Source organism: Panicum virgatum, chromosome 1N, assembly GCF_016808335.1.
Source record: "Panicum virgatum strain AP13 chromosome 1N, P.virgatum_v5, whole genome shotgun sequence".
Lineage (NCBI taxonomy): Eukaryota > Viridiplantae > Streptophyta > Magnoliopsida > Poales > Poaceae > Panicum > Panicum virgatum.
Window position 1 is genome coordinate 33,937,552 of NC_053145.1, and position 71,514 is coordinate 34,009,065.

Genomic DNA, 71,514 nt, shown 5'->3' on the forward strand with positions numbered 1-71,514 from the left:
AGCTTCAACTGGTTAAGGACGCTCCCATTGTTAGTGATATGCTTGAATGCGATGAGTGTCCTATCTTTAAGTCTGATCTAGCTTCTTTGCAGTCTAAGTTTGCCACTGTTGTTTGTGAACTAGAGGAGTTTAGATCTAAGCTTGTTCTGCTTGGTGCCTGTAAGTTTTGTCCCATGCTTAGGCCGGAGCTAGATGAGAAGAACGCCTTGATTAAGTCTTTGGGGAAGACTAAGGTCGGGGAGTCTAGCCCACCTATTAATTGTCATGTTTGCCCTGGTTTGATCTCTGATTTGGATAATCTTGCGGTAGAGAAAGCCAACTTGGAGAATGAGAATACTTATCTTAGGGTGATTCTTAGTTGGGATTCTGCTAGTGAGCCGCAGTTGGGCATGATGATCAAGCAGTTCAAGCGTGGTGACGGGTTTGGGGTCGGTTATGCATACACGAAGTCAGACTTTGACAAGTTGTATGGTAAGATCGGCAAGGCTGCTGGAGCTCCAAGTGCTCTGAACACTGCTAGCACGAGCACTTAGCCTTCACTTGTTGACCCCGTGGATGGTGTGCTTAAGGAACCATCAAAAGCACCTCCACAGAAGCAGGTTTGGGTTCCAAAGCCCAATGAGCTGAGGAATCCCCTCGATACGCTCCCTGCTGCCACAGTCCAGGTTACCCAGAAGAAGGGGGCTGCTCCTCCCCGTCCATAGGCTAGGCCTCCACCTCCCAAGAGAGAGGTGAGGTACCACTGCGTGTACTGTGACAGAGAGGGTCACCTGGAGGAGTTTTGCTTCAGAAGGAAGTGGGCTGTGAGGCGTGAGCAAGAGAGACGCAACTCGGACATGTACTCTGCTCGGGTGCATGGTCCTCCTCGGCGTGGTGGTAGGCAAGATGCTAGGGCGCGCCATGTAGGTGGAGGACAGGGAGACGGTGGAGGTTACCGTGCTCCAGCGGGTGGTCGCTTTGCCGATCGTGCTCCTAGTCGTCCTCAGTACGGCTATGGACCACGGGACCGAGGCTTTGGAGGAGGTTACGATGCACCACACTTTCCTCGCGGTGGTGGTCGTTAGCCTCGCGGTAGGCGGGACAGGGGATACGCTTTGCCTGATTTTGCTAACCCTTCTGTAGAGCTAATGGCTCGACACTGGTTTGCTTCACACTTTGCTAACCCCAGTGTTGAGACATTTGCTCACTCTTTGTCTCACTACTGATGTGCAAGTCGGAGGCTTGGAGAACAGGTGGATCATGGACTCCGGTTGTTCGCGCCATATGACCGGGAATGACAAATGGTTCTCCAGCCTCACCCCAACGCGCCACAAAGAATACATCATATTTGGGGATAATGGTAAGGGCAAGGTACGTGGTGTTGGCGCTGTTAGAGTTTCTGATCGCTTCACCCTGAGAGAGGTTGCTTTGGTTTCTAATCTTGGCTTTAATTTGCTCTCTGTTTCGCAACTTCTTGATGAGGGGTTTGAAGTTCTCTTCAAGGAGGGTTGTTCTCGAGTTTTGGATTCCAGAGGAGACCTGGTTTGCTGGATCGTTCCTTGTGACCGAGTTTTCTTGGTTGACTTCTCTGGAACTTCTCTTGGCCCTTCTCGTTGCTTGTTGGCTGGTCCTTCTTCTGATCCTTCTTCTGATCTGTGGAAGTGGCATAGGAGACTTGGACATTTGAGCTTTGATTTGTTGTCGAGACTTAGCTCACTTGGCCTAATCCGATGATTGCCCAAATTGAAGTTTGAAAAGAACCTTGTTTGCCATCCGTGTTGCCACGGAAAGATGATTGCTACTTCTCATCCACTTGTTAATCAGGTGATGACCGCTCACCCTGGAGAGTTGTTACACATGGACACAGTTGGTCCTTCTAGGGTGATGTCAGTTGGTGGGAAGTGGTACGTTCTTGTGATCGTGGACGATTTTTCTCGCTATTCTTGGGTCTTTTTCATGAGAACCAAGGATGAGGCTTTCGAGGTTGTTCGAGACTTGATATTGAGGTTGAAAAACGAGCTACCCCAGGCCATGAGAGCAATTCGCAGTGATAATGACACAGAATTAAAAAATGCTCGTTTTGACACCTTTTGCAGTGATCAAGGGCTTGAACACCAGTATTCTTCCCCTTACACTCCATAGCAGAATGGGGTTGTAGAGCAGAAGAATCGAACATTGTTTGAGATGGCTAGGACGATGCTCGATGAGCATAGGACTCCTAGAAATTACTGGGCTGAGGCGATTAACACCGCTTGTTATGTGTCCAACCGCATTTTCTTGCGTGCTTTCATGCACAAGACTTCTTATGAGTTACGATTTGGACGCCAGCCCCGTGTTGACCATCTCAGAGTTTTCAGTTGCCGATATTTTGTGCTGAAAGAAGGAATTCTTGATAAGTTTGAGTCTCGCTCATCTGACGGAATTTTTCTTGGTTATGCATCTCATTCCAAAGTATATTGTGTGTTGCTTATTGATTCTAACATCGTCAGAGAGACTTGTGAAGTCACTTTTGACGAGACTGCACCGTGCAATGCTTCTGTCTTTGAAGTTGTAGGAGAGGATGAGCTCGGCACCTCCATCTGAAGATGAGGAGGAAGAAGCTGCGGAGGGTGATGCTGAGGCTACCACGCGTGCTGTGGACCCAGTTGCCTCCGCCACGAGCTCGGACGATGATGACGGCCCCGATCCTACTACGTCTACTTCCCGGGGGCCAGTCGAGCAGGTGACTCAGCCTTCACCAGCTGCACCAGAGGAGGCACCAGCTTTGGTTGAGGAGGAGGCGACTTCGACAAGGGAAGCATCGCGACACATTCAGCGTCGTTATCCACCTCAACAGATGCTAGGTGACCTTAATGAGCGAGTCACATGGTCCAAGGTAACAAGTATCGCTGGCTTTGCTCATTCAGCGTTTGTTGCCTCTTTTGAGCCCAAAAATGTTGGACACGCACTTTCTGACTTCAATTGGGTCAATGCCATGCATGAGGAACTTGAAAATTTTGAAAGAAACCAAGTTTGGGTTCTAGTCGAGCCTCCACCTGCTTGTAATCCCATCGGAACGAAGTGGGTTTTAAAAAACAAGCAGGGTGAGGATGGGTTGGTTGTTCGGAACAAAGCTCGTCTTGTTGCATAGGGGTTTTGCCAAAAAAAAAAAGTATTGGTTATGAGGAAACTTTGGCCCCAGTTGCTCGTTTGGAAGCTATTCGGATCTTTCTTGCATTTGCTGCTTCCAAGGGTTTTATAGTTTTTCAAATGGATGTGAAATCTGCCTTCTTGAATGGTTTTATTGAAGAAGAGGTTTATGTGAAGCAACCCCCTGGCTTTGAAAATCCCAAGTTTCCAAACCGTGTTTACAAACTTCAGAAAGCTCTTTATGGTTTGAAACAGGCGCCTAGAGCTTGGTACGTGTAACACCCGGTTTATAAAAGGACATAAACCGAGCAATCATATACGTGCCAGGATCAAGTCACATGTATATACAACAGAATGAATAGTATATCACAGCACATATCACGTATAAAGACATAATAAAGCGAATATGAATGTTATTTATTACATTAATGACAAAATGTCTGATACAGCGGAAGCGAAGTACAAATACGATAAAAACTCTCCGAAGCTGAGTAGGGCGCCACAGGGACGTCGACTGGGAGACGAACGCCTAGAAGTCCTCGTAGTCCTGGTAGCTCTGAGTGAACTCCCTCGCATCGGCAGGAACTGAGCAGCAGTAGCGTATCCAAGAGGAAAAAGTAGAGAAGAGGCAAGGGTGAGTACACAACTTGTACTCAACAAGTATAACACAAACTATGAGGCTCTAGGTTGGCTGACTGACTGCATTAGCTTTTAAGTCTTGGCAAAATTTTATTAAAGCTATTTACTACAAGTTGATGAATTACCATAAACCCAGTTACATAATAATTAATCAAGATTAATCATGTTACTACTGAGAACCAAACTGAAACCATACCAAAACCCCGAGAGGCACCCCCTCGTCGGAAGGAGCTAACCCCACTAATCAAAAGGAGGATCTGGGCCGCTCATAACCGTGAGCACGGCTAGTATACCAGTTTTACACTCTGCAGAGGTTGCACATCTTTACCCACAAGTCGTGAGCTACGCTAGTTGTTCATCACACTTCCTTAGGTGAGATGACTAGCAAACTCACTACGAGGCCTTTACAAAGAATCTCGTTGGTAAGGAGTAACCGCGAGAGTTGGATCGGCGACTATGGAGCAGGTCTAGTGGGCGTCATCGACGAGGCCACTCAGTACGAGGGACATAGAAGCTTACCACTCTTGCCCCGTCGGTAAGTTACTCCAAACCAAAAAGACCTAATTATTACGCCAAGACTGTCCCATTCCAGTCTTGTGGTAGCGCTGTTGTCCCAGGTTGTCGCTCTATGAACCGATCCTTATGGAGAGTGGCCAACCAGGCAGTAAGCACCGTGCTGGCCCCCTAAACCATGTATCTAACAAAACCACTTTTAATGAGAAGTGAGCCACTCAAGCCACACAGAGGGCCACTCTCAGAATTAAGTTGCATATACCATTAATCAATTTAATTAAAAAGGACCATTATGTGTTATAGCGCGGCACCTAGCACAACTAACCAAAATGCAACCCAAAGGATATATATATAAAGGATATAAAGTGGCTAGGAAATCCTTATAGGCATACAGTATTAAAATGCAGTATGAAAGTGTATTTAAAGTGATAGGTTGTTCATGTTATACTTGCCTTCCTCAAACTGTTCCTGCTGCTCAAACTGCTCAGAAGATGGCTCCTGGTACTGGTACTGATGCTTCTCCGGTAGCTCAACGTCTACTCACGATTGCAACGCCAAAACAAGTCCACAAATACACATACATGCAAACCAGAGCAAAAACTAAGAAACAGTACAACAATACATGAAAACAGCAAACAAAACTAGTCTAAACCTATTCTACGCGTTACAACAATCGTGTGGACATAAAGAATGCCTAAAACGGAGCTAAAACGCAAAATCTAGGCCAAAAACTAGTTCTAGGGGCTTATCTGCGAGAAAAACTAGGTTCCAGGGGGTTTTCTGCAAAAACCGAGGGCCTAAACATAAATAAACCTTAGTTTCAGGGGCTAACCTGCAAAACCGACGGCCCTAGACGGCGGGTTATATTTCTAAAGAGCTCAGGGGGCTAAGTGAATAAAACAGGGCCGGTTTGGAATTATTTTTCAACAGACATGGACTGCGGGTTGATTACTGAGAAACCGAGGGACTCTTATGCAAAAGCACCAGGCCGAACCGGTATCTTCAGATAAGGGCCATTGGATCACGATCTGACGGATCAGATCGGATCGGGCCACGATCTAATCGTGACCGCTGGGTTCGGATCGGAGGGCCCTGGGAGTTTGGACGCGTGGGGCGGCGGCGGGTCTCGCCGGAGTCCATCTCCCGCGGCGGAGGATCGCCGGGGTTGGCCAATCCATCGCCCCAAGGGCCAATTCGACCCGGATTTGGGTCTGGGGCGGACTTCGCGATACGCGTAATCCACCCAGGGCTTCTACTGGGCTCGGGGATGGCCGGTGTAGCGTGTGCGGCACTGGTGGTGGTTCTACGTGGCGGCGTTCACCGGCGTGAGGCGCCCCGGGGGTTCCAGGGCTACGGCCCATCCAAACTAAAGCCAAGACGAAAGAGGGGTATTGGGGATGCTTACCGAGGGTCGGAACGGGCTGGTGCGGCCGTGCAGGGCAGACGGCGACGACGTCGAGCGGCGGGTCGTGGCGGAGTTCGCAGAGAAGAGTGCTGGAGGAGTGCGCCGGCCTGCTGATGCCCCGGAGAGATCCGTGCGGGCCCTGTGAAGGTGTTCCAGGGTTCAGTGAGGCACAGGAGTCGCCAGCATCAAGAAATTTCTCGAATCCGAGTCACCTCCGGCGGCGGGGTCCGAGACAAATTCCCGGCGATTGGTCGGGTTGCGGTTGAGGAGAAAGGCTCTAGGGTGATACTAGACTCATGGAGGAGCTACTGGAGTGGTTTGCCAAGGCCGGGGTGGAGCGTGGTGGCGCAACCACGGCGGCGCCGAGGTGCGGCACGGCGGGGTGTTCTGCTCCGAGCAGAGGCAAGGCGGGCGGCTGCGGCAGGGTTTGGTGGCGGCTGCGGGGCGAGGATGGGGGAGAGAGGGTCGCAGGGGCCAAATATAGGAGGGCTCCGGGGATCGCGGCCTCGGTTGGGCAGGGGATCTCCGGCGGGGATTGCGGAGGCCGTTGCCGGGCGGGATCTCGGCGGGGATGATGGGTCCGACAAGTGGGGCCGGTCGGTCAGGGGGAAAGGAGTGACGCGGGCGCTGGCGTGCGGGTCGGGCTAGCAGGTGGGCCTGAGCAGCGAGCGCGCGGGCCGAACGCGGGGAGCGGGTGTGGGCGCTGGCAGGTGGGGTCAGCGAGCGGAGGTGGGAGCGGCAGCGCGCGAGCGGGCGCCGAGCGGCGCTGACCTGTGGGACCTCCCCGTCAGCCAGAGAAAATGGCGCGGCGCGGAACGCGGGCTGGCTCGGGGTGACATGTGGGCCAGGCGAGCGGGCGACGGTGACACGGGCCAGAAAGAAGGAGGGGCGCGCGGAGAGGGGGAAGCCGCGGCGCTGGTGAGGCGAGCGCTGGAGCCGCTCGGCTAACGGGCCGGGGGCGCGGAGCGGCTGAGGAAAAAGGGAGGGGAGAGGAGTCCGGGCTGCTGCTGGGCTGGAGCGGGGTGTTGGGCCGCAAGGGAGAGAGGGGAAGTGGCTGGGCCCGTGTGGTTTGGGCTGGGCCAGGTTGGGGTTTTGGGTTGGCTGGGTTCCTTTCTCTTTCTATTTCTTTTCCTTTCTAAAGCTAATTCTAATTCAAACTCAAGGCAAATGAATTCAAATTTGAATTTGAATTCACACAAGCACTCAACAAATAAAACAAAGCTCCAGCATGATGCAACAACAAAAATTAAACCTATGATAAATTTTGATTACTTAAGGAACAAAATTTTAGATTAAATGCAAGTCTAGCACAATAAACCTTAGAAAATTAAATAAAGCCTATTATTAAAGCTGAAATTTGAATTAGGGTGTTACAGTACGATAGGCTTAAAACATTCTTGCTTGCTCAAGGTTTTAAAATGGGATGTGTTGACAAAACTTTGTTCCTCATGCGCTCTGGCTCTGACTTTCTGTTGGTTCAGATTTACGTGGATGATATCATCTTTGGTGGCTCTTCTCACGCTCTTGTCTCCAAGTTTTCTGAGCAGATGTCCCGGGAGTTCGAGATGAGCATGATGGGTGAGTTGCAGTTCTTCCTCGGGCTGCAGATCAAGCAAACTTCCCAGGGCACGTTCGTCCATCAAGCCAAGTACACCAGAGATTTGCTGCGGAAGTTCGACATGAGTGACTTGTCTCCTCAGCCGACTCCGATCAGCACTTCGACGGCGCTTGATGAGGTCTTGGACGGCGATGCAGTGGACTAGACGGAGTACAGGAGCATGATCGGCTCCCTCCTGTACCTGACGGCGATGTGGCCGGACGTTCAGTTCGGCGTCGGCCTCTGTGCACGGTACCAGGCTTTGCCGCGCACCTCCCACAGGCAGGTGGTGAAACGCATCTTCAGGTATCTGAAATTCACCCCTGAATTTGGTCTTTGGTACTATGCGGATTCTTCTCTGGTTTTAGTGGGCTTTTCTGATGCCGAATTTGGTGGGTGTCGGTTGGATCGCAAGTCGACATCCGGTACTTGTCAATTTCTCGGTACATCTTTGGTGTCTTGATCCTCTCACAAGCAAGCTAGCGTAGCGCTTTCTTCCACAGAAGCTGAGTATATTGCCGCCGCTAGCTGCTGCTCCCAGATCCTTTGGATGAAACAAACCTTGCAGGATTATGGACTGAGTTACGATAGGGTTCCCATCTTTGTAGACAACATGTCCGCCATTAGCATTGCAAAGAACCCTGTCCTACACTCCAGAACCAAACATATAGATATCCGGTTCCACTTCCTGCGAGACAACCATGAGAGAGGCCAGATATACTTGATCCATGTCCCTTCAGAGAGGCAAACCGCAGATATCTTCACCAAACCTCTTGAGCAGGACACCTTTGCTCACTTGTGAGGGGAGTTTGGGGTTTGTTACCCCTTTTGATCGCTGACTTTTCCTCGGTTAGCTTTGTAGGTCTTGTTTATTTTTCTCTTTGTTTTCTAGGATTGGTAGTTGCATTGTGCATATGCATTGTACATTTATGCATTTTGCATTGACTCACATGCACTAGCATTCCTGTATACATTGCTATGATCTCCTAGTGCTTGCTAGTGTGAGTTTATAAATGTGATCATGTATAGCTTGCTCCACTGTGTATATGACATCATCTGAGTTAAGCTATTTTGATTTGAAGATCTGAAAACATGGTCACCCTGTCTTGGCTACTAGCATGTTAAGGCGTGATGATATGCTTTGCTATTTCATTCATGCTAGTGTAGCCTTTCGTTAAGCAATTCATACTTGACATGATCTATTGATAAAATGGCTTGAATTGTGCTTGAAATGGAATGGGAAGATCCAGGTGGGATTGCTTGTCGCACTGATCGAGCTTTCGGGACGGCTCACTTTGCACTTGTGAGAACCCGGGTAAGGCTGTGCATGACTGAAACGAGTGCCTTAAACTTCTGATTGCCTTTGGCATAGGCTTGGTCTCGTTGCTAAGTAAAGCATGACAAGCTTTCAACCCCTGGCATTAAATTGTTTGATATAATTTGATTGAAAAATGAATATTTATAGCATGCTTTGGATGTTTTTGGATCACCTGTATGAGTTTGATTAGCACTGATTTCAATTCCCTACTTGTTAGTACTAGATCATGGGTGATGCTTTTATTTCTCCTAAACTGAACTTGCCTAGCTCTAGACTGATTTGATATACCCTGTTGAGCTAGATGCAGGTCTTGTTTATGGATGCACACGTGCTTGTGACTAGTTGTTGCTCATATCATTGTATCCCTGAATGCTTTCACTTACACCTCCTGCATTGCATTCATTGCATAGCATATGTTCAGGGGGAGTCTCAGTTTCAGGGGGAGCTTTAGGTCTGTTTAGCCTTGATGTGTGCATGTGCCAACAAGGGGGAGAAGTTTGATATTTGAGAGAACCAAAAACTTGTTGAGCATAGGGCCTTGAGAGTGTATACATTTGGTGAGAGTTGCACTGGTAAGGGGGAAATGCATTCAGTGGGAGTTTTTGCTTTGTTTAGCTCCTGGTTTTCCCTCCGCTTCTGGCAAGATTGTGTCAAGCCCTGCCTCTATCTTTGAGGAGTCATGCTTGTGTTTCATCGATTGCGTCGAGCCGTTACCCTTGTCTGAGGGAATCGATCTTTGCTTGGTCAAGTGACTTGTTCTTGCTTCTTTCGAGTTTTTGTCACTTGTTCAAGTTCTCTCTTGCTTATTTGTTCTTCACTGTTTTTGTTTCAATCTTAGTTCGTTTGTGGTGTGTTAACAATGCACTCATCAAGGGGGAGATTGAGGAATGTTGAGTACTCTATTCTGCTTGTGATGAGTGAATTGTCAATCGTGCGGTGTGATCGTGCGCTTGGTCTTTGGATTACAGGTACACGGGCGTCAAGTGTCGACGGAGAGCTGCCATGGAGGTGCTGTGGCCGATGGACCGTGCGGTGGACGGCGGTGAAGGGCAGCCGGGACCGGAGCTCATGCCGGGTGGTAGCTGTGGCGTCCACTCCTGGATCGAGGGCGCAAGCGACGACCGAAGGCGGATTTCTTGGTTTGCGCCACAAAACCAAGCAGGCGGACGGCGGTAGAAGACGCCAAGTCGTGGAGGCACGGGCGTCGGTCTCGGGACTGACAGAGGCGACGGGCGTCGACGGCGTCTAGGGCCTCGCTGCGGGCGAGGAGGTGATGGGCGTCGGGTGGCGTCTAGGGCCGTCATAAGGCCGAGGCGAGAACAGCGTCTAGGGCCACGGCGTGGAAGCGGGAATCTTCCCGCGCGTGGAGTTTTTGCGGTTTTCACAAAACCGGCCATCTACCCGGGTTTCGCGAACCCCCCAAAACCGCGAACCGGATCTTCATCCACACGGCGGCATCACCGAGAAGACTTCGACTCGAAGAACAAACCTCGACCGTCGGATGAGTCCTTGTATCTTTTTCCGGTTTTGCCCCTACGGGCTTTCTAGTGTTTAATTGAGTCTATGGGTAGTTTAGTCTTTTGGGTTGAGAGTTGTTGGGGTTAAAAACCCCCTCACCCCCTCTCCCTCTTCTCTCTCTTTGGCCTGGACAGCACGCTGCCTCTTCCTGCCTGGCGCCCTCCTCTCTCCCCCCTGTCCCTCTCCTCTCTAGAGTTAGGGTTTTTAGCCATGGATTGTTGAGTTTTTGTACGTGAATTGACTGGGAAAGGACGCCCTTCCCTCCTTGTGCCCTCGGGGCGTTTGTTTTCGTTCAATTCGGTACGTCTCATGAGCTCTTTGTGATGGATTTTTTATTTCCATTTGTGTGTCCATGATGAACGAATTTGTGGTGGTTCTCTGAGCTCTTTGTGTGAATCCACGCTCTATTGCTTAGTACAAATCTCTTTGAATTCACGAGCTCTTTCGAATCGACGTTTTGAGTTCTAAAGAAAACCCCGTTCTTGCTCGGAAAATCTTTGATTCCTCCCAAACCATGGAGTGATTCGTCGATCCCTTTGTTGGGTATGTTCACATGGAATTTGTGATCGTGCCTGCAAAATTTGAGCCCCTTTGGACAGTATTTAATCCTTCAATCGTTGTGTTTTCCAAAGGTCACGGGCTGTGAAATTCCAGTTCTGCTCGGACTGGGTTTCTTTTGTTATCGCCGGTTGAACCGATGCTTGCGTTCTTTTGCATCGGATCAACCGGTGAGTGGTTTATTCATGCAGTAGGGTTTTCTGCTGTTCGTCAGATGCACCGGTGCTTTAGCTATCCACGGGCATCGGTTCAACCGGTGAAGCCTCACCAGCTTTCCCCCACGTGTTGTTTAACTCGTTTGACCGGCGTATAGAAAATTCATAGCGTCGGTTCATCCGGTGCATTGTTGGATTAATTTTGCCGCTCCTCTGGATAACTGCACCGGCGCTTTGGAGTTGAACTCGTCGGATCAACCGGTGCCCATTAGTCCATTTTGAGGTCTCTCTGGACAACTGCACCGGTGTTCGTTTTGGATTTTGTCGGTTTATCCGGTGCGCTATCGTTGGTTGAACTGACGCTGTTTGAGCCATAGCGTCGGTTTAACCGGTGAGTGCTTTTTCTCTGCGGCCGGCTCTGTAACGTCGGTTGAACTGGTGGAGTATTTCTTCACACGTCGGTTTAACCGGTGTTAGTATACCGTGCTGGTTTTGGTGCTTATTCTTCGCTCTTGATCCAATCTTTTCGCAGCTTGTTTCTAGAGTTTTTGCTTGGTGTCTAGCTCTGCTATAGGTACACTTTGCACACTCTAGAAGTGAGGGTTGGATGCGCAATTGGAATCTTAAGCCGAGCTTCAGATTGCGATAAATTTTAATCGGCTCTCATTCACCCACCTCTGGTCGCCAGTTTCGGTCCCTCACTTTTATATCTTCGCTTTCACTATGAGCGATTTACTCATAATATATATGTACATATGGTCTCCAGCCGTAGTAACGGGGTAACATACGGGCGTATTTTGTATTCCAACTGTAATGCTGATGCGGTTGACACGCAAATCAAACACACAATCTCTATCTCTACTACTAAAAATTCCCTAACAGGGACGCAGCTTTCGTCGTGCGTCGCGGGGGTGCGATCCATGGTTCAGCCACCGGTCAATGTACTCAGTCCGATCAGTCGTTCAGCCGATCAATGCCCGCGCGCCGTAGGATCAGCAGTTCGGATTCAAAACCCTCTCATCGCGCAGCCCAGCCGTGATCATCGCAGCCGACCCGTCCATCGTCGCGACTCCCGCCTCTCGTCCCGCCTCTCGCCGCGGATCGCGCGCCCTTCCCATCCCGCACCTGTCCGCACCGTCGCGCTCCGGATCACCCATGCCGCCGCACCGGTCCGGTCCGCTCCGTCCCGATCCGCGCCGTCCCCTGCATCGACCGCGGCTCCTTCCCCGGCGTGGGTGAGTAGCTGTCGTCGTTGCTGACGACGTTGGAGTGGATCCCCGAGGAGAAAACACGCCGGGGTCAAGATTTCAGGTCTGAAATCGTTCATCGTTGCTTTCGTCGTTCATCGTTGCTTTCATCTGATCAAATTTTTGGTGCAGTAGCAGATCGGTTCTAGGTGTTTCCTAAGTTTGGGGAGCGTAACCGGAGTTTTGTTCGGCTTCCTTCTCCCGTGCGTGGACTCTTGGGAAAATTTGAGAAAGGACATCATATGCAAGTTATCCCCTGGTTCTTTTGTTCTAACATTTTTTAGTGTCTTTCTCACTTCAACACTTCCGGTGGATCATGCTACCATCGCGCGCAACCAATTTATGCAGTTCCAAGCACTTCATGCATATCCCATTTCTTAGATATCGTAGCACAACCAATTTATGCAGTTCCATGCTTGTTGACTTTTCCAATTTGTGGTTGAGTTGTAGAGCTCCCAAATATGCAAGGTAATTGTAATATTTTTTTAATATCTGCAAGATCTACTGCGATTTAGGTATCAAAGTAAATGTAAGTTGACAGATGTCAATTTGAGTTGAATATATCATCAGTGCACTTATTTTCTAATGGACATCACGTACACGATCCATTAAATCCTAGAGAATGGGAGCAAATTGATTGGACAAGCATCTTCTAAACATCCATGGGGTTCCATTTTATAGTCACTACTCCCTTTACGGCTGAATTGTGCCAATATTCGCTCAGGGTAGGTCTTTTTGGTTTGTTCTGATTCAGTGTTCGATCTGTGCAGTACTCTGATTTTGTTAGTCTCTGTTCGAGCTTGTGAGGGATGGAATTTCAACCTCCCCAATTGTCCCTATCTTGTAACCCCACTCTCCTGGATTGGATTGTCTATAGGCGGATGCTCTAACACTCTTCAGGATTGGATTGTTCTATAAAGCCATCATTGGAAAAGGGACTGTTTGTCCTTTTGTTTCTGGAAAGCCATCATCGTTGGTAGTCCGGACATTGATGTCATTCTGGTTGGAAGAAAGATTTGCCTCACCAGTAGCCTTTTGAAGAATCTATCATGGCTTTTTCTTGATTTTTTATTTCATCTGCTTGTTTCTAACCAAAAATCAATTTGTTTTCTAATATGCTCTCCTGGTTCTGGTGAATGGTTCAACGTTCAGCAGGTTACTTGGCGTGTGGTTAGTTTCTTAACTCACAAATGCTAAATGTTTTGCTCTATTTACGTTAAATTGTAAGATCATGCAACTTAGGGCCCATGTTTATTTGCTGTTTGCTTGGGTGTATCTGTTCAAGATTGTCAGTGTGCCATTAATTTCAGGACTATAACGCTGCAGAGATTTTTTTAAAAAAAGATTGATTGTTTGGCCTCGACTTCATCAAAATAGAGAATTGCTTTTGAATGCTTTTCTGCAAAGAGTGGTTATAGGTTGCAAGGGCAACATCACCTCATTACAGTTTCAAGAAGTTTTGAGATCTTTTTCTGATTCACGAGCTGCATTTGTCCTTAAGAGGACCTAACTCAGCTTGGCACTTCCTTCACTGTGTTTACTTTCCAAGTTGTTGGTATGCTCTTTTACAAAGATGTCCAAGTGTTTTGACAAATTGAGGAGAAAAATATAGTTGCATCCTTGTCATCTGTCTAGATAATACACTGGATGTAATTAGTTTGATAGTAAATCAATTTTTTGGATAGAGTTAATCAGGTTGAACATAAATGCTTGTACAAATGAAGGAGAGATCAGCTGCTAAAACTAGGCAAGTAGCTAGCAACATGTCTGTGTGGTTTCTTCAGAAAGCAGCATATGTGCATATAGGTGAGCAATTTAAGTCTGATGCTATATTTAGGCGATTGCATATTTTCACTCATTGCAGGAGGTGATAGGAGTGCAATTTGTTCTTTTGGTTTTGTTGTGCAAGTCCTTCAAGCAAACTAAAAGATTATTTCTGCTGTTGTAATTACATAATTGAGTAAATGCCTCCGCTCAAATTTGTCATGGTCAACATTATGTTATCGAGTCCATGCCTTAAATTCAGTGTCAATTTTCTTGTTTAGGAGCCCCATGTGCCTCTTGGGCTACGATATGCGGATACTTCGCAAAACTCACGTACCAGTATCGGATACCGTATCGGATACGGATACCCCTCGGATACGTCCGGATATGTATCCGGGACGTATCGAGAGATTTAGGCATTTCCAATTAATAAAAATAACTCGGATACTTATGGGATACCGTGGGATACCTGTGGGATACTTCAAACCCTAACACCACTCAATCGCTTCCTATAAAGTCTCTGCGTTTAGCTGTGCGCACCTCTCACCCCCCCCCCTCGCGCAGCCACAAGCCTGCAGCGGCCTCCCGCACGGCAGGTTCGTCGATTCGCGGAGCAGCGCCGCTCGTCGGCGTCGGCGCTCCCGTGCCGTCACCGCCGCCCGGCCACCTGGACGTGCCTCCTCCGTCCTCCCACTCCTTCCCTCTGCTGCTCATCGCTCTTTGCCATCACCGCCGCCTGGCCGCCCGGCCGCCCGTCCACCCATCCATGACTCCTTCCCCTTCCGTGGTGACTGGTGAGTCCAACTCCGTGCCTCCTCCTTGTCCTTCCCTTCTCAAATCTATCTCCCCATGTGCTGATTCATCTGCTCTGTGGCTATTTCCCCTCATGTTAGATCTAATGGCGACTAGTAGTAGTACAAATGCTTCTGCATCTACTGATGGTGGTGAAAGTGAAGGATTTCCTGTTGCCAACAATCCTACTCTTGCAAAACAAGTCTTGGCTTCTGCTCTTGTGATTCCTCCAGACGATGATGACAAGAAGCCCCTATGGAGGTATGTTCGGATCATTGAGAGGTGTGGAAAGGGTCAGGGTGGCAACACAAAGGTGCAGTGTAGACTTTGTGATAAGGGTTTCCAAGGAAGTTACTCTAGAGTTAAAGCACATCTATTAAAGATTTCTGGTTTTGGGGTTTCATTTTGTCGAGTGGTGACTGTTCATGTTCTTGAACAACTGCAAGCTGAAATTTCTGCTGCCAATGCTGCTGCTGGGAGGGCCATGCCTAGAGATATTCCACTTCCAACTGAGTGTAATGAGAAGATGAGGAAGAGGAAGGGTGTTTCGGCTATTGAGTCTAGCTTCAATCTAGAAGTCCATAGCCAACTTGATGAACTGATAGCTAGGACGTTCTACACAGCAGGCCTGCCTTTTAATCTTGCACGTAACCCATATTTCAGAAAGGCTTTCATATTTGCTGCCAATCATCCAATTGGAGGATATGTCCCTCCAAGCTACAACTAGCTGAGGACAACCCTTCTTGTGCAAGAGAAGACAAATGTTGAGAGATTGATGCAGCCCATCAAGGCAACATGGAATTCTAAAGGTCTGAGTATTGTATCAGATGGATGGTCTAATGCTCAAAGGCGCCCACTCCTGAATTTCTTGGCTGTGACAGAAGATGGTCCAATGTTTCTTAAAGCAATCAACACTGAAGGAATATCCAAGACCAAGGAATACATTTCAGAGAATATGCTAGCTGTAATTGATGAGGTTGGGGCACAAAATGTTGTGCAAGTGATCACTGATAATGCTGCCAATTGCAGAGCTGCTGGTATAATTGTTGAGCAGAAGCACCCTCAGATTTTCTGGACCCCATGTGTGTGCGTACTCTGAACCTTGCCTTGAAGAACATATGTGCTCCTAGGGACATTGATGATGAGCTTTATGATGAATTCCAGTGGATCAATGAGATCATTGGAGATGCTAGTTGTATAAAGAATTTCATCATGAATCACTCCATGAGGCTATCTATGTTCAATGAGCATAGCAAGGTGAAGTTCCTTGCCATTGCTGAGACAAGATTTGCCTCTGCTGTTGTGATGTTGAAGAGGTTTGTTGCTATAAAAGATGCTCTTTCAGTGATGGTAGTGAGTGAAAAGTGGACTGCCTACATGGAGGATAATCCCGGTCCGGCCCAATTTGTGAAGGACAAGATTGTAAATGATAGCCTCACTTGAGGATAGAACTTATATGGATCCAAAGCAATGGTGGGGAATTCATGGTCATTCTGCTCCAGAACTGAAGAAGTTGGCACTTAGACTACTTGGGCAGCCAACATCATCTTCTTGTGCTGAGAGAAATTGGAGTAACTATGGGCTGATCCATAGTTCTTTGAGAAACAGGTTCTTGTTCTACTCTACCTCTTAATCTCTTATTGCTGTTTTCTTAAATCTTAATTGTTTGCCACCTGTAGTTCGGTTCAACGATTCCTGATTGCAAATTTGCCTTTGTAGGCTGAATCCTGCACGTGCTGAGGATCTAGTTTTCACACACCAGAACTTGCGTCTTCTTTCAAGGAAAGCTGAGGAATACAATCGTGGTCCATCTGCAATGTGGGACATTGGAGCTGATACTTTTGAATCTGATTTTGAGGGCGGTGCTGATTTCCTTGAGCATGCTGATCTGTCACTTGATGAGCCAAAACTTGAGAGAGTTCTTGAAGATCTTGGGGCAATGGGTCTGACTGAAGATGCTTGATCAACTCCCTCATCAGGAATCTGATCAAAGGAAAAACTCCCTCATCAGGGATGATGGATTGATGGATGATTGCCATGGCCAGCTGCCGTTCATGCATCATCAGTTCATCACTTTATCTGTTATCGTTTTATCATTTCATCATGTCATGTCCTTAATCTAGTTGCTACATTATGTGTCTGTCGAACCTAAGTTAGCTTAATGGCCTGAACGTTATGCCTTGAACCGTTGAATGTTATGTCCTGAACAATGTTATTATTATGTTATGTAATATTTATGGTCTGTGTGCTAATTTCTAATTTTGGTGATTTTTTTTATTTTTTATATATATTGACGTATCCCCGTATCCGCATTTTGGGAGAAATGGCGTATCCGCGTATCGCCGTATCGCGTACCGGTATCCATATCCGCGTATCCGGGCAACATAGCTCTTGGGGCTCTCCTCTATGTCAGAATCCAAGGTGTCACTCATGGACCCAAGCCCCTCAGCGCCGGTGACCTTGTAGGCATTCTACAATCTCGCTGGTTTAAATGGATAGATGATGGAGAAAAGTGATGTCACATATTATGTTTACTTACCTGATAGAAAAATACTAAATGGGATTTGGGGATCATTGTTTTGAATTCAGTCCTGTTAGCCTTGGGCCTAATTCATGCTTTTAATTTGTTACTCCTGCCCATAGCTTGACAATAATGGTGGAGTGAAAGTTGAGGGCAAGAAAAAGATGATGAAATAGCACCCTCAGTGAAAAAATTAAGTGCTAGGCACCCAAATTGGTCAGTATATAATCTCTTTTTTATTGACAAAGATTTATAATTCTATTTAAACATTCCTCCAGTGTTGTATGTTCTTACAAATATTATTGCGGAGAGAATTTATTTTTCCCTCGTGAATTAATGTTTTCTCCCTATAGTTTTAGTCCTGGTGTTACTTGAAACTGGAATTTTTATGAAATAATATTCTTATTCTTTTTATGGAGCAAACATATTCTCAATTTCTGTTGAGAACTTGCAAAATATATATGCACAGTGTGTTTTTTTTGTCGAAAGATGTTTATTCGAATAAATCGATATGCATTTTTTTGTTCGTAAATAAATTGTGTTTAGAGGAAACAACGATATTTGTGGCATTAGTTTCCAATGTTGCTGTTCTGGAGGGGTGGATGGTATGGAGCAATACATATATCATTTAATCAAAATAAGAAAAATGCTACATGCAGGTAAAAAGGCTTAAGTAGGGAATCCTATTGCAAATCGTGTAGTTTATTTTTCTGTCCGATTGCTCCTGGCTAGCGAGGTCTGTGTGTGTTTTGTGACTGCTATGCTGTTGAGTTCTAATGGTGATTGGGTTGTGGTGCTTGCAGACTTTCAGGGACGAGGAGCTGTACCTTGCATCGATTCCGACGAGCAGCTACTGATCTACATCCCCTTCATAGAACAACTGCTTCAGTAATTGACTTGATCAAGGCCTTTGCAAAATATAAAAGCATTTGAACTTTGAAGTGTCCAATTCAGTTTTGTTCAAAATCCAACATATGTAAGAATTATCTTCTCTGTTTTGCGGAATACCACTAAAATTGATCTTAAATGTAAATGTTTTGTGGAATTTTTATGTGGGTGTGATGTAACAATATCTTATTTATAGGGTAGGAGATTCCAATAGATTGAGACTGCTGCTATGGTTGAGCAAAGCCCATGTATTCATGCTTACCTTCTTATCTTCGAACCAAAAAAATATGAGTATTATAAAAGCATGCATTTATATGTTATTTAGATTGATCAAGACGAACATGTTAGCCTCTTTTGCATAATATAATTGGTTATGGTTGCTATTTATTTTGCCCATTGCAACGCATGGGCACGAACCTAGTATAGAGAAAAAAAAACATCTAGACTAGGACGACGGGCACAGGGGGCCATTGACAGCGAAGCCTGTGGCGTAGACGGCCTTGCCCAGGGGAAGTGTGGTTTAGCCGTCGGCGTTGCCGCTGCTGCAGTACAAAAAAGTGTACAACTGAAACCCGCCAGTACACTCGGGAACTTTGCGAGCAATAGCATGAAGTACAGATCACCTAACCCAGCTCTTTGCATGTGTACTGCAGCTAGTACTGCTGAATGAGCACCACTGAATCAGTACACCATGGCTAGGTACAAATAGGCCACCAGTGACTTGCAGAGCCATGGCCGTGTTGTTAAGCAGTTTTTTAGTAGTAGGGCAGGGATCAGGGTTAGTTTTTCAGGCTGCAGCAGCAGCAGTGGAAGGGGCATGCAGAGGAGCAGGACCTCCGGTTGGAAGCCGACCTGTGTGTGCTACCCTCGCTCGCTCTCCTGTGCCTGCCTCTTCCATTCCTGCTGCTACGCTGTGTTTGCAAGTGTCGGATCGGAGAGGATTGTGAGTAACAGAGGCAGAGATTGCAATCGCCATTTGCCCATTTGGGCAACGGCATTGGAATTGCACCTCTGCTACGGCATTGTAAGTTTCTCATACCTATTGGAGTCTCTCTTCTTCTTCTTTTTCTTTCTTTCTTTTTTTTTGTTAGCATGAGACATGGCACGCAGAGCTTCAGAAATGCAGATGTCGGAAGATAAACGCCTGCAAATGTAACCGCACCGGATTTGGGGCAACAATGTCCAAGTACTTAATATATTTTTCCCTAAGGGCATCTTTACTCACATGGGACTTAATGTGTGGTTCCATGCTGAAACTTTAAGATTCCTCCATTTTAGTTAAAAATGAAACACAAGCAAGTGGATATATAGGCATCGATTAGCAGGTTTCTGTATTTCCTGAAGTTACTTTGAGCTGCATCGTTCAGTCCCTCTCTTTTGCTTACAGGGAGTCGAAATGTGCGAATAATTCATTGCGGCAGTCAATACTTAGTAATTCACTTGGTTAATATCAGCTACCTACAGTACAAGCAACAACAAAAAGGAACTAACAATCTTCCCACATTTTGTTTACATCATCCATGTTCTGAAATCACAACAAAAAGGAACTTACAATCTTCCCACATTTTGTTTACATCATCCATGTTCTGAACTCTGAACTAGTCACTGGACAAACGGAGAGCTTCCTCTTGTCCTACCGCTCCAGTTTCTGAAGACTGCAAAGACGGCCTCCTCTTGATCAGAAACACATAATGTGCATAACGTTGAACATGTCTTGGTTACCTGCAATTGCGTGGAACAGTCCAGGACGCAAATTGCTGATCCTTGCACGGCAACGCCACGAACCTCCTCCAGTCCTGGTCCTGGAGCATGGCGTTGAGGTCTGCTGATCTTCCGCCGCAGCCCGATGCAGCAGTTGGCGCATGTTCCGGCTCGGCTCGCACAGGCCGCCGAAGAGCTCGGTGTTGAGGAACTTGATTTTGACGCCGAGCTCGGCGACGTAGGGGTCGCTCTTGATGGCGTTGAGCACATCCTGGTCGTGGAGCAGCTGACTTTCCTAGCAGCTATAGCTATTTATAGCGGAAGCTATAGTGAGCTATTTAAAACTTTGACCAGAACTTGTAGAACTCGATCGTCTCCGTATTGGAACACACGTACGCAAACCCGCCGTTGGGCGCGTTGCTCAGGTCGTCTGGGTCGCCGGTGAAGCGATCGCACGCGATCTGCAAGTCCCCGTCCGGGTAGAACTGCGGCAGCGGGTTTCTGAACCACACGATGTCCGTGTCCTGACCATGGTTCACCAAACCGGTGGGAACCAGTGTGGTTTGACTCTGGTTCCGGTTTGGGCCGGTACCAAACCGGCCCAAATTCAAAATTTAAATTTAAATTCAAAAAATGAAAAATTCCTAAAAATACTTCAAGGTGCGACGAATCTAATGATGTCAAATTTTCTCAAAATTCGTTCATTTAGTATAGTTTGCGGGGATTTGAAGTTAAACAAAAAAAAGCGTGCATACAAAAATATACAAATACAATGTAAAAGTAGTACAAAAACGGGATGCAGGGTTCATTTAGACTAAAATATGTTATACAAACATTTATTTAGTATACTTTGCGGGTATTTGAATTTAAACCAAAAAAGAAAAAAAATTGAATTTGACCGGTTACCAGTCAAACCGGCCGGTAAACCGGTCAAACTGACCGGTAAGCCGTTCGGAACCGGTTGAACATGCGATTTTGAATTTGATTTTGAATTTGACCGGTTTCCACCGGTTTCCGATCAAACCGGTCCGGTAAACCGCTACCGGACCGCACCGGTTTGACCGGACCGGCCGGTTTACTTAACCCTGGTCCTGACATGACATGTCGCACACATGTTCATAGTTCAGAACCGACGCACGGCACATTCAGAATGTCGTTTCATCAGAATTAAAATTGTGATCGTGGAAATACCATGAGAGAGAGGGCCCATGGGAGACAGGTCTCGAGGCTATGCAGAAATGCATTGCCAGTTGTATAAGCGACCGCGGAGCTTATACGAGGCATGTGATTGGTTGCTTTTTCCTCGGGAACTGATGGAAGGACCCAGCTGCATGCGGTTCTATTGTTTCTATATCTTGGTGGGTCCATCCCGGGTCAACCAAAACTTGCCTCAGTGTGGGGATTTTTGCGTGGCGTGGAGGGCTTCCCTCTCTCTATTTTCGAAAGGTTCCAGGCATTTTTCCCTGGCATGGGCTTGTTTGGATCGAGACCTGGCAGGCAGCTTGCCGGCCAGGCAGCCATCTCAGCCCCAGGCGCTCGAAATTGGACGCCTGGGAGCGCTGCCTGCGCCAGGCAGCTCTGCGCAGGCCCCATCCAAACAACCCTTCCCTATCTTCATTTGGAAAGGGTTCCAAGCATCTTGAAGAAGTAGCAATGGTGGCAAGCTCGCGGTGGCATTCCATTCTTGTTTAGTGCAACCAGTGGGGGCGGAATGGCGGATCCATGGTGGCTCAAGGCGCACAGCCATTTGGGCTCCCATAGTCGCGAGATCCACCGACGACGGCTCGATGGAGACGGCAATGCAGTCGGCGTTCGTGTTCCTGCGGCACCTGCGCCAGCAGATTTCGTGTTCCTGCGGCACCTGCGCTGCTGAAGTTGAATCCACCTTTGCCCAAGTGTCCAAGCGCCATTGCGATGCACACACATCCATACCTGGCAGTCGGCGTGGAGATGGAGGGTGTGCTGGATGACTGGATCCACCTACTCCAACGGTTTTCCTGCACCTATCTTTGTCCTTGGTCGCGCATACCTGCTGGAGCATGGATCTTCCTTCCACCTGATGCAGGTCAAGTCGCCGCCATGCAGTGGAAGGAGAGAGAGACGGGGAGAGAAGAGAGCAGAGAGAGGGATGAACACGGAAGTTGCAGTGTAGGATTATATCCAAGAGACTGCCTCGTTGGGTCACATTTCGTGCCTCACGGGTTCAGGCAAAATACTAGAGCAAAATGTCCGGTGGAGGGACATTTCGTGCCTCACGGGTTCAGGCAAAATACTAGAGCTCGGGTCTCCAAGCACATTTCATCCCAGGCTCAGGCATCCGACTGTTGACCATGTGGGACCAGCACGAATAGAAAAAATTATGTGGTGGAACTTTTTGCATGCAGCCCTGACCACTTTACCCCATCCCCAGAAAAACAGAACCATCTCGGCCGGTCGATAAGCACTGGGTGTCTTGGGTGATTGCTGCATGGTGGAAAGGATGGACAGCCGCACCTTCAACAAGGAGGTCTCTCACACCTTCTCCTATTGGGTCTGGATGTCGAATCCAGAATCCAGACCGTCTTCCACGCACACGTAGCTGTCTCCTCTTCCCTAGGGAGGCGAGGCGTGTGCCGGAGATCGCTGACTTGCCGACACCATGTCGTCGCCATGCGCACCCCCGGAGGGACGCCCGGTGGAGATGCTGCTGGACGAGTACTACGACTGGACACTGCGGACGCGTCGGGCTCCCACCTCGAGCTCCCTCGACTTGGAGGCGCCGCGCCCGGTGCACCGGTCCTTACTGGACACCTAGCGTCATGGACGGGCGCGTTCCACTGTCTGGACGTGCTCGTTTGGAGGACGGCTGTCGGGATCCCCCTGCCCCGACACGGCGTATGGATGCAAGCGGGGCGGGTGGCGGCTGCCCGCCCCACGTCCGCAGGCGTCGCAACCTGTCACGCGGGCACTTGCGGCAGCCCGTATAGCGCCGCACATTTTTGCGGACTTTGCGGCAGCCTGCGTCCTGACCGCGACAACATCGCTCGTGCTAGCAGAGAAGACCGCCTAGGTGCCAACGCCATCCATAAAAAGAACCAGGCTTTTACAGACAGCACCCTGGAGAAGGTAGAAATTACAGCCAAAACCTCAGGACACATTCTCCAGATGTGCAAAATTACAAAAAGCACCGGGACCAACATAGAATTTGACTTTGCACTCCCTGGATCCTCACTCACGCATCTGCTGCACATCGCACCTCCTCTGGTTCTGTCAGAGTAGGAGAAGAAGCACAACCGGAAGGATAGAAGCTCAACCAAGTTGCCCGACGAGACCTCTAGCATTTTAGCCGCAAGACGTCTCCCCTCTGGCGCATGGCAGCCGACGGCCGGAAACCAGACTCCACCATTGGGTAAAACTGGAAGCTCCCACCTCAACGCAGAGATGGAGCAAAGCAAAAGCCTCACGGCGCCATCTCCGACGACCAAGCAATCGCCAGATTTGGTGGAGGAAAGGCCAACTTACCTACGCCGAGGGCCGGAGCAGAGCGGTGCGGGGCGCGGAGGGGTGGATCAGAGCCGCGCGGCGGCGGAGGGTGCGTCGGCGAGGAAGGAGAAGAGGGGGCCGCATCGGCCAAGAAGGAGGAGGAGGGGGCCGCGTTGGAGAGGGATGCGAGATCCACAAGTCTGCTCCCAAGCCGGTCGAGGTTCGAGATCCACAGGTCTTGGAAGAGCGGGAAGGAGGCGGCCTCTGCTTTCCATCCGTGCGGGAGAGCTCACGGCCTCAGGGGCCGCGCCGCCCACTGCCCAGGAAGAAGGAGGTAGTGCAGGCTATTAGGCGAGCGGTGGCGATGCGCTGAGCCTGCTCAGCCTTTTTTTCTGCGGGCTTTTGCGGCGCCGCCGGCTCTCGCGGACTGGCCGCGCGGACCCGCTTCATTATTGTGGGCTGATACGCGGCGTATCGCGGGTACGCGGCGCGGGTTTGCCCAGTGGGTTAGCGGCAAAACCTGCCCCGCTTGCATCCCTAACACTAGGCGTCAGCAGGATCCGGACGACCACTTTGGCGGCCCGCGGCAGCAGGACCACGCTGCTGGTCGTGGGCGGCTGAGGGCTGCGGCACACGGCTCCGACAACAGCCTGGCCAGCACCCACTCGCAGCGCCTCAGGTCCCGCTCTCCGCAGGGCGGTAAGCGCCGCCAGGTCCCTGCCGTGGAGCCTCGTGAGCGTGTACTGGCACGTTCGCCGCCCAGAATCTGGGGCCCTCGCGACCCGCAGCGCCGCGATGATGAGGGCTGGGAGCGCTGCCGCTCTCGCTCGCCAGGGCGACATGATTCCAACTCGCTCGGCAGCGATCCTTTGGTGGATCACTTTGAGGTACTCTGCAACGACTCACTGCCGGCGGCGTACCCTCCTTCTCCTCTGTTTTTTGACCCGATGTTGCACGAGTTCTCCTTCGTCTCTCCGGTGGTGACTCATCCACTGTCCTTCTCCCCGGATGGGAGCGACGGGAAGGTCAGTTCGCCGGAGTACATGCCGACTTCCACGTTGTGGACTCCACCGCTTCAGATGGCACCGGAGAGAGATGCCCGTCGCCAGCCGAGCCCTTCCTCGCCGTCGCTGTTCATCCCATCTGGTGACACGCGAGTTGAGGAGGGGACGACCCGCTCTGAAGAGGTACTCCTTAGGCCGGATGCCCAACTTGATGATATTGCTGCCCAGGTGACTCGAATGGACATCGACGCGCCGGGTGCTGAGCAAGGAGACCAGCAACTGGGCGGTGCTGGTTCTTTCCTTGAGCGTGCCTTCAGTGTTCCACCACGGGCTGAGCTGACGCCGCCAGCCCGTACACTAAGAAGGGAGATTGCGCAGACAAGGGAGCCTTCAGCAAGGATGAAGGCGAAGGCGCAGCGAGCAAGTAACAGGCTTGCTGCGCGACCTTCCCCAATTCCTGTGTCCAAGAGGGCACAACTCCGTCTCATCAAGGAGCTGATTTCATCAACAAGGAGGCGGCAGTGGGTGAGGATGTGGTGGAGGCTTACATCGACACCTACAAGACATCCTTGTCTGGGAAGGCTGTGGCCGCTCTGCGCTCGGCCACCAAGCTGGGCTGCAAGGCGACTTCCTCAGCTTTGGCGACCTTGACCGAGGAGGAGGCAGCTGCTGCTTTGGAGTCCACCTGATCAGTCCCTGTTTCTGTTTAGTTGCCCCTGAAATGAATATGAATCAGGTGGGGATGCTCTCCCCCCCGTTGACCCTCAAAAAAAAACCCGGCTCTCTGTCGGTCAAGTTAGGACAGGTGTTTGTTGTTGTTTTTGTTGTGGTTGTGGACCGTTCTCGAGAGTGCCTTGTTTGGGGCTTCATGGTGGTGGTTGGCGCTCTCACCACGATGGTGTTTTGTTCAGTTATCAATAATAGATTGTTTCTTGTGCTGGGAAGGAAGGTATCTTTTGTTCCTTAATGAATTACAACAACCTGAATTGGAACGTCAGAGGCTTAAACTGTCCAGCAAGAAGGGAAACCGTTAGGCTCCTCTTGCAAGATCATAGTGTCAGTATTGCTTGTTTACAAGAAACAAAACTACAACTAGTTACTGATGCTTTGGCACTCGACATTTTGGGGCAGCGATTAAATAACTCCTTCTTTCTACCTGCTGCCGGAACAAAAGGAGGAATCCTGCTTGCTTGGGATAAGGACTTATTTGATGTATCCAATCCCTCCTTCGGCCAATGCTCCATCACGGCATGTATCACCTCCAAGTTGACAAGTACATCTTTCAGGCTGACGTGGTTTATGGGCCATCGGAGGACCCACATAAAGAGAATTTCTTGCACGAACTTCTAAACTTGAAACCACCGCAAGATACTCCTTGGTTATGCATAGGTGATTTCAACTTAATACACTCAGCGGGTGATAAAAATAATATGAATCTTAACAGGCGTCTCATGGGGAGATTCAGAAGCACTTTGGATGCCTGTGAACTCTTGGAGTTAGCTCTGCACAACCGTAAGTTCACCTGGAGCAACGGCCAACTCAGGCCAACCCTGGCTCGGCTAGATCGTTTTTTCTACAATGGGGATTGGGATGAAATTTTTCCAAATCAATGCCTGCATGCCCTTTCCAGCTCCATGTCGGACCACTGTTCTTTATTTCTCTGCAGTCAAGAAAGGCCACCCCGGAAAGCCCATTTCAAGTTTGAGCAATTTTGGATAAAAATTCCAGGTTTTTATCAAGTGGTGCAAGAGGCTTGGAATAATCCAGTGGAAGGACAAAATGCCATGATGATCCTTCACAACAAACTGAGGCACACGGCTACAGCGCTGCGGAATTGGAGTCGGAATGTTTTTGGGGAGGCCAGAATGCAGTTACACATGGTCCAGGAAATCATTTTCAGGCTGGACCAGGCTCAGGAGGAACGTGAGCTCACTGAAGAGGAAGTTTGCCTGCTAAAGGATCTCAAGGTCCGCGTTTTGGGCCTTGTTGCTGTGGAACGTGCCAGACGACGACAGTGCTCTCGGCTTACTTGGCTCAAGAGTGGGGATGCTTGTACCAAAATTTTCCACCTTAAAATGACAGCAAGAAAGCGTAGAAACTTTATACCTGCGCTGAAGAAAAGGGATGGCTCGGTAATTTGGAATCATGCGGAAAAGGAGCGGGAACTGCTCGATCACTACAAAAATCTATTGGGCATGAGGAATGTTGAGTACTCTATCCTGCTTGTGATGAGTGAATTGTCAACTGTGCGGTGTGATCGTGTGCTTGGTCTTTGGATTGCAGGTACACGGGCGTCGAGTGTCGACGGGGAGCTGCCGTGGAGGTGCTGTGGCCGATGGACCGTGCGGTGGACGGCGGTGAAGGGCAGCCGGGACCGGAGCTCGGACCGGGCGGCAGCTGTGACGTCCACTCCTGGATCGAGGGCGCAAACGGCGACGGAAGGCGGGTTTCTTGGTTTGCGCCACAAAACCAAGGAGGCGGACGGCGGTTGAAGACGCCGAGTCGTGGAAGCACGGGCGTCGGTCTCGGGACTGACGGAGGCGACGGGCGTCGACGGCGTCTAGGGCCTCGCTGCGGGCGAGGAGGTGACGGGCGTCGGGCGGCGTCTAGGGCCGTCAGAAGGCCGAGGCGGGAACGGCGTCTAGGGCCACGGAGTGGAGGCGGGAATCTTCCCGCGCGTGAGGTTTTGGCGGTTTTCTCAAAACCGGCCACCTACCCGGGTTTCGCGGACCCTCCAAAACCGCGGATTGGATCTCCATCAAGACGGCGGCATCACGGAGAAGACTTCGTTTCGAAGAAAGAACCTCGGCCGTCGGATGAGATCGTGTACAGGGGGTGCTGCAGGCCAACCGGTCTGACCGGTCCCTGGCACCGGTCTGACCGGTCTAACCAACCGGTCTGACCGGTCCAGCGTACCGGTCTGACCGGTCCCGCGGGTATAAATACCCCTTCACTTGTTTTAGGTTTTGAGTGGCTTTTGTAATCTGTTCGTGGACTCTCTGTTTCTCCAGGCCGCCGCCCCTGTGTCTCCCTCCCTCTGTTCCTCTCGTTTGAGTTGATTTTGTCCATGAATTGTTGAAACCTTGTAAGGGATTTGATTGGGAAAGGAGGCCCTATCCTCCTCGTGCCCTCTGGGCTTTTGATTTGATTCAATCCCCTGGTTTGTGCCGTGTGCAATGGATTTTCGATTTCGTTTTTGGCACACTTGATTGAGAGGAGGCCTCGAGTTCTTTGCTGTGATTCCCGTGCTCCCAACTCTGACCTAAAACCTCTGGAATCACTGGCGTGTTCGAATTCGAGTTCTTGAGTGTTTGAGAAAACCCCAATCCCTTTTGATCTCCCCCATAATTCTCACGATTCGTTGATCTTTGGGATGTGATCTTTTGGGGATATGCTCACGGGGTAGGGGCGAAGCATTCCCCCAAGTTTCGTCGGATTTCGTGGTCGTTTGCTCGGGATTCACTGTTTGAATCAAATTTCTCGGGGGTTTTCTGGGTGCTACCGGTCAGACCGGTCCAGCGCACCGGTCAGACCGGTCCAGGCAGATCAGTTCTGCAGCTTTCCCGATTCGCTTCCGTTTTGCTTCGTGGGTTCGCTCGCTCGTTCGAGGCCTTTTGTGTTGGGTTAGCTTTTCAATAGTTACCCCAAACTTTGGTCAGAACGCTTGAGGGCTTGGGCGATTTTGGGACATAGGCCGACGGGTTGAATTTTCGAAGAAATTTTGATCGGCTCCCATTCACCCCCCCTCTGGTCGCCGGCTTCGGTCCCACAATTGGTATCAGAGCTTGGTTGAGGTTTTCAGTACCTTAACCGGTTCGAAAACCACTCGGCGACCATGGCGAGTCTTGGTAAGATCCCGGTGTTTTTCGGCGAGGACTATGCCTACTGGAAGGTTCGCATGAGAGCCTTCCTGCAGAGCATGGGAGCCGAGATCTGGGAGATTACCAAGAACCAGCTTTACGAGGTGCTGGCTGTTCGGACCACGCCTTTTCAGGTGACCCAACACGAGGCTAACGCCAAGGCCGTCAATGCCTTGTTCGCTGGCGTTTCTCGCGCGGAGTTCTCACGCGTCCAGGGTTTTCAGGAAGCCCACAAGATTTGGACGTGCCTTGAGAACTACCACGAGGGTACACCTCAGGTGAAGGCCAGACTGTTCGAGACTCACCGGCGTGAGTACGAGAACTTCACACAGGAGCCGGGTGAGAGCATTGACCTGATGTTCAGTCATTTTCAGTCGATTGTGAACAAGGTCAATGCGAACAGATTTGCTGGTGCCCTTGAGTACACAGAGCACGAGAAGGCCCTCAAGTTGCTTTACGCACTTGATCGCTCTGTGTGGGATCTCAAGGTGAACACGATCATTGAGTCTGCAGGCTATGAGACTCTGACCGTGAACGAGCTTTTCAGCAAGCTCAAGGCCACGGAGGTGGATAACCAGACACGAGCCAATCTCAATGGTGCCCCTCCTACCAAGAGCGTTGCTCTTGTGACTGGCCCGGGTGGATCGAGCTCTAACGCTAACTCTGCTCTTGGCTTTTCTCTTGCCTCTTTGCCTTCTGTTTCAGATGAGCAGCTGGAGACTCTGGCACCTCCATCTTTGAAGATGAGGAGGAAGAAGCTGCAGATGGTGAGGATGAGGCTACCACGCATGCTGTGGACCCAGCTATCTCTGCTACGAGCTCGGACGATGACGACGGCCCCGACCCGACTACGTCTACTTCCCGGGGGTTGTTCGAGGAGGTGACTCAGGCAACACCAGCTGATTCTGAGGAGACACCAGCCTTGGTTGAAGAGGAGGCGACTTCGACACGGGAAGCACCGCGACACATTCAGCGCCGCCATCCACCTCAACAGATGCTAGGTGACCTCAACGAGCGAGTCACCAGGTCCAAGGTAACAAGTATCGCTGGCTTTGCTCATTCAGCGTTTGTTGCCTCTTTTGAGCCCAAAGATATTGGACACGCTTTTTCTGATTCTAATTGGGTCAATGCCATGCATGAGGAACTTGAAAATTTTGAAAGAAACCAAGTTTGGGTTTTGGTCGAGCCTCCACCTGCTTGTAATCCCATCGGAACGAAGTGGGTTTTCAAAAACAAGCAGGGTGAGGATGGTTTGGTTGTTCGGAACAAGGCTCGTCTTGTTGCCCAGGGGTTTTGCCAAAAAGAGGGTATTGATTTTGAGGAAACCTTTGCTCCTGTTGCTCGTTTGGAGGCTATTCGAATCTTTCTTGCATTTGCTGCTTCCAAGGGTTTTAAGGTTTTCCAAATGGATGTTAAATCTGCCTTCTTGAATGGTTTTATCGAAGAAGAGGTTTATGTGAAGCAACCCCCTGGTTTCGAAAATCCCAAGTTTCCAAACCGTGTTTATAAACTTCAGAAAGCTCTTTACGGTTTGAAACAGGCACCTAGAGCTTGGTATGATAGATTGAAAACCTTTTTGCTGGCTCAGGGCTTTAAAATGGGATGTGTTGATAAAACTTTGTTTCTCATGCGATCCGGCACTGATTTTCTTTTAGTTCAGATATACGTGGATGATATTATCTTTGGTGGCTCTTCTCACGCTCTTGTGTCCAAGTTTTCTGAGCAGATGTCCAGGGAGTTCGAGATGAGCATGATGGGTGAGCTGCAATTCTTCCTCGGGCTGCAGATCAAGCAGACTCCTCAGGGCACTTTTGTCCATCAAGCCAAGTACACTAGAGACTTGCTGCGGAAGTTCGACATGATCGACTTGTCTCCTCAGCCGACTCCGATCAGTACATCTACGGCGCTTGATGAGGACTTGGACGGCGAGGCGGTGGACCAGAAGGAGTACAGGAGCATGATCGGCTCGCTCCTGTACCTGACGGCGACGCGACCGGACATTCAGTTCGGCGTCTGCCTTTGTGCGCGCTACCAGGCTTCTCCGCACACCTCCCACAGGCAGGTGGTGAAATGCATCTTCAGGTATCTGAAATTCACCCCTGAATTTGGTCTTTGGTATTCTGCGGATTCTTCTCTGATTTTGGTGGGCTTTTCTGATGCCGATTTCGGTGGGTGTCGGTTGGATCGCAAGTCGACATCCGGCACTTGTCAATTTCTCGGTACATCTTTGGTGTCTTGGTCCTCTCGCAAGCAGGCTAGCGTAGCGCTTTCTTCCACAGAAGCTGAGTATGTTGCCGCGGCTAGCTGCTGCTCCCAGATACTTTGGATGAAACAAACCTTGCAGGATTATGGTTTGAGTTTTGGTAGGGTTCCCATCTTTGTAGACAACATGTCAGCCATTAGCATTGCAAAGAACCCTGTCCTACACTCCAGAACCAAGCACATAGACATCTGATTCCATTTCCTGCGAGACAACCATGAGAGAGGACACATAGACTTGATCCATGTCCCTTCTGGGAGGCAAACTGCAGATATCCTCACCAAACCGCTAGAGCAGGACACCTTTGCTCGCTTGCGAGGGGAGCTTGGGGTTTGTTACCCCTTTTGATCGCTGACTTTTGTTTTGGTTAGCTTGGTAGGTCTTTGTTTTGCTTCTCTTTGTTTTCTAGGTTTGGTAGTTGCATTGTGCATATGCATTGTACATGTTTGCATCTTGCATTGTCTCACTTGCACTAGCATTCTTGAATACATTGCTATGATCTTCTAGTGCCTGCTAGTGTGAGTTGATAAACTTGATCATGTATAGCTTGCTCCATTGTGTATATGACATCATCTGAGTTAAGCTATTTTGATTTGAAAATCTGAAAACATGATCACCTTGTCTTGGCTACTAGCATGTTAGGGCATGTTGATGTGCTTTGCTATCTTATTCATGCTAGTGTGGCTTTTCATTCAGCAATTCATACTTGAAATGATCTAAATCTGATAAAATTACTTGAACTATTCTTGAAATGGATTGAAAAGATCCAGGTGGGATTGCTTGTTGCACTGATCGAGCTTTCGGGACGGATCACTTTGCACTTGTGAGAACCCGGGCAAGGCTGTGCATGACTGAAACGAGTGCTTTAAGCTTCTGATTGTCTTTTGGCATAGGCTTGGCCTCGTTGCTAAGTGAAGCATGACAAGCTTTCAACCCCTGGCATTAAGAATTGATTGAGATAAAGTTGATTGAAAAAGGAATGTTGGCAACTTGTTTTGGCTCACCTGTATGAGTTTGAGTAGCACTGCTTTCCTTTTCCTACTTGTTGTTGCTAGATCATGGGTGATGCTTTTATTTCTCCTAAACTGAACTTGCCTAGCTTTAGACGGATTTGATATACCCTGTTGAGCTAGATGCAGGTCCGGTTTATGGATGCACACGTGCTTGAGACTAGATGTTGCTCATATCTTTGTATCCCTGAATGCTTTCACTTACACCTCCTGTATTGCATTCATTGCATAGCATCTATTCAGGGGGAGTCTCAGCTTCAGGGGGAGCTCTAGGTCTTTGTAGCCTTGATGTGTGCATGTGCCAACAAGGGGGAGAATTTTGAGAGAAGTGTTCGAACAAGGGGGAGACTTGTTTGATTTTTGAAAAACTTGTTGTGCACAGGGCTTCGAGAGTGCATCATTTTGGGAGAGTTGCACTTTTGAGAGGGAAAAACTTTGCTTGGGGAGTTTCTGCTTTGGTTTTGGCTCCTGGTTTTCTCGTTTTCCCTCTGCTGCTTGCATGACTTCAAAACTTGTTGTGCACAGGGCTTCAAGAGTGCATCATTTTGGGAGAATTGCACTTTTGAGAGGGAAAAACTTTGCTTGGGGAGTTTCTGCTTTGGTTTTGGCTCCTGGTTTTCTTATTTTCCCTCTGCTGCTTGCATGACTGCGTCGAGCGTTACCTCTGTCTTTGAGGAGTCATGTTTTGACTTTTGATCGATTGCGTCGAGCCGTTGACCTTGTCTTAGGGGATCGATCTTTGCTGGAGTAAGTGACTGTTCTTGCCTTTCTGAGCTTTTTGTCACTTGCTTGAGTTCTTCTCTTTCGTGCTTCTTTGTTATTCTTTGGTTTCACTTCTCTTGGTTCGTTTGTGGTGTGTTGACAATGCACTCATCAAGGGGGAGATTGAGGAATGTTGAGTGCTCTATCCTGCTTGTGATGAGTGAATTGTCAACCGTGCGGTGTGATCGTGTGCTTGGTCTTTGGATTGCAGGTACACGGGCGTCGAGTGTCGACGGCGAGCTGCCGTGGAGGTGCTGTGACCGATGGACCGTGCGGTGGACGGCGGTGAAGGGCAGCCGGGACCGGAGCTTGGACCAGGCGGCAGCTGTGGCGTCCACTCCTGGATCGAGGGCGCAAGCGGCGACGGAAGGCGGGTTTCTTGGTTTGCGCCACAAAACCAAGGAGGCGGACGGCGGTTGAAGATGCCGAGTCGTGGAGGCACGGGCGTCGGTCTCGGGACTGACGGAGGCGACGGGCGTCGACGGCGTCTAGGGCCTCGCTGCGGGCGAGGAGGTGACGGGGGTCGGGCGGCGTCTAGGGCCGTCAGAAGGCTGAGGCGGGAACGGCGTCTAGGGCCACGGCGTGGAGGCGGGAATCTTCCCGCGCGTGAGGTTTTGGCGGTTTTCTCAAAACCGGCCACCTACCCGGGTTTCGCGGACCCTCCAAAACCGCGGATTGGATCTCCATCAAGACGGCGGCATCGCGGAGAAGACTTCGTTTCGAAGAAAGAACCTCGGCTGTCAGATGAGATCGTGTACAGGGGGTGCTGCAGGCCAACCGGTCTGACCGGTCCCTGGCACCGGTCTGACCGATCTAACCAACCGGTCTGACCGGTCCAGCGTACCGGTCTGACCGGTCCCGCGGGTATAAATACCCCTTCACTTCTTTTAGGTTTTGAGTGGCTTTTGTAATCTGTTCGTGGACTCTCTGTTTCTCCAGGCCGCCGCCCCTGTGTCTCCCTCCCTCTGTTCCTCTCGTTTGAGTTGACTTTGTCCATGAATTGTTGAAACCTTGTAAGGGATTTGATTGGGAAAGGAGGCCCTATCCTCCTCGTGCCCTCTGGGCTTTTGATTTGATTCAATCCCCTGGTTTGTGTCTTGTGCAATGGATTTTCGATTTCGTTTTTGGCACACTTGATTGAGAGGAGGCCTCGAGTTCTTTGCTGTGATTCCCGTGCTCCCAACTCTGACCTAAAACCTCTGGAATCACTGGCGTGTTCGAATTCGAGTTCTTGAGTGTTTGAGAAAACCCCAATCCCTTTTGATCTCCCCCATAATTCTCACGATTCGTTGATCTTTGGGACGAGATCTTTTGGGGATATGCTCACGGGGTAGGGGCGAAGCATTCCCCCAAGTTTCGTCGGATTTCGTGGTCGTTTGCTCGGGATTCACTGTTTGAATCAAATTTCTCGGGGGTTTTCTGGGTGCTACCGGTCAGACCGGTAGGCACGACCGGTCAGACCGGTCCAGCGCACCGGTCAGACCGGTCCAGCGCACCGGTCAGACCGGTCCAGGCAGATCAGTTCTGCAGCTTTCCCGATTCGCTTCCGTTTTGCTTCGTGGGTTCGCTCGCTCGTTCGAGGCCTTTTGTGTTGGGTTAGCTTTTCAATAGTTACCCCAAACTTTGGTCAGAACGCTTGAGGGCTTGGGTGATTTTGGGACATAGGCCGACGGGTTGAATTTCCGAAGAAATTTTGATCGGCTCCCATTCACCCCCCTCTAGTCGCCGGCTTCGGTCCCACAGGGCACGAAGGTGGGCAGGACACAAACTATCAATTGGAATTTCCTAAATCTTCCAATGGTTGATGAGGCAAATTTGGACGCGCCTTTCACGGAGCAGGAGATTAAGCTGGCGATCTCTGATTTACCGCTGGAGAAAGCTCCGGGACCGAATGGTTTTACAGCGGCTTTTTACAAGTCCTGCTGGCCGATCATCAAGTCGACTGTTATGGATGCTTTCAACTGTTTTTATCTGCTGCACACTGGTCCACTTGAGCGCCTAAACTCGGCAAATATCTCCCTCATTCCCAAAAAAGACTTTGCCAAGACAACAGCTGATTTCAGACCTATAAGTCTCATCCACTCATTTGCAAAACTCATCTCCAAGGTGTTAGCTATTCGCCTTTCCAGTAAACTTGATAACCTCATCTCTATCTCCTGGAGTGCTTTCATAAAAAAACAATGCATCCAAGATAACTTCCTCTATGTCCGTAATCTGGCCCGAGCTTACCACAGAACCAAGACCCCGGCTTTGCTTTTCAAGCTTGATATCGAGAAAGCTTTCGACTCAGTTTCCTGGGAGTATCTTCTCGAACTTCTGGAGAAGAGGGGTTTTCCGGCCCGATGGAGGAATTGGATCACTCTGATTCTTTCCTCTTCCTCCTCCTCGATTCTTTTAAACGGGGTACCCGGCCCTTTCTTTCACCATGAGCGGGGACTTCGGCAAGGTGACCCTCTCTCACCCTATTTGTTCATTCTTGCGATGGACACCCTGCACCGACTTTTTGAGCTTGCCACTTTGGAAGGGAACCTTTCAGAACTTAGAGGTAGACACGCCAATCTCCACCTCTCGCTGTATGCTGATGATGCAGCCCTTTTCCTGAACCCACACAAAGAAGAAGTGGAATTGGTACTGCACATTATGCAACGTTTTGGCGATGCCACTGGTCTGAAAATCAATGTAGCAAAGAGTTCAGTGGCGGCCATTCGGTGTGCGGATATAAATTTGGATGAGATCTTGCCAAGCTTTACGGGGCAACGAATCAATTTCCCCCTGTCATATTTGGGCCTTCCTTTGACGCTAGGACGACTAAAACTTGTGCATCTACAACCGACCCTTGACAAGATCAAAGTCAGACTGGCCGGTTGGCAAGGAAAATTGTTGACTGCAGGTGGACGGCGGGAACTGGTGCGATCAGTGCTATCCTCAATGCCTATATATATGCTTACAGCCTTGAAAGTACCAAAAAAATTCATCAAAGAACTGGACAAGTCGTGCAGACGTTTTCTCTGGGCCGGAAATCAGGATTTTCATGGTGGCAAGTGCAAGCTTAATTGGTCTAAAACCTGTCTGCCAACGAAGCTCGGAGGATTGGGCATTTTGGACCTTGAACGTTTTGGACGAGCTTTAAGGCTGCGATGGCTTTGGTATCAGTGGATGACTCCGGAAAAACCTTGGTCTGGTGCCGATTTGCCGGTGGATGATACTGATCGAACTCTGTTTGCGGCAGCAACCCGGGTGCAAGTGTATAATGGGGAAAACGCACTGTTCTGGAACTCTAGCTGGCTGAATGGAATGGCACCTGATGCTACCTTGTTCCCTCTCCTATACCGCCACACCAGAAGGAAAAATAGAACAGTAGCATCAGCTCTGGAAGGAAATCGTTGGATCAAGGACATCTGCCATGATCTAACTCCCGACCTACTAACGGAGTTCTTTGCTCTCTGGGCGCAGATAGAAGCACAACACTTATGCTTGGAAGACCCACGAGATGACCAGCTTTGGTGGAAGCCAACTGCATCAGGTATCTATACGGCTAAGTCGGCTTATGACTTACAGTTTGAAGGAACTCAAAAATCGCCTGTTGCTGCAGCCACCTGGAAGTCTTGGGGAACGACTAAATGTAAGTTCTTCAGTTGGCTCTTGCTACAAAACAAAGTTTGGACAGCTGACAGGCTACTACTACGTGAATGGCCAAACTGCTACTTTTGCCCTTTGTGTGAGCGCAATCTGGAGACGGCCTTCCATCTGGTGGCTGAGTGTCCCTTCTCCAACCTTGTTTGGTCAGCCGCAGCTGAATGGACGGGCTGTTCCTCACTGGCACCGACCACTTGGTCTACAGATTGCAACCTGCAAACCTGGTTCTGCCACCTCCTCACGGTTCACCATCATCTTCGAAAAGGAGTCGGCTCGTTGGTTCTACTGATCCTTTGGTCGCTTTGGAGAGACGAAACAACAGAATTTTCAGAAAGGAGGAACTGTCAAACCCACGCTTCATCTCCCTACTGAGAGACGAAATCAGGATTTGGATCTTTGCTGGGGCAAAGCATTTAGATTCTTTAGTTGGTCATATTTTTAGTGAGTAATTTCTTCTCATTTTTCAGGCCTAACCAGCGCTCTGTCTGGGTGGGAAGTTGTGTAATCTCTACTCTTCTTATTAATGAATGCTGGGCATGTCAATGTCCAGGTCTTTCAAAAAAAAAATTGTGATCTGGTACATACCGTGAAAATGAAGCTGAAGCCTTTCTCAAGGACTTGCCTGAGGAAGTCGATCCTTCACATCATCTTGAGGTATCCGTTTGTCATGAAGTTCTTCTGCCCGGAGAAGTCGACGCCGTCCGTGACGAGGGCTAGGCAGTGCCGGCGCCGGTGTATCTGCCTGCAGCGCGCGTGCGCCGTCGTGTCCAGCGACACGATGACGAGGTGGTCCAGGAGCTCCCTGGTGCTCTCGCCGGTCCTGAAGCTCTCCAGGAAGACGTCCAGCATGGAGCCGGGCTCCGACCACGCCGGCCGAGTTCAGCGTCGTCAGGATCACCGTGTCGTTCGCCATCGCCGCCCCCCGCAGCACCCGCTCCAGCCTCGCCGTCCTGAATGCATGGCGCCATGGCGGCGAGCGCGTCTGTCAGTTTAATCACGGCACTTGGATTTGCAGACTGTTGGCCTGAATATTCACCATGCTGAATATCATAGCATGGCGACTACATGTAAAAACAGAGTTCTTGCACGTTGCAACTGGAAGACAAGGTTTCAGCAGCTAAATAAAAAGAAAGGGATCAAGGGTTAGTCAGTCCACCATTGATGGTCTGTACTCCATGGAATTGTCAATGCTATTTCACCAGTTTCTCCTACTGATCAATCGGAATGTATTCTTTTAAAACGACAGTTAAAATATTCAGCATTGGAGGCGCAGTAAGTCTCCGTGGGCTACAGTTTTCCTTTTCATGGTTCCACTTGAACATCGGCCATGAACAAACATCAAAGTGACTATTATTGCGGATGACCAGGCCCAACCAGATCACAACATTTCACAAACAGATACTTGTGCATGGCGTCACCAGGTCAACGTCGCCGTCGCCGTCGCGCGGTGCGCCTAGGCGCGAGGGCACGGCGGCGGGTACACCACGAGGCACGGGAGGGCCACGGTCGCTAGGAACAGCAGGGCTCCGACCGCCCTCCGCGCCACCGGCGCCGCCAGTCCCATGCTGGTTGGGCGTGGCGGCGCCGCCAGTCTCGATGGCGGCTCGCGTCACCGGCAGCGGCTACGGCGTGGCCATATACAAGTGCCAAGGGTAAAGCAAAAAATGCAGTAACTACTCCACCTAGACTTTGTTCAGTTCACTTTGCATTTTGCGTTTTTGCAAGGGAATCTTCAATATTTGAAGTATTAAATGTAGACTAATTACAAAACTAATTACAGATCTCGTCTGTAAACTACGAGACGAATCTAATGAGCCAAATTAGAGGAGCATTAGAGCATGTTACTGTCTATTTTTGTAATGCGATTTATTTTTTAACTATATTTAGGCTCATTAGATTCATCTCGCGATTTACAGTCTATTTTTGTAATGCGATTTATTTTTTAACTATATTTAGTATACCATGCAAGCGATTTACAAAAATTTTGTGTTTTGCGTTTACAGAATTTAAACAAGGCCCTAATTGAACAGCGAGGGGGATAGATTGGGAAATGAACCGATCGAGGCGTGAGGAACAGCATCAGGTTCAACCGTTCAAGTGCTCGTTAGGATCCCAAAAGCTAGCCTTATGTACGTATTAGTTTCGGGTTCGCTGCTGGTAGAATTTACAACCGTACACCACGAAAATGCTGCATGAAACTTTCAAATTGTGGTAATGATAAAGATTGACCGACAACACGCATAAAGCCACGGGTATATAATATTCTAACCCTCCTACCGAAAGCATCGAATACATCCGCAACCAAATACATCTGGCGAAAGCCCCGAATACATCCGTCGCCCGAACATGTCGAACATCATTGCACCACCCCAAAAACACCGAACACAACCGCATCCCCAGATCGTGTAAATGACCCCAACACAGAACGCATCCGTCATCCAGTGACATTTTCCCTCCAGCACATATGCCACTTTGTTTCGCAGCGGATACAAGTAGACCGGCCGTGTATTCATTGTACGTTTTAAGAATAACCGCACATTACACCATTGCATGGCACAAAATAAAATGTCATTAAACGAGAACTTAAAAATGCCTTCGCATGCCTCTGTGAAAGTGCTATGTATGTGTGAAGATCAATGTGAAAAAGTGCTATGTGCATGTCGACGTGGAAAAAGTTATGTGCATAATAATACGAAGGAATTAGTGTATTAAACCATGAAGAAAATGATGCAGAAAGATGGCTTTTCTTTTTGGTTTATCATTTTTGGTAATTTTTTTTCCATTTTGTTAATGGGCTACTGATAAAATGCTATAAAGACAAACTATGATACGTCAATTTCGGATGACTGATCTGAAGCTGGAAAAGGTTTATCGAGAGAATATGCTTTCTATGTTGCCTTGTTTGGTTATTTAATTTATAGTTTTTGCCAATATTCTGCATCGAATTTGCCTCATCAAGTAGTGCGTCACTGGCTTGTGTTCATGCTTTCGATAAATTTTTGTGGGCCTAGTTGACGTTGGATGCTTTTTTATGTGCTAGCTCTGTGAACATTTGTTATAGAACGCACATGGGTGACAAAACGCGTCAGGTCTAGAAAACCAATGTGCAGGGCGGGCTTCTAAACCATTATCGTTGTCTTTTCGTAAGTGTTCAGTCTAGATGATCAAATAATGAACGTTCATTCGTTAGTAAAGTCCCTTATGCACGTGATCCAAACCCATGTTAATCCAAACAAATTTGAAGACCACCGGTGCATATCCCCCCATGATCTGATAGTACTATGCAAGGACTACCCGTTTTGTGCCAAGTTGGTAGTTCTAGTCCACCTAAATATATAACTCCATATAGCTGGTGCCTCACGCACATGCTATTTTTTTTTTGCTAGGTGGGCCGTCCATCGGCTCTCTTTTTTTCCTCTCCAGCGGCCCAATTAACATGAAACGAACCCGTGTGGCTTTAAGAAATGGGCTAATTTGCATTGGGCCACGGTGCCACCTGAGAGTTCCTATTGTCCGTCCTGCCGACGACGACTCATGGGCGGTCTTCCTCCTCCTCACTGTCGGCGCGCCCACTGCCGCCGCCCTCCTCCCCCTCCTCGCCGTCGGCGAAGACGACCTGGAAGCTCGTTCCGCATAGGTACGTTCCTTCTTGGTCGCTCCGCTGAAAAGTCTCCTTCATGGCCACCACTTGTCCATCGAGGCTAACGTCTCCATCCTCATGTGCAGTCGCGCTGAAAGCGCACATCATGTACTTGGTCTTGATCCTACTAAGTCCAAAACCTTTTGACTCTAACATGTCCTTCCACAGTTCTAACTTCCTAATAACTCCTGCCCTACTCTCTTTAACTAGCACCACATCATCAGCAAAGAGCATACACCAAGGGATATTACCTTGTATGTTCCTTGTGACCTCATCCATCACCAAAAGCAAATAAATAAGGGCTCAATGCTGACTCCTGATGTAGTCCTATTTTAATTGGAAAGTCGCGGGCATAAAGAGAAAATGAGGTTAATTTCTGCATAAAGAGTATATGCTGATATGAAATAACCTTAATTATAAGCAGCTGCCATAATGTCTTGATTTAAGAAGAAAACAACCGCAAAATATATGTACAGTGTTTCCCAATTATAGCAGGAAAACCTCTTGCAGACACTGTCTAGAACTTATAGCTCCAGAGTTTCTCTGGATTCCTTCTGAGATTAAGAAATTTCAGTTCTTAGCACACAACAAAATATTCTTTGTTCAATATAGACTTGGGCCATTTAGTGTAAAAACTGAGCATATCGTTACGCTGTGTCCAGTGTTTTGGACCCTACCGTTGCACTGAAAGCTAGGATGCGCCTCAACCTGGAAGACATCCCGCCAAAGAACCAGGTACCATCATATTTGTTATACGTTCTATTGCATACAGTACACTCCTTTTATATGTAATCTATGGAGGAGCATTAAGGAATGTAAAGGCCACTACTGCATGAATGTCGTCCACTTATTTTGGCCACTTTGTGACATTAGGAAACAACCCAGGCGTAAAGCAGTGCTGTGTTTTGTGCATGCTTGATCTTTGTCACGACGGAAACACAACTACAGCCGTGCTTCCCACTGCACAAATTTTGAAAACCAAAGTACATCTGCCGCTCTGTACAGTTCACCACACATGTTCTAAGCATCTACTAATCTGTACATTTAAACTGTGTTAGCCACTCAGAAACATCGAATCCCCCCTTACTGCACTTGGACCTATGTGTGTGTTACTGTCGAACTGAATCAGTGCAATGTCCCTACGAAAAATTGAGCAGGCTACGACCTGGAAGCTAGAATGGAACTACATGCCGAACCAAAATAAGGCTTAGACTCATCCAAGCAGAAAACATACCATATTCATATTGCAAAGAGTGTTTGTCTATTAATTTACTGCCACAAATATGACCTGTGCATGCCAGATTCTGAAAACACCAACACGATGACGCCTGAAAATATCCGTTGCGCCGTGTGCGCGACACGGACACGCGCGGCAGCTCGACGACGGCACGGCTCCGCGCGCCCGCGCACCGGCGCCACAGCGGGCACCGGGGCCAGCTAGCTCCCACGAACACCGGGCCGATTCCGCCAGGCCCCAGCATCCTCAAAAAAGCAGACGCGGGAGCTTTTGCGTAGTGCGTGGCGTGATCCGTCCTAGTTTCCCACCGTGCGTATCAATCTGTTACTGTTTTTTTACGACTGCCATATAAATAAAACGCGTCGATATCGTCTCCTCTCTTTCGTTGGCACGCCGCATAGGAGGTTTTTCGCGTGCCCGCGCATATGGCGGCCACAATGGAGGGTCTCAACAAGATCAAGGAGGAGTCAATCGATCTGGTTCGATTCGGGCCTTCGTCTCTTCTATTCGTTTATCCCGTTTTGGTTTTTTTACCAATCAATCTGTTGATTTGGTTTATGCTCAACTCTCTTTTTTCTTTTGGTTCGATCGGCCTTCAAACATCCCGGTGGAGGAGGTTTTTGTCAGGCTCAAATGCAGCAGCGAAGGTCTCACTTCCTTGATCGGAAGCTGATGCGCGTACCGCCATGTTTGGCCCCAACAAATTAGAGGAAAAAAGGTCTAGTCTCTTTGTTTCCGGCTCTGGAAAAGATAAACAGTTAGATCATGTCTTTCTTGCCCGATGTCTAATGTTTTAGATCTTCAAGATTTTGCATCATGTAACTAGTGTCATACGTGCTGATCCATCAATTCTGCTTTTTTTCCCCATTGTGTATGTGTATGTTTGCACCGTGTAACTGGATGTTCTGCTTGCAGGAGAGCAAGGTGCTCAAGTTTCTAGGGTTCATGTGGAACCCACTGTCGTGGGTGATGGAGGCTGCCGCCGTGATGGCCATCGTGCTCGCCAATGGTGACAAGATTTCGTCGGCATCGTCGCGCTTCTTCTCATCAACTCCACCATCTCGTTTTGGGAAGAGAACAACGCCGGGAGCGCGGCCAAGGAGCTCATGGCCAATCTCGCCCCTAGGACATCCGTGACGGCCGGTGGAGCGACGAGGACGCGGCGATCCTCGTCCCAGGGGACATCATAAGCATCAAGCTCGGCGGCCGATGCACGGCTGCTGCAGGGCGACCCACTCAAGATTGACCAGTCGGCTCTCACCGGCGAGTGCCTTCCGGTCACCAAGAACCCCGGCAACAGCGTCTACTCGGGCTCCACATGCAAGCAGGGAGAGATCGAGGCCGTTGTGATTGCCACAGGCGTGCACACTTTTTTCGGCAAGGCCGCACATCTAGTCGACAGCACCAACCAGGTCGGCCACTTCCAGAAGGTGCTGCAGGCCTTTGGTAACTTTTGTATCGACTCGATCGCCATCGGCATCCTCATAGAGGTCATTGTCATGTACCCGGTCCAGCACTGCCGGTACCGCGATGGCATTGACAACCTCCTCGTGCTTCTGATCGGTGGCATCCCCATCGCCATGCCCACTGTGCTTTCAGTCACGATGGCCATTGGCTCGCACCGGCTGTCTAAACAGGGCGCATGACGGCCATCGAGGAGATGGCTGGGCTGGCATGGACGTACTCTGCAGCGACAAGACCGGCACACTCACCATCAACAAGCTCAGCGTCGACCGCAGCCTGGTCGAGATCTTTGCTGCGGGCGTTGAGAAGGACGACGTTGTCTTGTTCGCAGCTAGGGCATCTAGGCTAGAGAACCAAGACGCCATCAACGCCGCCATGGTCAGTATGTTGGATGATCCCAAAGAGGCCAGGGAGGGTATCGAGGAGGTGCACTTCTTACCCTTTAACCCTGTTGACAAGCGCACAGCCCCACGTACATTGACCTTGCGGATGGTAGCTGGCACCGTGTCAGCAAGGGCGCTCCCGAGCAGGTAGATTCATCATTGTCTTTATTTTCCACTGGAAATTAATGTTTTTTTTTCCTGCACACATCACACACGTTTCTGGTACTAACCATGGCATGCATATGAATGTCTTGGACCTCTGCAACTGTGGAGATGATGTCAGGAACTTGGTTCACACCGTGATAGACAAGTACGCCGAGCGTGGCCTTCGATCCCTTGCAGTTGCAAGACAGGCATGATTTTACTTTATTCTGAACACCTGGATATGTTAGAATTAATAAGTGGTACATTTTCACATAATACAAAATATTAATAGAATAGATCAATAGTTTATTACATGGAAATGGGAATACGGTAAGATTTATTTAGTTTTAGGATATTGATTAGTAGAGCAACTGTCCTAAAACATTAAAAACATGAAAACCAAGTAGGCCAGCTTTAAAAGACCAAGCATCTGTGTAAAAGACGGATCAAGAAGATCATAAATATTGTGAAGTGTTTGGATTAGTTTCTCTATTGTTAACTGTTTTTCTCCATCACATACGGGAAACCAATCTGGTACATAGGGCCTTTAGAATTATCTGTCTTTTAGCTTATAATTTATTTGTACTCTTTTTGTATTGTAAAAATTATTAATTTTGCATATTGCTTGTTATGATTTTTGTGGTCATATGAGTTTTGCTTCTGTAATAATTGTCATGCTTTACTACATGAAGTGCCAGAGAAGAGCAAAGAAAGCCCTGGAGAGCCTTGGGAGTTTGTTGGCCTGCTCCCTCTGCTTGACCCACCCCGGTCAGACAGTGCTGACACTATCAAGCATGCTCTCAACCTTGGGGTCAATGTGAAGATGATTACTGGTACAATCCTGTGTTTCCTCATTTATCCACTATTTTGCGCTACATATCTGAGAAATTGTTCAAGCTGAAGTTACTGTGACATCCTACAGTTGATCAGCTTGCCATTGCAAAGGAGACCGGGAGACGGCTAGGGATGGGCACTAACATGTACCCATCATCAGCTCTGCTTGGGCAGAACAAAGATGAGGCCACTGCTTCAATCCCAGTGGATGAATTGATCGAGAAGGCTGACGGCTTTGCCGGTGTCTTCCCAGGTGAGCAAGCACATACAAATTGCAACGGCCGCTGTATTTGGGTTGATGTGAACATACAGACTAACGTTGCTGCATACTTATGCAGAGCACAAGTATGAGATTGTCAAGAAGCTTCAGGAGATGAAACACATATGTGGAATGACGGGAGACGGTGTGAATGATGCACCTGCACTGAAGAAGGCAGATATCGGAATTGTTGTAGCTGGAGCTACTGATGCAGCAAGAAGTGCCTCTGACATTGTGCTTACCCTAGAAGGACTCAGTGTCATCATCAGTGCCGTGCTTACAAGTCGAGCCATCTTCCAGAGGATGAAGAATTACACTGTAAGAATTTAATGCATTACTGCCATGCGTGTAGGAACATGGCTGTTATTTAAAAAAAAACTCTTTTCAACAACAATGATTGCTAATATATTTATGCTGTTGTTATTTCTCCCTATTTATGCTGTTGCTATTTCTCCCTCAGATATATGCAGTGTCGATCACAATTCGTATTGTGGTAAGTTATTTTCCTAGGACGTACAAAGATCTATCAACAGCTCCATTATTTTATTGAGAAAAAAACTTTTTTGTTGTCTTGCAGCTTGGATTCATGCTGATTGTGCTGATATGGAAATTTGATTTCTCACCATTCATGATCTTGGTCATTGCGATTCTGAACGATGGTATGACAGGGATAATTGCATATTCAGTATCTTGCTTCAATGTCTCCAGTACTGAATTTATTGTTATTGTATAATTTTAGGCACAATCATGACGATCGCAAAGGACAGAGTAAAACCATCCCCACACCCTGACAGCTGGAAGCTGAATGAGATATTTGCCACCGGCATTGTGTATGGAACCTACTTGGCCGTCATGACTGTTATCTTCTTCTGGGCCATAAGGAGCACTGACTTCTTCTTGGTAAGCACCCTTTTATGAACAGCCTATCCAAATCAAGCATGTAAAACACTAAGGTTTACAGTCAACCTTGTCTTGTCTCAACTGCAGAATACATTCCACGTGCGGTCAGTTAGGGGCAGCGACGACGAGATGATGTCTGCTCTGTACCTTCAAGTGAGCATCATCAGCCAGGCCCTCATCTTTGTGACGCGGTCACGCAGTTGGTGCTTCATCGATCGCCCCGGTTACATGTTGTGCGCAGCGTTCATCATCGCACAGAATGTAAGCGCGCCAGACCCCTCCACTCCAGCTACTTAAGCATGTGGAACCGTTCTAATCCTGACCCAAAACCTATTGCATGGTTTCAGGTTGCCACTGTCATTGCAGTGTATGCGAACTTCGAATTTGCGAAGATTCAAGGCATTGGATGGGGGTGGACCGGGGTCATCTGGCTTTACAGCTTCGTCAACTTCGTGCCTCTGGACCTGTTCAAGTTCGCCATCCGCTACATGCTGAGCGGCAAGGCCTGGAACATTGCCCAAAACAAGGTAGAAGAGCTTTTTTCAGTCAGTGTTGCTTATATACAGTCTGTGCGTTCGTTGCTTCGATTCATTATTTATAAGTCAAGAGTGTTGCTTATATACAGTCTGATGCGCTGGCTCCTGTGTGCTTTTTGTTTCTCACAGACGGCCTTCACCACGAAGAAGAACTACGGCAGGGAGGAGCTCGAGGCGCAGTGGGCGACAGCCCAGCGCAGCTTGCACGGCCTCCCGGTGCCGGAGTCCGGCGGCAGGGGCAGCAGCTACGCCGCTGAACTCTCGGAGATCGTCGAGCAGGCCAGGCATCGAGCTGAAATCGCGAGGTACCGTGCGCAGAGCACGCTGAGGGGCCACCTGGAGTCGTCGGCGAAGCTCAGGATCATCGACCTTGATGTCGTCAAGTCGCTGTACTACACCGTGTAACAGCTGGGCGGCTGTGATCGATCGGGCTGGCGTGGCTTTGTACTTCGCTGCGCATTTTTAGGAGCAGTACAAGTGCACGTCCTCGTCTCCTAGAAGTGTTAGTCTTAGGTTTTCCTACTAGTTTGCTTTCTAAACAGAATTTTTTGGCCTCCCTGAATTTGTCTTAAAGTGTGTCGTCTTGTGAAGTGCATCTAGGCCGATAGATGCTAATTGTAAGTTTCGGTAATTAATGACAACCGTATGCGACTAACGTGTATTTTGAAGGAAAAATTAATGATTAAATTAGTCTCATATGAAATGTGAAAAGAGACCCCTCAATTCGGAACAACCATGCGTGCCAAGGACTCAATTTTAAAGATTAAGGACCTTTTTAGTCTCAAGTGTCACAAGGAGATGAAGGACACTTGATTTAGCTAGGGTTTATAGTTTTTAGTTCTTGACCGTACTATTAAGAGGGGTTCATGAATTAGTAGCTTGATCAAAATAAAGTTGGCCTTAGAAATCTTGCACACTCGCTCAAAAACAGCCCAAGATGGTCAATAGAAGTTAACACAACGCTTGGAAGAAGAAACAATCGAAGTCACATTCGAATCCAAGTCAATTCAGTTGAAAACAAAGAAAAACAGCAGCACCGGTTTAACCGATGCCCTAGCATCGGAGCATCCGATGCTTGCCGGAAGGTCCGACACCCTGTCGGTCTATCTCTCTGGATGCCAGCAGAAATCAAATCAGAAATCTCTATAGCACCGGTTGAACTGATGGTCCCAAGAAAAGCACCAGTGCATTAGATGTACTTTGTTCCAGAGAGCATGTTTTGGTGGACCTCAACTCCTCTTCAGCACCGGTTGAATCAACGCTTCAGAATCAAAGTACCGGTGCATTGGATATACTATGTTCCAGAGAGCTTGTTTGAGTTGATCAGTGAACCTCTTCAGCACCGGTTGAACCGATGCCCCAACGGAGCATGTACCGGTGCAATGACGCAAGCCTAGATACTGTGTCAGAACCCCAACGGCTACAATTTGGACACAGAGAGACCGGTTGAACCGACGCCTCAACTTTGTCACCCGTCGGTTCTTCCGGTGGTCACGGTTTTTCTGCAAAGAACTTCCAACGGCTATGTGACCCTCTCCACTCTATATAAGGGCACCCCCTGGCTCATTTCAGTTACCTTTGACACCCTGAATACCTGAGGCCACCCTTGAGAAGAAGAGAAAGTGTTTGAGCAAAAGAGAAAAGATCTAGTACATTGTTTGTGCTTCAACCTTGAAGAATTCATCCTTTGCAAGTGTAGCAAGTGTGCTTGAGCTAGGGCCAACTGAGTGTAGGTCAAGTGAAGGTTTAGAAGCTTGTTACTCTTAGTGTTTGACGGCACCTAGCCGGTCTTGGTGATCGGGAGGTTCTTGATGAGCTCTTGGAGTTTGTGGGAGCCCCAAGACAAGAAGATTGTACACGGTGTGAAGCTCGCCGTTCCGGAGATGGAGATGGAGCATTCTTAGTGATCACTTGCTTCTTGGTGAAGCAAGGGAGCTATACCCTTGTGTGGGTGCTCCAACAAGGATTAGGGGGAGCGTCAACTCCTCGATACCACGGGAAAAAATCCGGTTGTCTCGTGTCTCTTACTTTTATTTCAAGCAATTAAATCCTTTTGTTGTTATTCTTGCTTTTGATTGCTTGTAGATTGACTAGGACAACTTGCATGGTAGTGTGATCTATTGCTTAGGTTTGATCTTGCTAGTGTGAAACCTTTTAGACAAAATGATTATGATAGTATGTTTACCTACCTAAGGACCTTTTGCTAGTATGCTCTAGTTATTAGGTTTCAAATTTGTAGATTGGGCAATACTAGTCTAGGTTAAGGACGAGATAGAAAATTGAAAAAGTCCCAATTCAACCCCCCTTCTTGGGTCACGATCCTTTCAATTGGTATCAGAGTAAGGGCTCTCTTTTTAGGCTTAAAATACTAGAGAATGGCCGGGGGAAGTGGTGGTCCACCCAAGCTCGATGAGAGAAACTATGCTTATTGGAAAGCTCGCATGACGGGTTACCTTGAGACTATTAATCCCATCGCTTGGGCAGTCACGGAAAAACATATTGTTGGTCCTTGGAATGAAGATCAAGTTAAATATGGTGCTAGAGCGAAGAATGCTTTGTTTGATGCTCTTAGTGAGGTGATCTTTGCTCGTGTTCACAGCAAAAAGACCTCTCATGAAATTTGGAAAGCACTTGAAGCTATCTATGTTGGTTCTAAAAAGCTTCGTGAAGAAAAATATCAAGTGCTTAAGGAAAAACTTAATGAATTCAAAATGCTTCCAAATGAGTTGGTTGAACAAATGTATGCTCGATTGAATGTGCTTATTGAGGACATTAACGCTCTTGAAATTTCTCATTTGTCTACTAGTGACATCATCCGGAAGATCCTTCATTGTCTACACAAACCCAAGTACAACATCGTCACCTCATTGCTCTATGAGAAGGATCTTGAAACACTTGAAGTGAGTGATGTTGTTGGGAAGATTCGGTCTCATGAGATGTTCCTCTTGGGAGAAGTTGATCCACCACAAGACAAAAGAGATCTTGCACTCAAAGCTAAGAGTGATCATAAGTCCAAGAAAAAGAACAAGTGCAAAGTTACATCACCAAGCTCAAGCAAAGATGAAGCTAACGAAGATTCAAGTGATGAAGATGGTGATGTTGAGCTAGCACTTCTCATGAGGAAGACCTCCAAGATGATGTCAAGGTTGAACAAGAGAGGGTACAACTATGACCCCAAGAAAAACAAGTTTCGTACCAGGAAGAGCAAGGACAATGTCAAGAAAGTTTGTTACAATTGTGGCAAATATGGTCACCTCTCATATGATTGTCCGGAGCCTTCAAAGCTCAACAAAAAACAAGAAGATGATGACAATCAACACAAGTCATCAAAGAAAAGTCATGAGAAGAAGGACCATAAGAAGAAAGGGTCTTTCACAAGAAAAGAGAAGGTCAAGACTTTCCTTGGAGAATGGATCACGGATGGTGAATTCTCAAATGATGACTCAAGTGATGAAGAATCTAATAAAAAGATTGTGGGAATTGCCATGCATGATGATGAAGATGATGGTGATGAGGCACCTCTACCTCCACCACCCATGTGCTTCATGGCAAGAGATAACTCCAAGGTGAGTGATGATGACGACTCCTCTAGTGATGAAGGTGAACATTGCTTATCTTCAAATGAAGTGCAAAACATCCTAGATTAGTACCAACAAGTGATCAAGAAAGTACAAGTCATAATGTAAAGTTCTTGAAATTGAATATGCCAAGCTTAAGGCCTCAAATAATGAGTTGATTGTTGGGCATAATGAGGTAGTAGAAACTCATGATACAAGCATTGTTCCTAGCAAGCCACTTAGAGAGGAGCATGACAAGCTACTTGTTAAGCATGATGAATTGAATGTTAAATATGAGGAAGTAGTTGTGCTTAACAAGTCACTTACTTCATGCAATAAGAAGCTTAAGATTGATTATGCTAACTTAAATATGAAGTATCAAGAATTTGACCTTGCCTTTGATGGTTTGGATGAAGAACTAAAAGAAACTCAAAAGAAAGTCATCGAAGTCAATATCGCAACTTCTTGTGATGATCTTGTGGAGTTGCCTCACCGTACTACTTGTCATACTTTTTCTTCTTGTTCAAAGACTAACCATGATAAGGAGAAACAACTTGAGAAGGAACTTGAAAGCATGACCAAATGCATGTTCAATGTGACAAGGAGAGAATACTTGCATAAGGAGATTCTCTTCCACAATGCAAGGCACTTTGGGACAAATGGACTTGGATCATTTCCCAAGCCTCCGGAAAATTGTCCCAAGTCGCCGGAGCTCAAGCAAGGAAAAGTGGATGTACACAACACATGACCGGCTATGTAAAGATGTTCACCTCACTAGATGAAGATGTGGGCGATTATGAACATGTCACCTTTGGTGATAACTCAAAAGGAAAAGTGGTAGGTTTGGGTAAGGTAGCCATCACCAAGGATCTTTCTATCTCTAATGTGTTGCTTGTTGAGTCCGTTAGTTTCAATTTGTTATCTATTGCTCAACTTTGTGATTTATGACTAATATGCATTTTTAGTGATAGTAAGGTTGTAGTGACAAGCAAGGAGGACAAGAGCTTAATATTCAAAGGATTTCGACATGGTAACATTTACCTTGTTGATTTCTCATCTAATGATGCAAGCTTGACGACATGTCTCTTCTTCAAGAACTCCATGGGTTGGCTTTGGCATCGCCGCATTGCTCATATTGGCATGAGCCAACTCAAGAAGGCCTTCAAACGAGGTATGGTGGTTGGTGTCAAAGATGTTACTTTTGACAAAAACAAATTGTGTAGTGCTTGTCAAGCCGGGAAGCAATTTGCATCATCACATCCCATGAAGGCTTATTTGTCAACATCAAGAAGCTTGGAACTACTACACATGGATCTCTTTGGGCCAACCACCTACAAAAGTCTTGGCGGTAATCTCTATTGTCTTGTAATTATTGATGATTACTCTAGATATACTTGGACTTTCTTTTTAGAGGACAAGAGCAAGACTTTGGGAATCTTCATGATTTTTGTCAAGCAAGCTCAAAATGAATTTGAGTCAAGTGTTGTGAAGGTCCGGAGTGACAATGTCACGGAGTTTAGGAACACTCAAGTAGAAGAGCTTTGCAACGACATGGGGATCAAGCATGAGTTTTCATCAACATACACACCCCAACAAAATGGAGTGGTGGAGAGGAAGAACAAGACATTGATCACCCTTGCAAGAGCAATGTTGGATGACTATGGCATCTCACAAAGATTTTGGGCAGAAGCCATCAACAACGCATGCCATGCATCCAACCGAGTTTATCTTCACCGCTTCTTGGGAAAGACACCTTATGAGCTTCTCATTGGGAGGAAGCCCAACATCTCCTACTTCCGGGTGTTTGGTTGCAAATGCTACATATTCAAGAAAAAGAAGCACCTAGGCAAGTTTGAAAGTAGATGTGATGTTGGTTTTCTTGTTGGTTATTCATTAAACTCCAAATCATATCGAGTATTCAATAGTGCTACTAGCAAGATTGAAGAAACTTGTGATGTGGAGTTTGATGAGACTAATGGCTCTCAAGGGGAAGTTTTCTCTTGTGATGATGTAGGTGATGAACCACTTCGAAAAGTCATGAAGAACATCACTATTGGGCAAGTCAAGCCAAAGGAGGAGGTAGAAGAGCTACTAGCCTCATCCACTCAAGTTGAAGTCACTTCCAAGGATGACTCAAAGGATGAAGACAAGTCTACATCATCACATCATCATGATGAGTCATCCGATGAAGAAAATGATGCCTCACCTCCTTTCCATGATGTCCAAGATGAACAAGTGGTTGAAGAACAACTTCCATTTGATGACACGCACATCACAAGTGAACAAGCCCAAGCTCAAGATCAAGATGGCGAATCACTAGAAGAATCAACGTCTCAAGCACAAGAGAGGCTTACAAGAACTTCAATAAATCATCCCATTGACTTGGTCCTGGGTAACCCCTCCGGTGGAGTAAGAACTCGTAGACATCAATATGCCTATTTTTGTGAACATTACTCGTTTGTTTCTTGCTTGGAACCCACAAATATAGATGAAGCTCTTGAGGACCCGGATTGGGTGATAGCCATGCAAGAAGAGCTCAACAACTTCACCCGCAATGAAGATTGGGATCTTGAAGAACGTCCTCAAGACAAGAATATCATTGGTACTAAGTAGGTCTTCCGCAACAAACAAGATGAGCATGGTGTAGTGATTCGCAACAAGGCAAGACTTGTGGCATAGGGTTTTGCACAAGTTGAAGGGTTGGATTTTGGTGAAACATTTGCCCCCGTTGCAAGACTTGAAGCCATCTGTATCCTTCTAGCGTACGCTTCACATCATAACATGAAACTCTTTCAAATGGATGTGAAGAGTGCGTTCTTAAATGGCTTTATTAATGAGTTAGTGTTTGTTGAACAACCTCCCGGGTTTGAGGACACTAGATATCCTAATCATGTTTATAGGTTGCACAAGGCGCTCTACGGGCTCAAGCAAGCGCCAAGGGTTTGGTATGAACGCCTTCGTGACTTCCTTCTCAACAAGGGCTTCAAGATCGGGAGGGTGGATACAACTCTATTCACAAGAATCATCAATGAAGAGCTATTCGTATGTCAATTTAATGTTTATGATATCATTTTTGGTTCAACTAACCCCACTCTTTGCAAAGAATTTGGAGAAATGATGGCTAGGGAATTCGAGATGTCCATGATCGGTGAGCTCAATTTCTTCCTTAGGTTTCAAATCAAGCAATTGAAGGAAGGGACTTTCATCCATAAAAAAAAGTATACAAAAGATATTCTCAAGAAATTCAAGATGGATGATTGCAAGCCGATCAAGACTCCAATGCCAACTAATGGACATCTTGACTTGGATGAGGGAGGTAAATCGGTTGACCAAACTCTCTATCATTCCATGATTGGGTCGCTTCTTTACCTAACCGTATCTAGGCCTGATATCCTGTTTAGCGTATGCATGTGTGCCCGCTTTCAAGCTAATCCTAAGGAATCACACATTAGTGCCGTTAAGAGGATCCTTAGATATCTCAAGCATACGCCTAGCATAGGCTTGTGGTACCCTAAAGGCGCTAGTTTTACACTCTTGGGATACTCGGATTCGGACTTTGCCGGATGCCGTGTGGATCGCAAGAGTACATCGGGTGGGTGTCACTTGCTAGGGCGTTCCTTAGTCTCTTGGTCGTCTAAGAAACAAAATTCCGTGGCCTTGTCAACCGCGGAGGCGGAATATATTGCCGCCGGGGCTTGTTGTGCTCAAATCCTCTACATGAAGCAAAGCTTCTTGGACTATGGTGTGGTATTAGATAGGATCCTGCTCCTTTGTGATAACGAGAGTGCCGTTAAAATTGCTAATAACTCGGTTCAACACTCTCGCACTAAGCACATAGATATTCGCCATCACTTTCTAAGAGATCATGTGGCAAGGAATGATATACTACTTTGTGGTGTTCGTTCCGAAGATCAATTGGCGGATATCTTCGCCAAACCTTTAGATGAGAGCACCTTTTGTAGGTTGTGAAGTGAGCTTAACTTTGTAGATGCTTCTAACGTCATATAATTGCCTTGTCATATAGATGCATCTCATATGTACAAATGCTAGGGGCTTGTCTAACCTTGTCAAGATAGTGATGAACATGGGTCTTGCATGAGCCGGTGGTCTTGGTTTCGCTCCTGGCATGAAGAATGGTTCATCATGAAGAAGCTTGCCAAGGGTTCAAACTTGACAAGATAGATTTAAATTTTAGCAATGCATGTGCTTGTCATATAGAATGCATCCATGTTTAATTTCTAGCTTTGCATTGGCATTGCATCACGTTAGTAGCATCACAAGGGAGCAAATCACACTTCAAGAAAGATATTCATGTTAAATATGATATGTCATCTCTACAAGAGTGATAAGATCAATATTGCGCTTTCATGCCTATTGAGTCACGTCCTATCGAACTTAAAGTTTCAATCTCTAAGTTAATAGGCAAAGTGGCTCATACATTTTGTTTTTGTGTTTAAATCCTCGCTTGGATCTTTTTTTGCCTATGTTTATGTAAAAGCTTGCGAGCACTAAGTATGAGTGTTTGAGGGGTGAGGTTGTCTCTCGAAAATGGTCCAAATTGAGTGTTTATAGCTTTGGTTTTGAAAATTTGGATCAGAAGTAGAGTTTGTAGTTCAGCAGAAAATTCTCTTAACCACCGTTAAACCGACGCCTTGGTTTTCCATGCATCGGTTCAACCGGTGCTTAAGTCTTCGTGGCTCGGTTTCTGCATCGTCTCTGGAACAACCTCCGACTGTTACACCGATGGCCACCGGTGCATCCGATGGTTGGCGGATGAACCAACGCCATTGCATCGGTTCAACCGGTGCTACTGCATGGAGTTTTGGCCCTTGCAGTGTCTCTGGACCTTACTCCTGCCGTTGCACCGACGCCCATCGAATGTTCCGATGCTTCAGTAGCGGTTCTTCCGATGCCTCTCTGTTGACCAATTTCAAACTCGTTCAAATCCGGTCAAAGATATTCCGGTGAATACACCGATGCTCTTATCTCCGAACCATCGGACCTTCCGGTGCTTTAGGGTTGGCGGGCCCGCTCGTCCTGTTTTCACTTAACCCGTCCGCGGGCCCCGCGCGTCAGTCACCGTGGCTCTCTTCTTCTTCCTCGCGAAACCGCCGCCCCTGCGCCCGCGCCCGCGCCCTCGCCCGTACGCCGCTCCGCCGCCTCTCACGCGCCACTCCTGCGCCGCCCCTCCGCCGCCGCTCGCGCGCCGCTCCTGCGTCGCTGCTCCGCACCGCCGCTGCTCGCGCACAGCAACACCGTGCCCGCGCCAAGCCAGCTCCGCGCCTGCGCCACCCGCAAGCCGCCGACCTCGCTCCACCGCCATCCTCGTCTAGCGCCGCCGTTCGCCTGCACTGCTGCTGCTCCTGCTCCACTCCTTCCCCACGCACGTGCATACGAGCTCGTTTTTGAGTTCCTTCCACCCTTTGCCCGAGTGCACGCAAGGTGTTCAAGGAATTGCCTCTTAGGTTTTTCCTTCGATTTCTTCTCGATCGAGTCTCGGATTAGCAAGGGTATGGTGCTGCCTCTCCTAGAATGTGATGTATCTTCATTTTTTTCTTATCCTCTACACACATGTTTTCACATATCACTTACCTTGCACAAATCACACTCATGCTCGACACTTCAGAATCTCTTTTAGTGTGATATGTCGGCAGTTATCCACTAGAATTCACGTCATAGGCTCAAATCAAATCCATGCTTTGTTTCTATGACAGATGGCAGGAGACAAAAAGGGCAAGGGCAAGCAGGTTGTGCAGAAGAAGAAGCGCACTCGTGAGGACCGATAGCGAGAGAGAGCAGAGGCAGTTGCAGATGCAGCAGACAGGCAGGGTTCACTCAGGATCAGAGATCCTCAGGCTCAGGGGGAGCCACAGCAGCAGTTACGTCGCTTAGAACGTACTCAGACAGCTCAGACCACACCTGAGTCCCGCTCATGTCCACGGACTCGAGGTGGTGGTACTCACAGGGCAGCAGGCCATGACAGTGAGAGAGAGAGAGGCAGCTGGTCAGGATAGTGGTGCAGAGGAGGAGCCTCCACATGTTGAGCTGCTTGATTTTCGGGGCATTCCAAGACCTAGGGTCAAGAGATTGAGATATGTCACCCCGGAGCAGTGGTTTCCCGAGCAGAGGGACGTTGGAGTTGACCGTCGCTTTCACACTCTGCTCCAGGAGTCTTTCTACCACGCTTATACCTAGATGGACATCAAGATCAGTGAGCACAAAATGCTCCACTGGGTGGCTATGCGCATGGCAGCAAGAGGCATTCCTATCCTCCCTTTGTTTGAGAGATATGAGGGTCTACCAGCTCTGCTGAATGAGAGATCTCGGTACATCAGAGAGTGGGTTCGCGTTTTCTACGCCACCCTATTTGTTGAGGAGAACCGGCAGTTCATCGACTTTATGTTCCAGCAGAGGCATTATAGATTGACTCGAGCACGTTTGGCTACCCTGCTAGGAGTTCAGATTGCCGAGGAGCCACACTTCGTGCACTATCAGGCTTATGGCAACACGGTGCCTCCTCGTCGTCCTCATGAGTCACACGTCCCGTCTGACGAGGAGATCAGCATTCTCTTTCAGCAGCCCTTCTTGCCTGGCACACCGAGGACCCCAGACTGACTGACTCCCGTAGCTCACTCCGTTCACCTAGCTTTGAGGAAGAGTCTGTTGTTCCGGATTGGATACAACGAGGGGATCACAGCTCTACAACAGTGGCTTCTACTGTATATCATGACAGGACGAGACTTTGACCTCGTCGACTTCTTTATTTGCGAGCTAGAGGACGTGATTCTGGATGGGATGACAGTTCACCGTCGCCATCCGTTTGCTCATTGGATCTGCTGGATACTCGCTCAGCTCAGTCAGAATGAGCATATGGATGAGCTGGAGCAGTCGAGGACGTACTTCAGTTTTTACTCACCTGCTACTCCTCGAGACGGTCGTCGTGGCCCGAGAGGCCAGCGCAGGGCACAACGGATTCTGGATGAGCGTGTTTTGGCTGAGGGTAGAGTTGTGGATGATCCCACTACAGCTGAGGACACTTCACTAGCAGCGGCAGAGCCCAGCTCCCACACTACCTAGTCACAGACTCAGAGGACTCGGAGGATGACGAGGAATATATACCCACTGTTACTGTTCCTCGAGGTGCTCATGATGATTAGGCAGGATCCTCTGGTGCAGCACGAGCCCCTGCTCCCCCAATTACCACTGCTCCCCCAGTTACCACTGCTCAGGTCACACAACCAGATTCTCTTGCAGCTATACTTACTCGGCTATCAGACCAGCAGGACAGATTTGCTGCAGCTCAGCTGAGCATGCAAGCCGAGCAGGCTCGCCAGCAGGAGGCCCAGACACTTGTTCTTGAGGGGATCCGGCAGCAGAAGGAGGCCATGAGGCTACAGCTACAGCAGCAGTCCCAGATTCAGCAGCAGATGTTCACATTCTTCTCGGGATGCTTCGGTCAGCTATACCGTCACACTGGATTGCCTGAGCCTCAGCTCCCCACACCCCAGCAGATCTAGTTCGACCCCACAGCTCCTGCTCCACCTGTTGGTGGCTTTGTGCAGACACCCTTGGCGTCCTTTCCGATGTCACCTCTTCTTCAGACCGGGATGTTTGCCAGCCCTCCTGCTACTTCCACTTCTGCTCCGGCTCCTACTCCACAGCCTAGTGTTTGGACTGCCGAGCAGCGTGCAGAGTTCCTTAGGCAGCAGCAGATCCTGCACCAGCTCCAGCACCCGTCAGCTCAGTCCGTCGTGCGCCCTACACAGCCATACCTGACTCCCGTCACGTCTTCTCCTCCGACGGACTCCACGGTCGTCGCCGAGCTAGTTGCTACCACTACTCCAGCTACTTCTGCTGCTCCGACGACTCCGGTCGAGCAGAAGTCCTCTTCGGTCGACGACGACTGGACGGACGACGACACCGACGACTTCGCCGCTCAGTTTTCCACCGGACCCAGCCTGAAGACCCCACCTTCTCCAGCTCAGAACTAGATCGCCTTCCTTTTTGGTGCTTTGTTGCCAAAGGGGGAGATAGATAGGGGGAGTAGAGATAGGGGGAGCTTGGTGGTTTGTGGCGTGATTGGATCTTCATGGATTTTGTGTATGGACATGTTATTTGGATATTGTGTATGCTCTGTGTTGACATGTCCCTACATGTGTTTTTTTTTCGAGTAATGCATGCTTGTTTATCGCTTTCAATTTCATATCTTGTGTATCTCTACTTTGTGTTGTCATCAATCACCAAAAAGGGGGAGATTGAAGTGCATCTAGGCCGATAGATGCTAATGGTAAGTTTCGGTGATTAATGACAACCGTATGCGACTAACGTGTGTTTTGAAGGAAAAATTAATGATTAAATTAGTCTCATATGAAATGTGAAAAGAGACCCCTAAATTCGGAACAACCATGCGTGCCAAGGACTCAATTTTAAAGATTAAGGTCCTTTCTAGTCTCAAGTGTCACAAGGAGATGAAGGACACTTGATTTAGCTAGGGTTTATAGTTTTTAGTTCATGACCATACTATTAAGAGGGGTTCATGAGTTAGTAGCTTGATCAAAATAAAGTTGGCCTTAGAAATCTTGCACACTCACTCAAAAACAGCCCAAGATGGTCAATAGAAGTTAACACAACGCTTGGAAAAAGAAACAATCGAAGTCACATTCGAATCCAAGTCAATTCAGTTGAAAATAAAGAAAAATAGCAGCACCGGTTTAACCGATGCCCTAGCATCGGAGCATCCGATCCTTGCCGGAAGGTCCGACGCCCTGTCGGTCTATCTCTCTGGATGCCAGCAGAAATCAAATCAGAAATCTCTATAGCACCGGTTGAACCGATGGTCCCAAGAAAAGCACCGGTGCATTAGATGTACTTTGTTCCAGAGAGCATGTTTTGGTGGACCTCAACTCCTCTTCAGCACCGGTTGAACCGACGCTTCAGAATCAAAGCACCGGTGCATTGGATATACTATGTTCCAGAGAGCTTGTTTGAGTTGATCAGTGAACCTCTTCAGCACCGGTTGAACCGATGCCCCTACGGAGCATGTACCGGTGCAATGACGCAAGCCTGGATACTGTGTCAGAACCCCAACGACTACAATTTGGACACAAAGAGACCGGTTGAACCGACGCCTCAACTTTGTCACCCGTCGGTTCTTTCGGTGGTCACGGTTTTTCTGCAAAGAACTTCCAACGGCTATGTGACCCTCTCCACTCTATATAACGGCACCCCCTAGCTCATTTCAGTTGCCTTTGACACCCTGAATACCTGAGGCCACCCTTGAGAAGAAGAGAAAGTGCTTTGAGCAAAAGAGAAAAGATCTAGTACATTGTTTGTGCTTCAACCTTGAAGAATTCATCCTTTGCAAGTGTAGCAAGTGTGCTTGAGCTAGGGCCAACTGAGTGTAGGTCAAGTGAAGTCTTAGGAGCTTGTTACTCTTGGTGTTTGACGGCACCTAGCCGGTCTTGGTGATCGGGAGGTTCTTGGTGAGCTCTTGGAGTTTGTGGGAGCCCCAAGACAAGAAGATTGTACACGGTGTGAAGCTCGCCGTTCCGGAGATGGAGAAGGAGCATTCTTAGTGATCACTTGCTTCTTGGTGAAGTAAGGGAGCTATACCCTTGTGCGGGTGCTCCAACGTGGATTAGGGGGGGGGCGTCAACTCCTCGATACCACGGGAAAAAATCCGGTTGTCTCGTGCCTCTTACTTTTATTTCAAGCAATTAAATCATTTTGTTGTTATTCTTGTTTTTGATTACTTGTAGATTGACTAGGACAATTTGCATGGTAGTGTGATCTATTGCTTAGGTTTGATCTTGCTAGTGTGAAACCTTTTAGACAAAATGATCATGATAGTGTGTTTACCTACCTAAGGACTTTTTGCTAGCATGCTCTAGTTATTAGGTTTCAAATTTGTAGATTGGGCAATACTAGTCTAGGTTAAGGACTAGATAGAAAATTGAAAAAGTCCCAATTCAACCCCCTTCTTGGGCCACGATACTTTCATCTTGCAACAGTTTACTTCTTGTTTGTTTGTGAACCCAAAATCTGAGGTTATTTCGTCTCTTCTGATCTGTTGATATTTATTTGCTTTGGATGAATATTTTTTCTTATCGATATCCCATTTACAAATCTGAGCGGGATTGCGTTTGGATGACTATGTACCACCCTGCGCTGCAGCACGCCTGAATTGCGGCGAGCAGAGCTGTCTGCCGCAGCTGTGGATCAGCATCCAAAGTATTCTCCGTTAAAAACTGTTATATACGAATTTTATAAGTCTGTTACACTAACCTCCGTAAAAGAATGCTATACAAATTTTAAAATCTGATAACTTAGGAGGTTATATTAGGGTCTACCTTTAGGAATCTTCGAGATTAACTAGAAAAGCCTCGCAGCGTAGCCGCGTCTGGCCAGTTGTGTCGTAGATGGCTGTCACCATGTGAGTCAGATGTGTTGTGCTTTTTCCAAACTTGGGCTATGAATTCGGCCACTTCGCTCGAATTTTGTTGGCATCAGTTGTATTGCTGACCTAGATCATTCTTGACTATGCCCCAAAACATTTTTTTCGCGACCGTGCCAAGCACGTTTTTCATTAAGAGGAAAAGAAGTTTTTACACATGGCGACAATCAAACCCACCTAGGTGAGCTTGATCACGGCTGAACTGAAACTATGCCCCAAAACATGTCGAGAGTTCCACTTAAAATTGAATAGTGCCAAATTATGTTTTTTAAAACACCATGTGAGGGTAAGCAATCTATTTTTCTTCTATATTGATTTATAATGTAACCATTTTTTATGAAACTAAAAAGAAAAATGTATCACGTCTAATAGGAGAGGTTATGTTGATATCATGAATCGATAGTCCAAATATATATAGCTGAAAAATGATTTCATGTGAAGAAAAGGTAAAAAAAATATTCTAAACACTGTATTGCATTAGCCTAAATAAGTATATCAAAGTTACTTGATAATGCCTTTTAACAAAAAAAAATTCGGAGCAGGCGAGATAGAGATACATGGAATGAAATTCGAAACATATCGAGTTATTTATTGTGAACGCTTTTTTATAGTCAATATTATGAACTGGATTCACTTGAACATTCCTTGTAAATATAAAGCTGTAGATGCATTCACCAGAGTGATATAGAGCAAATTCTAAGTGAAGATTAATTTTTGATTGACTCTATTGATTAAATAAACCTCATATGTGACTTGAATGGCACTAAATCCACCAAAACACAGGCTATTTCGGTTTCTATTGTACCAATTATCACATCTGAATGATGAATCGCAAAGGCTATGTGTAAAAATGTCACTCCAAAAATAGCCACACAACAATAACAATGGAGGAAGATTAGGACTGAGAGCATATACCAGCTTGAGTTGCGATGCCTGCAGTAATCTTGATTGAGGTGACCTTTGATAGGCTGGAGAAGCATAGGTGCTCGGTGGGGCACATGTTGACTGGATGGGCGATGCTGGAGCCTGGAGGCGAGACCGCTGCATCCTGTGCCCTGCACAGAGCAACCCCCACTTAGCCACTCAGATCGAGAAGCCTGGCAGTCAAGAGGGCTTTTGATTCATGAACATAATTTCGCTATATACTATGATAGTGATGACATAATGGAAAATGGGTTTATTCTGAGCAACACGTCAGGTTAGACTTCGATCAAATGCCATTCATTAGTCAGTAGGTAATTACTTTCTTGTGAGGCAAATCCCAAATTACTGATGTAGACTCTTAAGCAATACATCCAATGCAAGGTAATCTGATGTTTCGAGGTCCACCGTGAAAGAAGAACTGAATTTCAAAATCATGACATATCATTTTAGAAGTGTCCAATCGACACCAAGCCCTGGCCCAATTGTCTTGCAATTTGGTACCACTGATATCATGGAAAAAGGAAGCCATCATTGCTGAAGGCTCAACACAATCATATGAAGAGTCATAGTCCATCATTGAGTTGATCAGCAATTGAAATTCCTATAATTGCAGGTCATACCAAGAATTGTGGAATGAATAGCCAATAAAGGAAAATTGAATGAACACAAACTACAAATCTGAAGAATTATAAGCTTGTAGCCTTCCCAATTATGTATGAAGATCACTTTATGTTGAGACGGATGCTTGTTTTCTAAATAAACGAAATGAATAAATTTAACAGATAGAAGTTGCAATAATATAGGAAAATAAATGGCAATAAATCATCTTGTAACTACGATAACCATATAATGCCTATGCAACTAAAGCTATATATGTATATATATGTTCTGTTGTAGTACTATCACTAGTAGAAAACAAACCAAAGGTCCACTCTAAAAGTACCGGTATGAAAATGAACCGGTACCGGTTCATCTTCATACCGGTACTTTTGGGGCCTTAGGTACCGGTTGGTAACACCAACCGGTACCTAAGGCTCACCATAGGTACCGGGTGGTAACTTTTATATTAGTTCCGAGTGGTACTATCAACCGGTACCTATGAATGAGCCTTAGGTACCGGTTGGTAATACCAACCGGTACCTAAAGCTCATCCAAGGGTTACTTCAAAAGGAAAATATCTCTCTTCTCATCACAAGTGATGTGTAGGTGAGATGGTAAGAATGTGCACGTGACGCAAGAAGTCACAAGTTCGAATCCCAGCCACCACCGCATGCATATTTTTGACAAAAATAAATGCCATTGCTACCGGTTGTGTTACCCGTTGCTAAAGCCAAGAGCCTTTGGTCTCGGTTGCGGGGTATCGGTTGAAAAACCGGTACCTAAGGCCCTATTCAACCGGTGCCTAAGGGCCTTTTTTCCAGTAGTGTATAGGCATAAATTATTGGAGAAGGGAGGTTGCTAGTGGCTGCACTTGGCCATGCACTGCAGCAGGACACCGACAGCAGAGCAAAGTTTTCTTCAAAAGCATGTAGGATTAGGCTCACCTCACCACACATCCCCCGTTGTGGATTGAATGAGGGACTGATTGGGGAAAAAAGAAGCAGCAGGCTGCTTCAACAGCAGTGGCATTATATCGAGCACCTTACATGTGGCTAGCTCTTGAATGTCGTGTTCATTTTGGTGATGTGTGCTGTTCCTAGAGGTCGCCGCTGCAAGGGAGGAGCCTGGCGCGGACAAGACCGCCGCCGCACCTCCTGGCCGCGGCGTCCCCGGTGCGACATGGGCGCAGTCATCGCAGGCTCGCAGCACGCCATAGCGGTGGACATGGCTCTAGGCCTGGAGTTTCGCCGGCTGGCAAAGCCATCATGCTTGTGGCTGCTACGGCCGAACGCGAGCGCCTGACGAGCTCAACAGCTTTGCGGCGTGCCTCTGGCTCTATTTGTGGGACCAATCGTAGGGAAGAAAGGCCAGGAAGGGTACCTAACCGCGATGGCGGCGGACATGGCGACGTGCACCCGGGGCCACGCTGGCGGCTGTCAGTCCCGCACTCCCGCCGCCCGCCTCCTGCGCGCCTGGTAGTCGCCGCTGCTCCCCTCGCGCTCGCTGCCACTCTGCTGGAGGAGCCGGCTGCGAGGCCCTCGGCCGCCGGAGGGTGTTCCCTGCCGCCTGCGCGTTGGGAACGTGCTCAAGCGCACCCCCACGCCCCCGCGTGCTTTCCACTGGTTCCACGTGTCGGCCCTTTACAATGTTTTATCGTTGGGCCCACTTTCGACTGTTTCTGCGCATCCGTGCGCGCGAGGAAGCCGACCCGACTGTTTGGTCGTCTGTACGCTACTATTTCGTTTTCTGACTGTTTCGTCGTCTGTACGCTATTGTTTCATTGTCAACATTTCGAGTAACACAGGAGCATTTTTGTAACTACAGCAGTTCTTGGAGACACAGAGGAACATTTTGACTGATTTTCTGTTACACGATTTCAACTAATATATGTATTGTCTTTACACTATCCTTGAATATCTTTTGAAGCAGACTGCTGAAGAACCAGAGGCTCTAAATATTTCTCCAAACAAAGCAGAGGCATCAATCATTCTTTGAGAAGAAGAAAACCTATAACGGTATAAGTGATTGTTGACATAATATGAATTGTACTAATATAAAAATGTAAACATAGTTTTCCTAGGTAAATGTAGAAAACCATACATTATCATTGTAGAATCTTTCCATCAGTGTTGATCTTGCTTTATTATGTTGGCTTGTTGCTAGTTGAAATAAGAATTTGGCACGAAGAGCAAGAATATCAAGCTACATTTAATTGTTCGAATCAGTAAATAATTTGTTCACGAATCTAACTAGTTTGTTCCAGAAGGAAAAGCATTTTGTTCATGCAACTTTCTTGTTGGAATCAGTAAATAATTTGTTCGAGTCACTTAAGAATTTGTTCCAAATAAGTAAATATTTTGTGCAAACACATGAGCTTTGATGAAACAACATTTGTTCCATTAAGAGCAAGAATATCAAGCTGCATCTTGCTTTGTTATGTTGGCGTGTTGCAAGTTGAAATAACATAAGAACATTTGGAGATTGTTTCGTTACTGTTTGCTCGAGGAACATTTCGAGTAACAGAGTAATATTTTTTTATCATTATAGCAGTTAGTCGAGAACAGAGGAACATTTCGACTGTTTTTACACTATCCTTGAGGAACGTTTGAAATAAACTAATTATAAATCAATAGATGTTGAACAACCAGAGGGTTGACTCATCTTCAAACAAAGCAGAGGCTTCAATTATTGTTTGAGAAGAAGGAAACATGTAACAGTATAATGAATATTATGATACAATATGAATCGTACTAATATAAAGATGTAAACATAGTTTTTCCAGTTAAATGTAGAAAACCTTACATTCTCATGATAGAACTTTTCCATCAGTGTGTATCTTGCTTTGTTATGTTGGCTTGTTGCAAGTTGAAATAAGAATTTGGCACGACGAGCGACAAGATGTATGTAATTTCTTCAAATAAGTAAATACTTTGTTTCACAAAGTAAATATTTTGTTCCACAAGCATATGCAATTTGTTGAAACCACTTCGTTGTTGCAATCAGGAAATAATTTGTTCCATAAAGTTTACCCTGGTTCAGGCCTGGTGGCCCTACATCCAGCAAGAGACAGTCACTTGTGTTGCTTTGCACCGGGGTGCTTGTAGTAGGGGAATACAAGCTGGGCGAGAGAGGAAAAGGGGTTCCCAAGTCTCTGTGCGTACGAGGTGGTGTTTGATTGAGGCTAATGCCTATATCGGGGAAGAACATGGTGATCGCTCTAAGTGCTTGTGTGTGAATGTGTTCGACCCGCCGGGGAAGGAGCCCTGCCTCCTCTTTTTATAGGCTCAAGGAGGAGCCAGTTACAAGGAAGAAGGAGCTCTGGATTAGATCCTCCTCCCCCGGTCACATGGGGGATGATTACGGTCTATTGCTAGGGAGATTATGTGGAGCGTTGTAGGGGCGTAGCCGCTGGTGCGCACGCCGTCTCCGAGGCACGTCAGCAGGCGTGCTCGCCGCCCCCGAGGCACCGTCTACTTGCTGGAGCACGTCCCTCCTGGCCGAGCGCTGGGCAGCTACTCTTGAAGGCGTAGCCCCTGCGCTCGTCGGGGGTGCACAATTTGATGCTCGTTGACCCGGGGAAGGCGCGCTGTGGGCTCGTGCCGAGGGTTGCCTTGCTCCTCATGATGGCACCGTACCTATCCGAGGGCTGGCGCCTGTGTTGCCGAGGGCCCTGCAGTGGAAAAAGTAGATTTGACTGGCACTGTAGCGCGCACAGTGTCGGGAATCTCTATCCCGCGTCAGGCACGCCTACACAGTGGCAGGAATATGTAACAGTGGTTTTGGATATGGATCAGGGGCCAGAGATACGAAACAGTGTCCGAAGATGTGGGATGTGACCTCGCTGACGTCCGCTGCGCGTCGGGAGGAGTAGGCGATGCCGCCTGACACCCACAATGCCCGGCGGGGCAGCTGCGACGAAGGAATCCTGCATCCGTCCTGCTCCGGGGGCAGAGATTTGCACGAGCCGAGACCTGCTCCGGGGGCTCAAACGAGACGGAACCCGTGCGCGCGCCGAGGGTCTTCCCGCGACCCTCGAACGAGGCGGAGGTTTACAGCCCAACCTAGGGCCTCGACCGGGAGGCCTCGAACGAGGCGGAGGTTGTATCTCGGTTGGTTAGGCCTTGAATGAGGTGCCTTTGGGACGCTGGGCCGTGGGCCAAAGGCCTTTGTTGGGTCGTAAGTTTGGTTGTGTTTTTTGTGAGAATTTGGTCCATGGATAGGTAGGGTACCCCATATTTTGGTACCCGACAATACTGAATCAAACAGCTAGGCTGCTAAATCAATAGCACATTTTCAAAATAAACAATATGCTTACACAGAGAAACCCAAGGGGAATCAAAATAAAGAACCAAGACACAGAGTATACAATCTCGATAATCATCATTTAACATGCTACTACCTATGTGCTGGGGAAAAAAGGCAAGCATTTATGATTATAGAATATTAAAATACATACAATGTTCATTTTTAATTTACAGGGAACCAACTAATCCTCATCCCCTCTAAGTTATATGCTGCTGATAATGATGTTAACAGATACCAACTAATCCTCATCTCCTCTAAGTGATATGTTGTTGTCTTAGTGAATACTGATTCACCCACGCCAAGGCCCCCATCCATAACACTATGAGAGATATCAAGTACTACTTATATAGCTCCTTAATCCAAACAAAGAAAACAAAATAAAGCTTGGGAAGATTGTAAATTCGTTTCAACTGTTAAACTATGTATAATTAACTCTGCAAATATAGATCTATTTTGGACATATTTAACAATAAAAGAATGATTGAGACATTGAACCGACATGACATAAACAACCAAAAAGATTTGCAAACAATTGGCATGGCAACAATGCAAAACAGTCACATACCAAGCATGCCCTTAATTTTCAGTTGACGTTTTAGGGCATGTTTGGTTTATTTATTCAGTCCTAAATTACATGATACATGTACTGAATTTATATTCATTGTCGCACCTTCCTGATTATGTAGTTTATTTTATCTAATCAGATTCCACGGGCAAAACAATTCAACAGAAGAGGGTAAATATTCCACACTAATTTATATTACCAGCTAGTATACCGTTTCTCAATCTTAGCAGCAACTTATTAAAGAAAAAGAATGATGCATCAAAAAATGCGTATATATGAATATGATATACAAAACGGCGACAATCTGAAGCCAAAATGTTTCAATTTGGCCTAGGGTTTAGGGTAATACTTAACCTAGGGTTTCGATTTGAGAAAAAAAGGAACAATGCAACTGAAATTGCATATATATGAATATGATATACGAAATCCACAAGCCAAAATGTAACCTAGGGTTTCTACTTGCTTCACTAGACCAATCGAAAACAAATAATCAGCGAGAAACGGCGACAATCTGAAGAAACGGGGAGAGAAACAAAAACAACATACTTGATGGCGATGACTAGCTGCGCGATGGCGAGATCCGCTGGCCGCGCGCCGGCGAAACGAACCGGCCATGGCCGTGCGACAGCGCGACGTGCCGGCCACACGACGACGAGATGGCCCGGCCACGGTCGCGCGATGACGAGACGGCTCAGCCACGGCCGCGCGACGGTGAGACGGCCCAGCCATGGCCGCGTGAAGACATCATTGGAGGAGAAACAGTAAGGCGCTTGTCAGGTGGAAGGGAGAAACATGACTCAAAGAAGGAATAGTCGAGAGGAAACTGAAGCGGAGAAACAGCCGGGTGGGGTGTGCGTCGGATGGCTTCCCACTGCGTATGCGGTGAATAAAATTTTCGGAGGCCGAGGGGATCAGAGGAGGGCCTCGGAACTAGGGGTGGGCATTCGGTTCTAACCGAACCGATCTGTTCGGTTCTAAGTGCTTGTGTGTGAATGTGTTTGACCCGCCGGGGAAGGAGCCCTGCCTCCTCTTTTTATAGGCTCAAGGAGGAGCCAGTTACAAGGAAGAAGGAGCTCTGGATTAGATCCTCCTCCCCCGGTCACACGGGGGATGATTACGGTCTATTGCTAGGGAGATTCTGTGGAGCGTTGTAGGGGCGTAGCCGCTGGTGCGCATGCCGTCTCCGAGGCACATCGGTGGGAGTGCTCGCCTCCCCCGAGGCACCGTCTACTTGCTGGAGCACGTCCGTCCCGGCTGAGCGCCGGATAGCTACTCTGGAAGGCATAGCCCTGCTGTCGTCGGGGGTGCGCAATTTGGTGGTCGTTGACCCAGGGAAGGCACGCCGAGGGCTCGTGCCAAGGGTTGCCTTGCTCCTCATGATGGCGCCCTACCTATCCAAGGGATGGTGCCTGTGTTGCCGAGGGCCCTGCAGTGGAAAAAGTAGATTTGACCGGCACTGTAGCGCGCACAGTGTCGGGAATCTCTGTCCCGCGTCAGGCATGCCTGCACAGCGGCAGGAATATGTAACAGTGGTTTTGGATATGGATCAGGGGCCAGAGATATGAAACAGTGTCCGAAGATATGGGATGTGACCTCGCTGATGTCCGCTGCGCGTCGGGAGGAGTAGGCGACGCCGCCTGACACCCTCAATGCCCGGCGGGGCAGCTGGGTTTTAATGCGCGGGCCCAGCCGGCAAAGGGATCCCGCATCCGTCCTCCTAACGAGGCGGAGATTTGCGCGAGCCGTGACCTGCTCCGGGGGCTCAAACGAGACAGAACCCATGCGCGCACCGAGGGTCTTCCCACGACCCTCGAACGAGGCGGAGGTTTACCGCCCAGCCTAGGGCCTCGACCGGGAGGCCTCGAACGAGGCGGAGGTTGTATCTCAGTTGGTTAGGCCTCGAATGAGGTGTCTTTGGGATGCTGAGCCGTGGACCGAAGGCCTTTGTTGGTCCGAAAGTTTGGTTGTGTTTTTTTGTGGGGATTTGGCCCATGGATAGGGTACCCCATATTTTGGTACCCGACAGTAGCCCCCGAGCCTCGGTAGGGGCGCATGGCGACCTTGCGTAGGCTTGAGCTCCCCTAGTTGTAGCTCGGATGCTGACTGTCGGACGTGGATCCCTCAAATTGTGAATTTCCCTCCGTGGGTGCGTGCGAGCACACCCGCGGGTGTAGCCCCCGAGACCTTGGAGGAGTGTGTGCACTCGTCTGGGGGCTTCGATCGTGCATTTGTCATTCAGCGGGTGACGCAGCCTTTCAGCACTCGCTCCGGCCAGCACCAGCGTTTCTCATCTAGTTTTGGCATGCTGACGAGACTACCCTTGCCCTCTTTGGACCGATCCAAACAACGCATCTTAAGCGTGCAGGGGAGCTTTGGTCGAACACCTGGGTTTTTACGATCGGGCTATGGCCGATTCATCCGAAGGGGTAGCCGCGGCTGAGATGCGCGTGAAGCCCTCGAGCCCCAGCCCGTGTGGGGGTGATCAGGGAGCGTCCTCGCCTTTTATTACAACCCTCGGTCTGTATTTCCGCAAGGAGGAGGGGTGAGGCCGACCATGCTGCCCTTGAGTGGCGAGACATGCCCGCTTCGGTGAGCTGTTAGCGAATGGTCCGAGTATGCGTCCTTGCCCCATTCGATAGGGGTCGACTTGTGGTCCGGAGACACGCATCATAAAATCGCTCGTAGGAGTTTGTTAGGCAGGGCTCGGACCCGTTTGATAGGTTCCGAGGGCTCGGTGCTCTCCCTCGATGGGATCCCTCATGGTAACTGCCTTTATCTAGCCTCGAACACAGGTCAGGACGTCTCGAACTGGTGCTCGAGGGTTGCTTTGTATGAGCACGTCCCGGCTGTTCCTGACTCTGTTGCTCTAGGGTGGCTGTTCGAGCATTCCGCAGGCCAGGCTTCGAACCCTTGATCAGTAGGGCTCGAAACGTGTTCCTTCGCTGGGAAGGAACCCCCGTAGGGAATGTCCCGTCATGTTTTTACCCTGCGTTGAGGGGCATGATGTTTGCACGCGTGGTGCGTTCAAAGCGAGCAGGCGCGAGCGTACCTTTTTATGAGGTTCCTCGGGGAAACGGAATGGCGCTGCCACACATGCCATCATTACCTTTGCGACCGCGTCTCGGACGAGACGGTTCAGCGTCACATTAAATGCGTGTGCTCGCGGCTTCCCACAGTCAAGGGACCCACCAATCGGTGTCCGCTTCGGCTCTGTTTTTACCGCGGTAGCTTGGGAATTGACCCAGCGATCTCAGCGGTTGCCGTGCTTATAAAGCAAAGCAGCGGAGCGCCTGTTCACTTTATCACGCCTTTGCCTCCCCTGTCTTCCTTGCCATCGTCCCTGCTTGCACATTCGAGAGAGAGAAAAGAAAGTGGAAAGAAATCCACACCTCGCCACCGTCCGGCTTGCTTGTCTGTCTTCCTCCGCGCACCGCCATGCTTCAGTATGTTGATCTGGTGCCGTGGGGCCGCTCCATTGCCAACCAAGAATTCCTGCAGTCTATGGTCGCCCTCGGGGTGCTGCCGGAGATCACCGATCGGGCGCCCCCTGAGTGGATCGCTCCTCGATCGTCGGAGGAAGAGCCGAATCCCTCGAAGGGGTACATCATCAGCCTGGCGAGGCTGCATGAGCGAGGATTTGGCATCCCCGTCAGGAGGTTCATCTGTGTGCTCTACCACCATTATAAGATGGAGCTGCACAACATGGCGCCGAACGCCATCTCGCAGGTAGCGGTCTTCGTCACCGTCTGCGAGGGATTCTTAGGGATCGAGGCCCACTGGGACCTTTGGGTGCACCTATTTCGGGCAGAGCTCTACACCAACTCCGTCTCCCTAGGGGTGCGGAGGCCTCCCCGCGCCGGCGGCCTCATGCTCCAGGTGCGCGAGAAGAGGAGGCACCTCTACATTCCCAGCACCATGACAAGCAACAACCGCAACTGGGACAAGGCGTGCTTTTACCTGCGCAACGACGACGAACTGCTCCCGCCCAACACCGGGAAGCTCTTGATTTCCAGGCCAGAGGTCTGGTCGTATGGGGTATCACCCCAGGAGAGGCAAGACATGCTGAAGGTCCTCACCGACGCGCTGTAGCATCTGGCGAAGGAGGGCCTCACGGCGACCATCGTAGTGGCCAACTTCCATCACCGAAGGGTGTTGCCCCTCATGGAGAGGAGGCTCCCCATCTACGAGTTGGTCGACGGTGCTGTTCGAGGGCTCGAGGATGGCCGAGGAGCCCCTCACTCTGGAGGTAGTCACTCAGCGGGCGACCCGCACGGTTGGCACCCTTCCGCCAGGGACCAACCTCTGGGGGATAAAAATGCGCCCGACGCTGAGTTCATCGGCCTGGTAAGATTTTTTCTCGTTTGCCAAGTGATTCCATCCTTTGTCCATTCTTGTTGACGTTTCTTTGTGTTCGTAGGGGGTGCAGCGCCAGGTGCACGCCTCGAATCCTCCACATCTCGAAACCTGGGCGATTAATCGCCAGCACGGCGAGGCCCAGAAGAGGAAGAAGGATGTGGAAAGAGGGGCCACGAGGAGAAGCGGCAGAGAAGGGAGAGGTTTGAGAAGCAACAGAGGGAACGTGAGAGGCAGGGCCTCCCTCCGTTGCCCTCGCCGATGTCTTCCTCCTCCTCCGAGGAGGGGGATGACGGTTGGGAACATGGTGGTGGTGAGCGTTGAGAGGCGCCCGGCGAACCAGCCGTAGGCTGGCGCCAAGGCCTCGGCGACGGTAGAGGAGGAGAGGACGCCGAGTGCGTCTGGGGCGCCGAGCGCATTAGGGGCGCCAAGCCCCAGGGCATCAGGAGTCCCGAGCCCCTTGACAGCGGCTCCATCTAGCGCTCAGAGCAGCTTCGTAGCGCGCTCCCTGGGCCAGCCAGGGGACGGGAGTGTCTCCCAAGGTCCCAGGAGTGGCAGGAAGCATAAGCTCGACGCAATGTCGAGGTAAATGCCCTTTTGTACTCTGTTTCCTTGTTGCGTCTTTTCACCGCGCCGCTTCTGACCCCCTCTACTTTCTCCCGTCCAGCATGAGGACTTCTGCGGTGCGCCTCGCCTCGTGCCCAACAAGGCCCTCAAGTCAGGGGCCAGCGCGACACCGCATTCAGCGTTGCAGCTCCCGACCGGGGAGCCTCGGTCTGAGGAGAGGACTGTAGAGGCCTACCGGGAGGCCATGGCCCGCGGTGCTGCTGCCGGCCGGGCAGAGATGTCTGCACACGACGCCGGTCAACGGGCTGCGGGGGAAGTCGCCCGAGAGGGCGCGGAGGAGCAGGTGGCCGGCGAGGCTGAGCAGGAGCGGCCCACTGGAGAGACGGCGAAAGACGTCTCCGTTCCCGAGCCTGAAGAGGCCGGGGATAGGGGGATAGTGGTGGTGGCTCGGATTGTGCTGGAAGAGGCGCCAGTGCGAGCGGCACCGGAGGAGGCGCCGGCATAGGAGGTGGCTGGCGAGAGAGCCCCTGCGGTCGAGGTGCCAACGCAGGCGCTTGCCGAGGGGTCCGAGGTGGGAGCCCTCGTACCTGCGGAGGATGCCGATCCCCCGCTTCCTCGTCAGTGGTGGGAGAGGACGCCCGAGCTCACCGAGGCTCATCTGGAGATCGCTCCGGCTTCTTCCGGCGTGGGAACCGGTTTGAACGTCGGCATCGTCACCTTCCTCGAGGGAGATCCCGGGGCCGGGCCGTCCCGGCGGCCTGGCGAGGCAGCTTCCTGGCCTCTCAAGGGGGGGGGGACCAGGCTATGATTCTGGTCGGGTCCCCGACGACTTCCTCGAGGACCAACTCGAGGAGGATGCACTCTTGGGGGTGCAGAATGAGATCACCGGCCACATGTCCTCGCTGTACTGGCAGAACCAGTGGAACCTCAGCAAGGTAAGTGTTTTTTCTCTCCTAGTTTCTTCTTTTGCTCCTGTCTGGGGGAGCCTGACTGGAGTCACTTGATGCAGTTGATGGCTGTGTCGCACGACCGGAATGTGAAGATGGCCAACTTGTACCCCCAGATGGACTGGCTC

The 71,514-nt window shown here is 48.6% G+C and overlaps 1 protein-coding gene, 1 long non-coding RNA gene and 2 pseudogenes across 3 annotated transcripts; 3 read left to right on the plus strand and 1 right to left on the minus strand.

The window, feature by feature from the left end:
* The first annotated feature begins 11,745 nt into the window (after window positions 1-11,745).
* On the plus strand, window positions 11,746-12,644 carry LOC120655653. The gene is made up of 2 exons (XR_005667682.1): window positions 11,746-12,122; window positions 12,191-12,644. It is a non-coding gene; the product is annotated as an uncharacterized LOC120655653 (long non-coding RNA).
* A 2,076-nt stretch (window positions 12,645-14,720) lies between these two features.
* LOC120653465 lies at window positions 14,721-16,577 on the plus strand. The gene is made up of 4 exons (XM_039931211.1): window positions 14,721-15,261; window positions 15,367-15,614; window positions 15,728-15,930; window positions 16,334-16,577. Exons 1-4 carry the CDS (start codon window positions 14,721-14,723, stop codon window positions 16,575-16,577), a joined length of 1,236 nt encoding a protein of 411 aa, XP_039787145.1.
* Window positions 16,578-19,083: 2,506 nt separating this feature from the next.
* Window positions 19,084-37,282, minus strand: LOC120653466 (annotated as a pseudogene). Its single transcript, XR_005666838.1, has 4 exons — window positions 37,202-37,282; window positions 36,304-36,700; window positions 20,070-20,248; window positions 19,084-20,014 (listed from the first exon to the last, which is right to left on the minus strand). The product of XR_005666838.1 is annotated as an uncharacterized protein At4g15970-like (transcript).
* A 3,732-nt stretch (window positions 37,283-41,014) lies between these two features.
* Window positions 41,015-45,761, plus strand: LOC120655654 (annotated as a pseudogene).
* Window positions 45,762-71,514: the final 25,753 nt, after the last annotated feature.

Bases quoted from the DNA above. Each gene is read 5' to 3' on its own strand.
- LOC120653465 (XM_039931211.1), top strand. From the start codon at position 14,721: ATGGCGACTAGTAGTAGTACAAATGCTTCTGCATCTACTGATGGTGGT. The intron at 15,262-15,366 runs GTAACCCATATT...TTCTTGTGCAAG, and splicing joins CCTGCCTTTTAATCTTGCAC to AGAAGACAAATGTTGAGAGA. The intron at 15,615-15,727 runs GTGATCACTGAT...CTTGCCTTGAAG, and splicing joins GGGCACAAAATGTTGTGCAA to AACATATGTGCTCCTAGGGA.